This window comes from Megalopta genalis, unplaced genomic scaffold (assembly GCF_051020955.1).
Source record: "Megalopta genalis isolate 19385.01 unplaced genomic scaffold, iyMegGena1_principal scaffold0252, whole genome shotgun sequence".
Lineage (NCBI taxonomy): Eukaryota > Metazoa > Arthropoda > Insecta > Hymenoptera > Halictidae > Megalopta > Megalopta genalis.
This window is the reverse complement of record NW_027476321.1, coordinates 79,439-151,527: the sequence shown is the minus strand read 5'-3', so window position 1 is coordinate 151,527 and position 72,089 is coordinate 79,439. Positions and strand designations below refer to the sequence as shown.

The following is a 72,089-nucleotide window of genomic DNA, read 5'->3' as shown; positions in this document are numbered from 1 at the left end:
CGAATGAAAACAATAATTGAAACAATTTTTAATTAGTTATATAATATTTTCGGGATTATTTTTATTAAAATTGTATAATTGATATAACTGCGGAATCGAATGATGCGAGAGAAGTGAAAATCAATGTATTCAATGATCGGCTGATGATTGAGAAGTGAGAGGCGATTGAGATTGTTATTTACATATGTCGAGAATATAGTGCGTGAAATTAGCGTAAATATTCGCGTGTATATTTTAATTTTTTGTACAATCAATTGACAATATAAATTGATGAAATTTGATTATCAACAGTATACAACAACTCTGAAAATTCTTCGACATTTTGCTTTTATTGAAATTCCTTAATAACATATCATTTAATATCATCGAAATTCAAATTGCTGTAAATTTTCGCATTAGCATTGCTGAAATTAAAATTCGTATTAATCTAACATTAACTGGTGTCGTTCAAATTGTAATTGCTATAAAATTAACATAAGCTATGTGGTCTGGCTAGAACTTACTATTGTTATAATTTATATTATTTACCATTATAAATTGATAAAATATGATTATCAACAATGTTGAACAATATAAAATTCTTATGATATTTCAATTTTTATTTTAAATTTCGTTCGAAGAATCGCTGTTCCTGTCAACAACCAAACTTCGTCTGAGGAATAATTACCCTTCCACAAAATTCAACTATTCCGACCCCTTCATTATAAAGTTTTTAATATTCGTATAGCCTCGGGCTATTTATAAATTCCTCGGAGAAAAAATTTTACAGATTCTCCGACGTAATTAACCCCTTGAAATACGATTTCTTTCATTGTCATGTTGATTAGCATACTCTGTCGTTAATAAATTCTACACGAGATAGAAAATTTATATTTGTTACATTATATGACTGCATTGTTTTAAATGACAACATATTCAATTTTTATTGTAACATATTTTTGAATATTTAGTACATATCGAATATATATCATTCGAGCAAGGAGGGGATAGTTTTACCCTTAAAAATATAAACGAAGGAAAGAAATTCAATTTTTTAATATCTTTAAATTTTTATCTTAAATTTTTTTAATATCTGGTGCAATTTTAAAAATATGGAAGTTCTATCTCAAAGAAAATAAAAAGGGGTGCAAAATCTAATTTTCGCTGGAAGTAATTTCTTAATATCCAATAAAATTGTAGAAATAATTATGCAGAGAGGGAAACATCTACAAGATACCACATTCATTCAGGGGGTAGTTTCGTACTACGAAAAATAAAAAGGGATGAAACATTTAATTTTCACTGCAAATATTTTATTAATATACGGTAAAATTTTAGAAATAAACATGGAGATAGGTAATATCTAGACATCGTTATTAAGGCGGTAGTTTCACCCTGAAGAAAGTAAGGAAGGCATGAAAAATTTAATTTATGTTATAAACAGCTTTTTAATGTCATGAGAATTTTGATAACATATACAAAAATAGGGTAACATCTACATATCGCAATTAAAAAGGGGCTGTTCCGCTCTAAAAGAAAATAGGTAAAGGGGATAAAAAGTTCAAATTTTATTATACGCATTATTTTAATACCTGATAAATTTGCAAAATATACAAGAAAAAGGGGTAACATCAGGATGCCGTTGTTAAAGGGGCAGTTTCACCGTGCAGAAAATAAAAAGGGGATGAAAATTTTTTGTTCAGGAGCAATTAAAATTATGAAATAAAATTGTCCGACATTCATAATTTCGACATAAAAATCATCGAAAAATCGTAAATTATCCGTCGCGACGCGTGCTCACGAGCCAGAATCAGCGTAATCGTTTAACTCCTGCGAAATTTGCCCCAATCGCGATCATCTGAAGCTGTAGTGACTCCGTGTCATTGTTACAAGTGCGCCAACGATATTTCACCAAATTCTGATTCGCTGGATCAACCGAAACTTGCTGGACCAATTGAATTTCGGCGGCCGGGGGTGGCCAGCCGCCTTCGTAAAGGTCGCGCGAACATGATAATCACATTTCCGACTCAGCGCGAATATTTTTGGCTCTACGCACGGCCGGCACTATACCATAAATCGCACGAAACGAAAAATGGTTCGATGGAACTCGAGCGATAAGCGAAAATGAAACTTTGTTGGTCATTTTTCAAATTCGCGTGCTTCTGATAAGTTCGAAACGTTTCTCCGGCGTATGAAATCACCGTGATTCTGTGGAACGAAGTATTCCCTTTCCAACGAATCCAAGAACGTTGATCTGCGATACTTTGTTGCAAATTTATAGCAGTTTTGAAAAAAAGTATACAAGATTAATGTGATTTCTGAGGTCGTGGAATTCTAGGCGAACATTTTTCGAAATTCAGAATACCATAACTTCGTTAAAAAATATCGTAGGGTGGTGTTTTTCTACTCATTTTAGAAGTCCAATTTCCCAGTTTCGTAGCATCTTAATTCTCCTGTTTTATAAATTTTATTTCGTTAATACCCTGCACTGTAAATAAAAATGGTTCCGTCCTGTCGATTTCTCATATTCGCATAGATCTGAGTGGTTCAAAAAATTGTTTGGCAAACGCAATCACAATTATTTTAACGAACGAAGTCTCCCCTTTCGAATGAGCCCGAAAGTATTGATCTATGATTTTTGTTTGCCATCGTATAGCACCTTGGATTCTCTTCCGAATGAAATTCTGAAATTCAAAATACCGTAACTTTGTTAACAAAAAAAACTGTAGAATGGTGTTCTTAGATACATTTCAAAGGGTGAAATCTTCGCTTTCGCGCCGTTTGGATTATTTAGTATTAGTGCCCGATCGCGAGTGCCTGATCTCCGTTCCTTCATGAAGTGGCTGAAACGACGAGAAACCTGGCAGAAAAGTATAAATTTCATTGTTTTGTTTCTACACTTTTCATTGATAAGTGTTACATCGACGAGATTGCATAGCGAATATATTTTAGCCAATTGGTGTTATTTCAATCATTTCGATGATAATTTTAATGACAATAATTTCAAGGATAATAATTTCAAAGATAATAATTTCGAGAATTATATTTCCAAAGACAACAATTTCGGAGACAACACTTTCTAGAATAACAATTACAAAGATAGTAATTTCTAGGATAACAATTTCAAAAATAATAATTTCTAGAATAATTTCTGGGATAATTTCGAAGGTAATAATTTCGAAGATAGTAATTTCGAAGATAATGATTTCGAAGATATCAATGTCGAAGATAACAATTTTGAAGATAACAATTTCGAAAATGATAATTTCAGAATTAATAATTTCAAAGATGATAATTTCGAAGATAATAATTGACAATTTCGGTCGAAATTATAGAAATCCTGTTAAATACAAGCAAATACTAAATAAAATATAATTTTCTTGACATTGCGATATCTTCTGAACCGTCGATTAGTTCTTTATTTTCTTGGCTACAACAGTGAAGTCACGATGCTCCTTCCCTATTCTCTTGCGGAACGATACGTCACTATAACGAAAGCCCCTGTAATTAATCCTTTCCAAGACCTTTAAGCGGCACCTCCTCGCGATGATCTGCGCGTAATTGGAAGTCATGATTGCAGTCACTAACTTCGGTATGCTCAGAAAATTATGGATCACGCTATTAATTCCAGTGTCAGATATCGGTACTTTCACTTGCTGTCCATTATTCAGCGCATTGGCAACCTCCACGGACACGGACACTAAGCCCTCGCCAATTTTTCGCTGCTGCATCTCCGGCAGCGTAGCCAGGAACATCAACTCCATAATACAATCAATATTATAATATTTGAATAAATTTATCTTGCTGTGTATAGCAATCAGAAAATCTACGTAGCCCCTGGCCCGGTGATGTACGCAATTATCCTTGAATCTTTCAAGCCAACTCTTTTGGCAAGGTCGCCAGAGGACCGGGCGATGTCGACGAAACGGTGGGCGCCCACACGGACGTCGCGGGTTAGTTACAGGATCTCTCGGCATCGGATGATCTCTCAATATCTTAATTTTATTGAGAACAACACCAACAACTTCCCCAGTCTTGACGTCGACTGCAACAATGCTGACACCGTCTTTAGCAATTTCCACACAGAGCTCCTCGAGCGCTCTGACGCTACAAGGCGCCGATATCAGATTTACGGCTTTGCAGATGCTCTCGTTGGGGAAAAAGCTTTTCCTTATTACTTGTAATGCTCCCTCCAAAGTATCCTCCGTCAGAGACTCGAACTCGATTTCTCCACCTTCTATGGAGCCCCACTCAATGCAGGATTCAGTATTAGTTCTGGAACTGAACGAAAAGAAACAATTAATTAGTATGCACGTAATATTAAACGGTATATTAAACGACGGAAGCTTTAATCGAATCAAGTTTCCAGAAACGTTTGGTGATACAGTAATGTCTTGCTAACTGAAGCTCGGATTACGCACAGAAATGGACAATCTGGGAAGAGGAGACACGATTACTCGAGCCTCGCGGCTCGTTTTTATAGTTATCGGTGAATCGACAACTTTGTAGACGACTCGTTTTTATAAGCGAATAGATTGGAAATATCTATACGCCAGGATTAAACACATTTTTCCGTTCCGAAAAACTTGCAATTTCTCGATCCATCCGTTTCGAATGGTACGATGTTTCAATGCGCATACTTCTAAATTCATAATTTCGAAATTATCTGGTTTCTGTAGTTTCTGATTTTTAAGATTCCAATTCCAATTCAAATCAAATTGACGGTTTTTAAATTCTCTGATTTATAAATTTACAATTTCGAAGTCAGCTGATTTCTATATGATCAAATTTTTAAGATTTCAATTTCTAAATTCTTTGATTTATAAATTCACGATTTTTCAGTTTTCTGAAATTTTAATTGTTATCAACTGGTTTCTAAATGTTCTAGTTCTTACCGTTTCAATTTCTGAATTGTTTGATTTCTGCATTTACGCTTTTTAAGATTTCCGACTCTTAAATTTACAAATTTTTAAATCATCTGCTTCCCAAATTTTCTAAATCTTATCATTTTAATTTCTAAATTCTTTGATTTACAAATTCACGATTTTTAAGTTCTCCGATTTCTATATATATAAATGTACATTTTTTAAATTATCTAGTATTTAAATTTTCTAATTTTCAAGATTTCAATTTACAAATTTGAATAATCGTATCTCCTCTTCCCAACTAGTCCATCTTCGTGCACTATCCGAGCGTCAATTAGGGAGAATTCTCCGTATCCGGCCAAAATAGAGGTTGACTCATATCTCGATGAAAAATATATTTTATTTATAAATATTTAAATTCGTAAAAATAAATTGTCTTTCTTATACCCGACACACGGAAAACATTAGTCAAAACAAGTGACTGAAGAATGTTCGCGGAAGAATATAGCAAAAATGTACGTACCATTCCATTTTAGTTCACTAAGAAATTCTCACTATACTTCACTGGGAAAATTAACTGAGAAAATTCGCCGAGGTCTTCGCACTGATCACTGCTGCACTGATCACAGAATGAGTGTTTCCGTTGACATCGGCAGGGTATTTATACTGTCCTTGCTAAAGGACAGAACGTCCTAATCAGCAAAGACGAACAATGACAAAAGGATACTACCCGAAAAAAAATGCGCCAGGTATGAAAACGTCTCCCGTGGAAAATCATTAGCCACCGCGGCCGGCTATCAGGTAAGCACGTGTACCTGCGATGACCGGTCGTGTCATACGGATTTTACAAGGATCGGTTCGTTCGGTTAAATTAAAAGAAAAAGAACAGCGGCGGATTAGGCCGAGCTAGTGGAAATGAGTCAATTGAAGGAACCATCGTAAACAGGCTCGCACCGAGCCTTGATGAAAATTATGATTTGCAAGGGAAAGCAGAACCTACGGGGACTAATTAGGGCCTGGTTATTTACAGTACCTTTGTTATTGGATATATTTACAGGGTGAAGTTATCGAAAACATGTTCCTACAAAAGTTGTTTAGCATGAAAGGGGGCATTCGATGGTATGAAGAATTTTCCTGCAGGTATAGTGATGCGGGAGATATCCAAGTGGAATTAATGTTTTCAAATGTCATCTTTGTATAGCGATGCCGAGAGATCTGTTACATACGAAAAATATAAGGATATGAAACAGTTATTACATTATGTAACGCCTGTGCATCATGACTATTTCAAAACACCGCCACATAAAGAGAGTAAATAAATAATAACAATATCTTATTTTAAGTTTAACAATATATAAATATATTTAACGTTCAAAATAAGAAACGAGACTCCTATTTTATTTATTGTAATTATTAATAAACAAAATTATATGGATTAATAGAAAATATATTTCGAATGATATTTAAAATTTCATAATTGAAATTAAATGATTATTACAATTGATTAATTATGAAAATGATGTAAGTCCATTTAAAGCCAGCAAACATGTATTACTTTGATTAAATTACATATTGATAAATTAGTAGTATTTTATTTTTTTATACATAATATAACAGCTGTCTGTTGAAACGAACAACGTGATATTATTTCATGTAGTAAAATGATATAAATGCAATGCATATGCGACAAATGAACGCAAGTCGCTAGCTGAAATCTACACATGCATTCGACTGTGCACTAGCAAAAGTCCAGAAAAGCTGTTATTGAAATTAATTTCTCAATGCCATAAATAAAGTTTTTATTTTCAAATAAAACTTTTTTTAATAATCGCTCTATTTGTCATAGCGTGTCATAGCGTATTAGGGATTTCAATTTTGTATCGCGCCTCGGGCACCAGTACGCATTAATCCGCCAATGCTTGGGAGGGCTCTTTATTTCGTCCTTGCTGAAGAACAGAGAACCTCGTATTCGTCAAGGACGAACAATGCCGGCGAAAAAGATGCCGGGCATGAAAATGCCTCGCGAATACAACCCTTGGTCGCCGAGGCCTGCCATCAGCTATATGTATACAGTGACTCCCACTGATATTCGAACACTTTTCAAGGTGCTATTTTAACTTTTTTAAAATTAGAGTAGACGATTTGAATTTTTTTTTAGATCATAGAGGGACCTGTATAATAGATAATGTTACAATTTTGCTATTACATACTTGGAATGACAAAACGAAGTAAAAAACTCTCGTTGTTTAACTTTCTTATCTGAGGGAGCTACTTTTGATCACTTTTGGGCTAATTTTGCCGATTTTTCGAACTTCGAGATATTTAACTAATAAATGTTCAATAAAATATATATAAATGATTTAAATATACAGGGTGTTCCACAAATTATTCTAACAGCCGAAAATGAGGGGTAGCTGAGGTCATTTGAAGTAACTTTTTCCTTTGCGAAAATGCAATCTGCGTCTTTGTTTACGATTTATTAACGGAAATCACTGACCAATGGGAGGTGACGGCGCGAAGTTCGAGAGCCCGCAGAAAGAGGCTTTGACAGATGGTCGGGACGGACTCGAGCCGCGTTCGAAGTATTGAACAAATCACGAAGCGAGAACTTTCCGGATTTTTTTTTACAGTGATATTTTTAAGAAAAACGCTGTTCACCTTTACTTTAGAACGTCTGAAGAATATTTACTAATTTTTCGGACCCGAAATAGTAAGTAATTTAACCGTGACGGCCGTTTTAATTTTCTAGTGTGCATGACACCTTGTCTGTAACGTATGAAATTTTTAAACATGTGGTGTACAGTGAAGATTAACAAAGTACGTAAATGTGGTCAATGCACTATCCCCCACACATTTCCGTGCATAAAGTGGATTTTACAACTAAATGGGTGAGTATCTTATTGATAATATTCTTCATATTTCTCTGACAAACATATCCCTCACGTCCTTTAACACGATTATTATTTATTAAATTAGCTTTGAGAATCATTCGAGCCATTGCTGCATCAAATAACCGTACTAAAAACCATACAACATAAAAACAACGTTAAATACATAAATAACAATCGACGAATAAAACCTGGTAAATAGAAAAGAACGGACTAAAAATTCTACGAAAACGTTAGAATTTACCAAAAGAAAGATACGTGGCGATCATATTTCACGGCATATTCTGGCCGCATGACGTACCGCCAAATTTCCAGAAGAATTCATGTTCGTCCCGGTGCGCGCATCAACCAAAAAACTAATCTCGTTTCGAATGGAATCGAGCGAATTGTTTCACGTCGGGGAGAATGATTCTCGGCTGGCAGGGCGCGACGAATTTAAAGTTGATTTCGCATAAAACGCGTACAGGGTATCGCGAGAGCCGCCCGTATCTCGGCTACAGTCCCATTATTTCGCGGCAGCCATATTGGTTTCATGGGGGTCCACGGGGGTCCACGGGAGCTAGGGGGAAATCGAAAAATCGGTGACGATCGGCCGGCCGCGGCCGGTTCGGTATCGGTGTTTCTATTACGCTCCTGTCTCGGTGCCGTTCGCGGAATCACGTTATTTTAATAGCGACAGTGGAACAAAAGACTGTATCGAACGGTCCTCTCGATTTGTGCACGCGTGCGTGCTGCGCATCGTGGGAAATCTGGTCGTTAAGCGGATAGGTTCGCGTCGATGACGGAAATATAGTCGCGATCCGCATCGTAACCTACCGTTATCTCGATGGACTCTTAAATTATTCGGTTGATTGCTGTTGCCGCACCGCGGACGCGCTGGAACCCCGTTCGAATTTCCCGCCAATCGGCCGTGATCGCCGCGATGGGCGCGCAGAGCTCCAAGAGGTGAGCGAAACCACCCGCTCGAGGACACTTATTAGGCCGCGGTCACGCTTCCGGCCGTGATGATAACCGACGATGAATTTTATCTCGTAGATTCCGATCTCATTTACACGTCGCGAGACGATCTTTTCTCGATCTCGTTGTCGGTTCTTCGAAGATTTCAGTTTGAAACTCGAATTGGTGGGAGATGAGTTTCTTTCTCAGCAGACAAATTATCGCGTTTGAGAATTTTTCCCGGTGTAACTTGTGACGAATTTTTCGCACGAATTTTTCGTAGAACGATTCTGTAGACTCTCGCGATCGTAACCGTATATTTTTTTACTATATCATGGAGCAATAAACATTTTTAAATGACGCTCGAAAAATGCCAGACACCGCTGACGTACCATTTTAATGGGGACCGCCGTCCGATTGATTTTAAAAGCTAACCCTTTGCACTCTAATGGCGACTCTGAGGTGCCAACAAAATTTACCGCACTATAATTTCAAGTAATTTTTACGTTACTGAAGCTGCTTTTTTTTAAATGCAAATAAATAAAAATTATGGCTAATATTAGGAAATATATTTTGCTACCAATATTTTAGGGCATCGTTGGTCAGAATTAAAATTTTTCGTTGAAGATGGTCTCAAATTTTATTTCATTTTCAATTTATTAATAATTGATGATTATTTCAATGGAAATTCCATAGAAATCTTTGGAATACCAATTTTATTTTACATATAAATAAATATAAATTTGAAATGATTATGTCTAAAAATATAGCAGCAATTTCCTATCAAAAAGAATGCTTTCGTGGCCTTGCGGCTCGTTTTTGTAGTTGTTGACGATCGTTAACTATAAAAACGAGCCGCAAAGCTCGAATAATTGTATCTCCTCTTCCCAAATTGTCCATTTTTGTTTCTAAGCTGAGCATCAATTAGGGAAAATTTACTGTACACATAACAATTCCATACTTGATATATAAGGAAATTCATTTATTTAATAATAAGAAAGTTATGTATTTAATGTATCAAGAATGAAAAAAGTAATTGAAATAATTTTTAATTAGTTATTTAATATTTTCGGGGTTATTTTTATTAAAATTGTATAATTGGTATAACTGCGGAATCGAATGATGCGTGAGCAGTGAAAATCAATGTATTCAATGATCGGATGCTGCATGAGAAGTGAGAGGCGATTGAAATTGTTATTTACATATGTCGAGAATTTTGTGCGTGAAATTAGCGTAAATATTCGCGTGTATATTTTAATTTTTTGTAGAATCAATTGACAATATAAATTGATGAAATTTGATTATCAACAGTACACAACAATTCTGAAATTTCTTCGACATTTTGCATTTTTTGAAAATTCCTTAGTAACATATTATTTAATATCACCGAAATTCAAATTGCTGTAAATTTTCGCATTAGCATTGCTGAAATCAAAATTCGTATTAATCTAACATTAACTGGTGGCATTCAAATTGTAATTGCTATAAAATTAACATATGTTATGTAGTCTGGCTAGAATTTACTACTGCTATAATTTATATTATTTACTATTATAAATCGATAAAATATGATTATCAACAATATTGAACAATATAATTAACAACTCTAAAAATGCTTATGATATTTCAATTCTTATTTTAAATATCACGAATTTCACTGGAAAATCGATATATGTATCTATGTAAACACTGTGATTCTAATGGTTGTTGCACATTAGAAAACATACAGGATATTCAAAAGTTCGTGAAGAATTGAAATTTCGTTCGAAGAATCACTGTTCCTGTCAACAACCAAACTTCGACTGAGGAATAATTACCCTTCCACAAAATTTAACTATTTCGATCCCTTCATTATAAAGTTTTTAATTTTCCTATAGCCTCGGGCTATTTATAAATTTCTCGGAGAAAAAATTTTACAGATTCTTCGACGTAATTAACCCCTTACAATACGATTTCTTTCATTGTCATGTTGATTAGCATACTCTACACGAGACAGAAAATTTATATTTGTTACATTATATGACTGCATTGTTTTAAATGACAACATATTCAATTTTTATTGTAACATATTTTTGAACATTTAGTACATATCGAATATATATCATTCGAGCAAGGAGGGGATAGTTTCACCCTTAAAAATATAAACGAAGGAAAGAAATTTAATTTTTTAATATCTTTAAATTTTTATCTTAAATTTTTTAAATATCTGGTGTAATTTTAAAAATATGGAAGTTCTATCTCAAAGAAAATAAAAAGGGGTGCAAAATCTAGTTTTCGCTGGAAGTAATTTCTTAATATCCAATAAAATTGTAGAAATATTTATGCAGAGAGGGAAACACCTACAAGATACCTTATTTATTCAGGAGGTAGTTTCGTACTACGAAAAATAAAAACATTTAATTTTCACTGCAAATATTTTGTTAATATACGGTTAAATTTCAGAAATAAACATGGAGATATGGTAATGTCTAGACATCGTTATTAAGGGGGTAGTTTCACCCTGAAAAAGGTAAGAATGGCGTGAAAAATTTAATTTTTGTTATAAACATTTTTTTAATGTCAAAACAATTTTGAAAACACATAAAGAAATAGAGTAAAATATACATATCGCAATTAAAAACGGGCTATTCCGCTCTAAAAAAAAATAGGAAAAGGGGATAAAAAGTACAAATTTTATTATACACATTATTTTAATATTTGATAAATTTGCTGAATATACAAGAAAATGGAATAACATCAGGATGTCGTTGTTAAAGGGGCAGTTTCACTGTGCAGAAAATAAAAAGGAGATGAAAATTTTGTTCAGGAGCAATTAAAAGTATGAAATAAAATTGTCCGACATTCGTACCGGCGATTCTCGTCAACCACCGCTAAAAATCATCGAAAAATCGTAAATTATCCGTCGCGAAGCGTGCTCTTATTATCCGTCTTATTATCCGTCGACGACGAGCCAGAACTAGCGTAATCGTCTAACTCCCGCGAAATTTGCCCTAATCGCGATCATCTGAAGCTCTAGTGACTCCGTGTCATTGTTACAAGTGCGCCAACGATATTTCACCAAGTTCTAATTTGCTGGATCAACCGAAACTTGCTGGACCAATTGAATTTCGGCGGCTGGGGGTCGCGCGAACATGATAATCACATTTCCGATTCGGCGCGAATATTTTTGGCTCTGTGCACTGCCGGCACTACACCATAAATCGCACGAAACGAAAAATGGTTCGATGGAACTCGAGCGATAAGCGAAAATGGAACATTGTTGGTCGTTTTTCAAATTCGCGTGCTTCTAATATGTTCGAAACGTTTCTCCGGCGTACGAAATCACCGTGATTCTGTGAAACGAAGTATTCCCTTTCCAACGAGTCCAAGAACATTGATCTGCGATATTTTGTTGCCAATTCATGGCAGTTTTGAAAAAAAGTGTCCAAGGTTAGTGTGATTTCTGAGGTCGTGGAATTCTAGGCGAACATTTTTTAGGGTGGTGTTCTTCGACTCATTTTAAAAGTCCAAGTTTCCAGTTTCGTAGCATCTTAATTCTTCTGTTTAATAAATTTTATTTCGTTAATACCCTGCACTGTAAATACAAATGTTTCCGTCTTGTCGATTTCTCATATTCGCATACGTCTGAGTGGTTCAAAAAATTGTTTAGTTCACAATTATTTTAACGAACGAAGTCTCCCCTTTCGAATGAGCCCGAAAATATTGATCTATGATTTTTGTTTGCCATCGTATAGCACCTTGGATTCTCTTCCGAATGAAATCCTGAAATTCAAAATATCGTAACTTTGTTAACAAAAAAAACTATAAAATGGTGTCCTTAGATACATTTCAAAGGGTGAAATCTTAGCTTTCGCGCCGTTTGGATTATTCAGTATTAGTGCCTTTGTATCTTTAAGACCCCCCATTCTAAGTAGAGATGGTAATTTTTTGGTTATTTTCAAATTCACATTTCTCTCATAATTTAAACTTTTCATAGCGATTGAAATGACTATGATCTGATAGAATGAAGTCTCCTCTTTCCATTGGGACCAAAAACAGTGATCTACTAGCTTTCCTTGCCATTTTCTGCCATTTTACACCATTTTATGCTACTTTATCCCATTTTATGCAATTTTAGGCAATTTTATGCTATTTTATACCATTTGATGCCATTTTCTGTGTACGGAAATTATTCAAAATTCAAGCAATGGATTTTCAAAAACATGTAATTCGCTATCCTCTCTACAATGATTGCAACTCTGTTACATAACGAATGTATTAGAGGCTGAGCAAAGCCGCTAATAGGATTCACGTCTGCATGCAATTCTGTTAAAGGGGTTTAATTGATTATTTTAGTTGCAGTCTGTTAATATCCGTTTTAACACGAGACCGCAAGCTTCTGTTAATCCATTAGATCGCGACGCGGATCGGAAATTACAGTGAGAACGCAGCAGTCAATCGGATGTGTGCACCACTTTGATTATTCCTCTATTGTAACTACATATCCGTATTTACAAACTTCCCTTTTTATTTATCATCGTATTATATTCATAAAATTCTGAACATTTCTTTATCGTTGCGTCAATATTTATTTTTAAAGAAATTGAAAACATACTGCAAAATTTGTTATCAATGAAGCAGACTGAGAATTTATTAATTGCTCAAGAATTTGTATACATTTGTCTACGACAAATGATACAAATTATTAACATTATATTTACAATGAATTATGAACAATTTTATTACAGCAACAATTGTTGACAATATATTTACAATGAATTACGAACAATTTTATCACAACAACAATTGTTAACAAGCCACAATTATTAATAGCGAGAACTTTGTATAATTATGATATTTGCATATTTTGAAAGCGTACGTTGCTAAAAAGTAATTGTCGATTTTGGGTTAGCTTTCGTCACAGAGCATTTATTAGGCGATAAAGTCGTTCCAAATCCTGTTCTTTTAATAATAATCTACGAAAAGTAAGATCAATTGTTAATAATGGCAATAGAATTTTATAAATTTATGACGAAACATCATTATTCAAATGCAAAATGGTGGAATCATCGGAAGCCAAATTCGGTCATATTATAGAGTATTGTATTTGTATGTCGCGATCGACGTAGACAATTTGTATTTAACACAACCAAGCTGTGGATAATAACACAAGATAATAACAATAGCTAATAACGAAAAGAAAAGTGCTAATCGTGCGAACCGTTCGGTTTCCCTTTGGAGCGGCTTCGCGGATTGAATCCATTGAATCTAAATCGTCTAAACAAACTGCAGTCAACCGAATTGTTACTGCTAATCAAATCGGACGCACCAAAACCGCCGTCGCGCCGGTGTAAATGAAATTCAACGTGGCAGGCGAATTGGATTGGAATTATACGTTTCTAATTCCGCGTGTACGCGGGACATTACCAAGGTTCGATTAACCGCTGGCTAGTTCGAACGTGAAAACGACAAACCTCCGGACAGTGTTAATAACGGCGTCGTTTAAACCACTCTACAATAATCCATAGATCGCCGATTGGAATACAAACTGTTCCGAAATAACAATCAAGATATCGCATTTCAAAAATCGAAACATTTAGGTACCATAATCTGAAAAATTAAAAATTACAAATTCGAAAATCGAAGAATTTAGAAATCGGAATCTCAAAAATTAAAACATTTAGGAATCAGATGACTTCAAAATTCTAAATTTAAAAATCAAATGACATAAAAATCGTGAATTTAAAAATCAAAGAATTTATAAATTGCAATCTTAAAAATCAAATAACATAAAAATCGAAGAATTTATAAATTGAAATCTTAAAAATCAGGAAATTTAGAAACCAAATGATTTCAAAGTTGTTAATTTAGATATCAGAAGACTTAAAAATCGTGAATTTATAAATCGGACAATTCAGAAATTGAAATCTTAAAAATCGGAAACTACAGAAACCAGATAATTTCGAAATTGTGAATTTAGAAGTATGCGCATTGAAACATCGTACCTTTCAAAACGGCTGGATCGAGAAACTGCAAGTTTCTCGGAAAGGAAGAATGTGTTTAATCCCGGCGTATAAATATTTCCAATTTGTTTCTACGGCGGCATCGTTCCGCTGATATTTCACAGAAAAAGATGTTGGTTCCGAAGGAACGGACGCGACTTATTCATCACGACCATGAATAATAATCAGAAAAGAATAACTGCGATTCCGTGCGAACTTTATGAATTCCGGAATTCTCGGCGATTTGCTTTATTTATTTTACGTCGGCGTTGCGCCGCAACAATGCAAATGTTGATGCAAATGCGCGAGTGCCTGATCTCCGTTCCTTCATGAAGTGGCTTAAACGACGAGTAACCAGGCAGAAAAGTATAAATTTCATTGTTTTATTTCTACACTTTTCATTGATAAGTCGATTGATAAATCGACGAGATTCCAATAGCAATGCATAGCGAATATATTTTGGTCAATTGGTGTTATTTTAATCATTTCGATGATAATTCTAAAGATAATAATTTGAAGGATAATAATTTCAAGGATAATAATTTCAAGGATAATAATTTCGAGATCTATATTTCCAAAGATAACAATTTCGGAGATAACACTTTATAGAATAACAATTTCAAAGATAATAATTTCTAGGATAACAATTTCAAAGATAATTATTTCTAGGATCACTTCGAAGATAATAATTTCGAAGATAATAATGTCGAAGATGATCACAATGTCGAAGATAACAATTTCGAAGATGATAAGTTCAAAATTAATAATTCCAAAGATAATTTCGAGGATAATAATTGACAACTTCGGTCAAAATTATATTATCGTAATCGTGCTAAACACACGTAAATACTAAATAAAATATAATTTTCTTGATATCGCGATATCTTCTTTAAGAATCGTACAAGTTCTTTATTTTCTTGACTACTACAGTGAAGTCACGATGCTCATCCCCGATTCTCTCGCGGAACGGTACGTTATCCCAGCCAAAGTTCCTGTAATTGATCCTTTTAAAGACCTTAAAGCGGCACCTCCTCGCGATGATCTGCGCGTAATTGCAAGTCATGACGGCAGTCACTAACTTCGGTACGCCCAGGTAATGACGGATTATACTATCACCTCCAGTATCGGCTAATGGTACTTTCACATCTTCTCCACTACCCAGCGCATTGGCAACATCCACGGACAAGCACACTAAGCTCTCGCCAATATTTTGCTGCTGCATCTCCGGCAGCGTAGCCAGGAACATACACTCCATAATACAATCAACATCATAATATTCGAATAAATTTATCTGGTCGTTTATAGCAATCATCAAATCTAGGTAGGCATTGGCCGTGTGATGTTCACAATCTTCTCTGAAGCTCTCAAGCCAAGTCATTTCAGGAGGATGCCTGATGATCGGGGGAAGTCGATCGTACGGTGGTTGCCCCCACAACCACCGCGGGTCAATTTCATCTCTTTTTATTTTCTTAATTTTATTGAGAACGACACCAACAACTTTCTGAGTCTTGACTTCGATTGCGACAAGGCTGACACCGTCTCTAGTAACTGCCAAACACACCTCCTCGAGCGCTTTGACGCTACAAGGATCCGATAACAGATTTATGCCTTTGCAGATGCTCTCGTTGGGGAAAAAGCTTGTCCTTATTACTTCTAATGCTCCCTCCAAAGTATTCTCCGTCAGAGACTCGAACTCGATTTCTCCACCATTTATGGAGCCCCACTGAATGCAGGATTCAGTTGTAGTTCTGGAACTGAACGAAAAGAAACAATTAATTAGTATGCACGTATCTTGCAGCTTCTGATGGCGTGTGGTATAGTAATATTAAACGGTATATTAAACGACGGAAGCTTTAATCGAATCAAGTTTGCAGAAACGTTTGGAGATACAGTAATGTCTCCCTAACTGACGCTCGGATTACGCACAGAAATGGACAATCTGGGAAGAGGAGACACGATTACTCGAGCCTCGCGGCTCGTTTTTATAGTTATCGGTGAATCGACAACTTTGTAGACGACTCGTTTTTATAAGCGAATAAATTGGAAATATTTATACGCCAGGATTAAACACATTTTTCCGTTCCGAGAAACTTGCAATTTCTCGATCCAACCGTTTCGAATGGCACGATGTTTCAATGCGCATACTTCTAAATTCATAATTTCGAAATTATCTGGTTTCTGTACTTTCTGATTTTTAAGATTCCAATGTCTGAATCGTCCGATTTTCAAATTGACGGTTTTTAAATTCTCTGATTTATAAATTTACAATTTCGAAGTTAGCTGATTTCTATATGATCTAATTTTTAAGATTTCAATCTCTAAATTCTTTGATTTACAAATTCACGATTTTTAAGTTCTTCGATTTCTAAATGTACATTTTTTAAATTATCTAGTATTTAAATGTTATAATTTTCAAGATTTCAATTTACAAAAATTTGAATAATCGTATCTCCTCTTCCCGACTTGTCCATCTTCGTGCACTATCCGAGCGTCAATTAGGGAGAATTCTCCGTATCCGGCCAAACTAGAGGTTGATTCGTGTCTCGATGAAAAATATATTTTATTTATAAATATTTAAATTCGTAAAAATAAATTGTTCTTTCTTATACCCGACACACGGAAAACATTAGTCAAAACAAGTGACTGAAGAATGTTCCCGGAAAAATATAGCAAAAATGTACGTACCATGCCATTTTAGTTCACTAAGAAATTGTCACTATACTTTACTGGGAAAATTAACTGAGAAAATTCGCCGAAGTCTTCGCACTGATCACTGCTGTTTGCTGATTGCTGGTTGTTGCTGCACTGATCGCAGAATAAGTGTTTCCGTTGACATCGGCAGGCTATTTATACTGTCTTTGCTAAAGGACAGAACGTCCTAATCAGCAAGGACGAACAATGACAAAAGGATACTACCGGAAAAGATGCGCCAGGTATAAAAACGTCTCCCGTGGAAAACCATTAGCCACCGCTGCCGGCTATCAGGTAAGCACATGTACCTGCGATGACCGGTCGTGTCATACGGATTTTGCAAGGATTGGCTCGTTCGGTTAAATTAAAAAAAAAAAGAGAAGCGGCGGATTAGGCCGAGCCAGTGCAAATGAGTCAATTGAAGGAACCATTGTAAACAGGCTCGCACCGAGCCTTGATGAAAATTATGATTTGCAAGGGAAAGCAGAACCTACCGGGAGTAAACAGGGTCTGGTTATTTACGGTAAATAAATAATAACAATATCTTATTTTAAGTTTAACAATATATAAATATATTTGACGTTCAAAATAAGAAACGAGACTCCTATTTTATTTATTGTTATTATTAATAAACAAAATTATATGGATTAATAGAAAATATATTTCAAATGATATTTAAAATTTCATAACTGAAATTAAATGATTATTACAATTGACTAATTATGAAAATGATGTAAGTCCATTTAAAGCCAGCAAACATGTATTATTTTGATTAAATTACATATTGATAAATTAGTAGTATTTTGTTTTTTTTGTACATAATATAACAGCTGTCTGTTGAAACGAACGACGTGATATTATTTCATGTAGTAAAATGAAATAAATGCAATGCATATGCGACAAATGAACGCAAGTCGCTAGCTGAAATCTACACATGCATTCGACTGTGCACTAGCAAAAGTCCCGAAAAGCTGTTATTGAAATTAATTTCTCAATGCCATAAATAAAGTTTTTATTTTCAAATAAAACTTTTTTTAATAATCGCTCTATTTGTCATAGCGTGTCATAGCGTATTGGGGATCTCAATTTTGTATCGCGCCTCGGGCACCAGTACGCATTAATCCGCCAATGCTTCAGAGGACTGTTCATTTCGCCCTTGCTGAAGAACAGAGAACCTCGTATTCGTCAAGGACGAACAATGCCGGCGAAAAAGATGCCGGGCATGAAAATGCCTCGCGAATACAACCCTTGGTCGCCGAGGCCGGCCATCAGCTATATGTATACAGTGACTCCCACTGATATTCGAACACTTTTCAAGGTGCTATTTTAACTTTTTTAAAATTAGAGTAGACGATTTGAATTTTTTTTTAGATCATAGAGGGACCTGTATAATAGATAATGTTACAATTTTGCTATTACATACTTGGAATGACAAAACGAAGTAAAAAACTCTCGTTGTTTAACTTTCTTATCTGAGGAAGCTATTTTTGATCACTTTTGGGCTAATTTTGCCGATTTTTCGAACTTCGAGATATTTAATTAATGAATGTTTAATAAAATATTTATTAATAATTTCAATATATATCATTAGTTAATTATATTTATTAATAATGACAAAATCTATAAATTTCGAATACTTCTTTTGAAATATGAAAGTTAATTATTTAATAATAAAAAAGGATGTTTATATTATGAAATCTAACGAAAATGTAAAAAATGCGTCTTGTAGATCTCGGTAAGTTATACGCATGCTGAAAATTTCATTGAAATCGTTTAACGCAATGGTAAGTTACAAGCGTTAAAAGATTGTAAAAATTGCAAATTTCTCATACTTATTGATCAAAAGTGTAAAAGGTCGGAACAAAACTGCGATTTTTGCGATCATTAATTATTTACAGCTCGTACGAAGGTCAACCGATTTCAGTGAAATTTTTAACATGTACATAACTTATCATTATCTAAATAATAAATGTATAATTATAATTATTAATGTTATATAAATAATAAATTAAATTTTTCAAAATAAAAAAAACACTATTTTCAAAATTAACCATTGAGAAACGATTAAGATTTCCGAATGATTCAATTTGTATTGCGCTTGTCCTCCCGATGATGAATTGTAGACAATATCGATCTATCCGTGGGAAGCAGTATTTTCGTGAAAACGTTATTCTCCCTTATACATTTTAGTATTTTACAGTATTATATATCGCCCGCAGTCGTTTGCCAAAAGTAGAGTCGGTGGCGAGTTTTCGTCGAGTCCCTCATTTCTTTCTGCTTCCTACGAGACAAAACGCTTTTCTGATTTATTACCTGCTACGGTTAATCCTTGGCATCCGCAGATATTTTCGATGTAACGATCAGACGCAACCATAAATTCGGGTCTACTCACGCGAAAACGGACACCGTTCGGAGTACTGTTTCGGATTTTGTTTAAATGTGACTACGTTGTAGCTTCTAGCGACTTCGAACATATTTCACAAAATCTTAAAAATTTTCTAAATTTCCCCTTTGACAGGCCCGTTAAACAAAGTCGGACGTTAAGTTAATTATAATAATAAAATGGAATTTATAATAAAATGAAATATAATAATATAATAATTTTACCGAAAACGATTTCTAAAATGCCATTTTTTAAATAATTTATTAACACTTATTGGACAAAATTAAATTGTATTTAACAAAATTATTGAATTAAATTAACGAAAATTGTTTATAGTTATATAATTATTATTATTATTGAAAATTAAATCATTTAATTAAAGAAAATTATTCGAATGCTTTAGTTGCTAATTTAAAAAATCGTCAACTTCTCATGTTGTTTCGAAAATCTTTAAAAAATTAGTGTTTTCCTCAAGGTTGTTATTATCATTAAATATATTTTGCTACGTATTTTCCTAGAATTAAACAGTTTAAACAAACATCAGATATTAATGATTATAAAATTGAATACCCGGAACAATTTTTAGTAAGTTACTCCAACTCGAAAAATTTTTCTATAAAAAAAGGTCAGAGTCTCGTGTTTTTTTCCAAAAAATTCTTAAAAATTGCTTAAAAATTAGTATTAAGCTCAATGTTGTCGTGGACAAGAAATATTAATATTTTCTTGCAAACGTAAAAATACGCTCGCTCCAGATAAAAAATTGTTTAAACAATCACTTCATACAATTATAAAATTGATCACCCGTGATGCTCGTCGAGCCATTGCTGCATCAAAAAACCGTACTAAAAACCATACAACATAAAAACAACATTAAATACATAAACAACAATCGACGAATAAAACCTGGGAAATCGAAGAACGGACTAAAAATTCTACGAAAACGTTAAAATTTTCTAAAAGAAAGATACGTGGCGATCATATTTCACGGCATATTCTGGCCGCATGACGTACCGCCAAATTTCCAGAAGAATTCATGTTCGTCCCGGTGCGCGCATCAACCAAAAAACTAATCTCGTTTCGAATGGAATCGAGCGAATTGTTTCACGTCGGGGAGAATGATTCTCGGCTGGCGGGGCGCGATGAATTTAAAGTTGATTTCGCATAAAATGCGCACAGGGTATCGCGAGAGAGCTGCCCTACTGTCCCATTATTTCCCGGCGGCCATATTGGTTTCATGGGGGTCCACGGGGGTCCATGGGAGCTAGCGGGAAATCGTAAAATCGGTGACGATCGGCCGGCCGCGGCCGGTTCGGTATCAGTGTTTCTATTACGCTCCTGTCCCGGTGTCTTTCGCGGAATCACGTTATTTTAACAGCGACAGTGGGACAAAAGACTGTATCGAACGGTCCTCTCGATTTGTGCACGCGTGCGTGCTGCGCATCGTGGGAAATCTCGTCGTTAAGCGAATAGGTTCGCATCGATGCCGGAAATACAGACGCGACCCGCGTCGTAACCTACCGTTATCTCGATGGACCCTTAAATTATTCGGTTGATTGCTGTTGCCGCACCGCGGACGCGCTGGAACCCCGTTCGAATTTCCCGCCAATCGGCCGTGATCGCCGCGATGGGCGCGCAGAGCTCCAAGAGGTGAGCGAAACCACCCGCTCGAGGACACTTATTAGGCCGCGGTCACGCTTCCGGCCGTGATGATAACCGACGATGAATTTTATCTCGTAGATTCCGATTTCATTTACACGTCGCGAGACGATCTTTTCTCGATCTCGTTGTCGGTTCTTCGAAGATTTCAGTTTGAAACTCGAATTGCTGGGAGATGAGTTTCTTTTTCAGCAGACAAATTATCGCGTTTGAGAATTTTTCCCGGTGTAACTTGTGACGAATTTTTCGCACGAATTTTTCGTAGAACGATTCTGTAGACTCTCGCGATCGTAACCGTATATTTTTTTACTATATCATGGAGCAATAAACATTTTTAAATGACGCTCGAAGAATGCCAGACACCGCTGACGTACGATTGATTATAAAAACTAACCCTTTGCACTCGAATGGCGACTCCGAGGCGCCAACAAAATTTACCGTACCGCTACCAATATTTTAGGGCATCGTTGGTCAGAATTAAAATTTTTCGTTGAAGATGGTCTCAATTTTTATTTCATTTTCAATTCATTAATAATTGATGATTATTTCATTGAAAATTCCATAGAAATCTTTAGAATACAAATTTTATTTTACATATAAATAAATATAAATTTGAAATGATTATGTCTAAAAATATAGCAGCAATTTTCTTCCAAAAAGAATGCTTTCGTGTCCTTGCGGCTCGCTTTTATAGCTGGTGACGATCGTTAACTATAAAAACGAGCCGCAAAGCTCGAATAATTGTATCTCTTCTTCCCAAATTGTCCATTTTTGTTTCTAAGCTGAGCATCAATTAAGGAGAATTTACTGTACCTATTACGGAACGCTTTTCAGAGGGTATAATATTATCATCGATTTTACGACGATTAAAAATGTTATTGTTGAATATTTATACTACTGTTCGATGAATTGATGTTTGTAGATAAGATTATACATTTTGGAATATTTATTTAATACTAGATTTTTAGACAAAAAACAGCTGTTTTAAATGAGTTTATAAAAGTAACAATAAGACGTTTATTCTGATTCTCAACAAGTGTTATTGTAACATTTGCCGTAATCGTAAATTAAAAAATTGGTGACACGCCATTTTAACGGGTTCCGTAAATCTAATGTTAATTTGAATAAAAAATAGTCGGAATAATGCGGTATAAAAAGTTTCAGAAATAAGTGTTTTATTCCAAAAAATTAAGGTCACCTTCATTTTCTTAAATTGCATCTTATATCTTTTACTTCATATCATTGTAGCTTGTGCCAAGACGAATCCAACGATATGTTACATCATGTCCTACGGACAACCTTGACGCACAAAAAATGCGATCAACGAAGTGATATGTTGTCATTGAAAACTGTGTTACGTCAAGGTCATCCGAAGGTCGTGGTATAACAGGTCATCGAATTCGTCTTGTGCAACTTAAAAAAAAATGAAAGTGACCTTGATTTCTTTACGTAAAATATTTCTTTCCGAAGCTTTTTATATCGCAATCCGTAGCCGGCTAAAAACCGAGTAACATTTGTTCGAAACGTTTATTTGTTAGACCGCCGGAGATGCTGGAAAAAATCGTGGCAAAGGTTACGTGGAACACCCTGTACACGCTGAAAATTTCATTGAAATCGGTCGATTGAAATTGGCTATAAAACGGTTCCAAGTGGGAAGACAGCCTAAGTCCTCCCCCAGCATCGCCGCGAATCCCGTGGACGTCGCGTCATAAAATAATTAACGGGCGCACCCGGTTCGGATGGCTCGTCAACTTGCAAAAAGTCCTCTATTAGTGCCCGGTACGCGGCTGAATTTTTCAAATCGGCGCGCCGCTCGGAAACGGTTCCTCACAGGAGAATCCATCCGATAAAGCCGCGCCGGTGTGCATAAGCGATCAATGATTCAGCGACGCTTTAACCCTGATAGATTTTTCATACGGCCCCCGTAAAAAGCTAAGCTGACCGACCATCAGGAGATTAGAACCTCGAGAATCCTCTTCCTATAACCCCCGGGATTCTTCTCGTCTCTTATGGAGAGGGGGGCAGGAACGGCTGCCGAGTCAAACGGGGGGTTGAACGTAGCCAGATACTAATTCTAGGTGGAAAAACCGATATCGCGCTCGCGCGTGGATGGGCCATCGATCGCAAATGGCCGGCCGTCATTCGAAACTCTTTAACAATCGTTCCCGGGAGAGGATCGCGGATGATAGATCGCCGGGTGCTCGGTCTTTGCCGGCTGACAGCGGTCCTACGGTGCTATCTGCTCGATTCCGAAGAGCCTCTCCGTCGCTTTCCGAGGCCAGACAGCCGTGACGCGTTATGAGCCAGACTGGTGACACCGCGGTTTTATGGATTGAGATCGAACATCTCGATCTAGGGACCGCGCTCTTATTGAGAGATTGTGTCGCGTGGGCGTTACGTCCTTAGACCGTATATACATGTATAGTAGTGTCTCTCTTCCTGGCGCGACTTAAGTATGCCACTTCTGACACCGAGATATTGCGCGACCCTGTAATTTATCGATTTTCTCGCTATGCGAGTCGGTGAACACGTGTGCTGCGGCACGCGCCCCGGCTCCTTTGACTCGAATTCCCGGAAGACAGCTCATAATACAATGACATAGATTTTTTTTAATTTTAACATTTTAATACTGATTTTTTTTTAACATATTGCTGATGGATTTCTGATTCAAATGAGACCAAACGTGATATAGTTTGGACAGATATTTCTGTTGCCAATAGAATCAAAGACGATAGACGTTGCGCGTAATGCGCTGCCAAGATGCACGTGGTGTGCGATGGTGAAAAGTTTAGGCAATGATGTTTATTTGATTCTCCCAAAAAATTCAAATTTGTCGCTTTAAATGCTATTTTCCGATGGTTTGGTACAATCGATCAGATGCAAATTGGTGCGCTGCTGTCACAGTTTTCGCAGGTACGAAGGGTGGTCAGAGAGTTCGCGATCGCTGGTACCACCCTGGCTATGGCAATCGGGATGCGTCGCGTAGTCACCGGGTACACCTAAAATACTAAAACTTTCACCTTTTCACAATAAAATAATTTCGTTCTTTCGGATCTTCTTCCTGAATACGGAAGGAAACCGAAACAGATTTCCAGCCTTGCAATGAGACTGAACAACATTTATTTACTTGATACTTAATCTGTAATTCATTTTATTTTAGTAAATTACGTAATAAATAAAATACGTCGTTATAACAAGGTGGTGTTTTTCCTCTATTTTCTAATAACAAATAATGTAAAAAAAAAACATTAATTTGTAAATAATTCATATTCAAATTGGCTGCAAATTTTTACCATTGTATATGAATACGTATGTACTTACTTATTTAATTTATCCTTGCTCAAAAGATATAATTTTAATGCCTCCATAAGGTGTTGTATGTAAGGTGGTTCTCTTTTACTGTAAGATGTCAATAACTTAAGGGCCGCATGTAATTTATTGTGGTTGTTTGGTTCATTTTGCAGTTCTGTTTTTTCGTTTTCGTTCCTTCTTTCTTCCTCCTCACAGTCTAATAAAAATTGTGTGGCATGTATCAGGGTGCATTGCTCTCCTGTAATTGCACTCATTATCTCTGGCCAATCAGGTTCAAACTCTCCCATGTGTGATTGAATTGAAGGGCCAGCAGGATTATTATTATGTAGCAGTTTATTCCATGCATTTTTTATGTTCTTTGTTGTAAATTTGAACCACGAATCCGATAAAATGTCAATACAGGTTTTTAATGTGTAATCGTCATAAAATTCATTTATTCCTTGATCATATGTTAAAACAAGTCGCAAAAGCTTGTGCCGGAAAATTCTTTTTATTTTTCCTATGATCCCTTGATCCATTGGTTCCAGGACAAATGCTGTATTAGATGGTAAATATATAATTTTAAAATCTTCCTCTTCTTGTAGCGAAATTTTGTAGGCTTCGCAATCATTTAACATCATTTTACTTTCTCCGATATTTGTTTTTCCTCCTGATATTGTTTTACTGATGGTTTGAAATGGTTTTCAAATCAATCTGAAAATAACGTTCTACCCATCCGTGCATTTGACTGCGATTTAAAAATTACAGGTAATGAAAGTACATGTTTCAAAGCTCTTAGCTTTTTATATTTATAAATTACAATAGGCATAATGCTATGTGTGCCTAACGCATTTGCACATACGCCAATTGTAATTCTATCTTTCTTCGCCCCATGTCCACTAAGACTTTTTGTTGAATGACACAATGACACAAGAAACGAAGAATAGAAATTGATTGATCAGTGACGCGATGAAAGGGGATGTAAAAGTGACGTAGCACGCAGTGCCGCAGGTAGCAAGAAAGCCTGGACGGGCGACCGAAGCGGTGCGTGCTAATGACCCTATTATAAAAAATGCTGCCGATGAGGCGTGCATTACTCGAAAATGCAGAAATGACTTTATTGCCGGAAAGAAGACGGCTCGAAAAAATCATCAACTTAGAAACTACAATTGTTCCGCGTTAAAGTATTACAGAAGCTATCTATATTAATAAAGCATACGCGACTCGACCGATCGACCCAACACCGTCGGGACATAAGCATACAATAGATTCCGAAAATTACCAATAGTAAAATTAACAATAGTATCTAATTATCCGAAAAGCCGTTATTTCCTGCCTGTAAGGTAATGAAAGTACATGTTTCAAAGCTCTTAGGTTTTTATATTTATAAATTACAATAGGCATAATCTTATGTGTGCCTAACGCATTTGCACATAAGCCAATTGTAATTCTATCTTTTTTCGCCTCATGTCCATTAAGACTTGTTGTTCCGCGTTAAAAGTATATAGAAGCTATCGATAGTAATAAAGCATACGCGGCTCGAACGCTCGACCCAACACCGTCCCTACCATACAATAGATTCCGAAAATTATCAAACGACTCCATCTGTACTGCAAGCGTCTTTCCACAAACAAATAAGCGACCGTAATAATAGTATCTAATTATACCGAAAAGCCGTTATTTCCTGCCTGTAATATTTCCTTCAACGCTGCCTACATCTGGTCGCCAAAATTCTCTCACCGTCACGTATTCCCCTTACCTTCTGCACAACACCAATTACCCAATTACCCACTTTTTCCCCAGTCTTATTACCTGCGCCACGGTCAACCTTCGAGACGCGCGGATTCTTCGTGAGATTCACTCGCAGGTACGATTCATACCTGCAAGTGACTGTTACTTCGGGGCGGTCACCTTTTTGTTTTTCCTATGATCCCTTGATCCATTGGTTCCAGATCAGATACTGTATTAGGTGATAAATATATAAATATATAATATAAATATATCAAAACGACTGCCTCTCTTTCTAGATCCGGAAAACTTGAAAAAACATTGAATCCGAGTGTCTCATTGAAAACTTCACGCCCCTTACGAATCTTCTTAAAAAACAAAACAGACAACGAACGGATAAATACTAACCAGACATCAACGCGTAAAAAATTTGGTTAAGACTCCGTCGATGGTCTCACCATCAACTCAATTCATTCTAAGCCAAGTACAGTTAGTCACCCTAGCGTTAAAAATTGTTATGTTATGTTAAAATATAGTGTTATTGATATCAGCCAATGTTAAAACCATTCTTTATCAACTTACCATCCGTATCACTCGAAAGAGTCATAGGAAATCGCGCAGACTCGGTGTCATACACGATTTAATCGGAGACTTACGACCTCCGTAGATCTAACAGTTCACTGTTCGACCTCGCCGGGAACGTTCTTCTCTAGCCAGTATTCTTGTTGGAAGTGCTTTCCATACAAGTCCACCTTCGTCCATATTGTAAACATTTTCCAAACTTATATTTTCTTCCTCTACCATCTTTTCAAAATCGATTATAATAGCATTTGATGCATCCTGATCAACACTAGCTTTCTCCCTGTCTATGTTTGATAAGCGTATGCCATGTTGTCTCTTAATCTTGTTAACCACCCATGACTCGCTTTAAATCCCGAATATGACGGAAAATTTTCTCTTAATTCCGCCACCTTGTCTAATATAAGAGCATCGGTTATACGGTCTCCTAGGATCCCTCTTTGTACGAACCATGATAATAATTTTTTATTTAGTATATCGTAATAATGTAGCTTTACTATTTTTCTTCGCTGAAGTTCGCGTTTATTTTTGTTTCCAAGCGCATTCATTTTTGTAGCATCATGTGAATGCGTTGAATTGTTCTAATGCCAATGCCATAATTTTTTCCAATATTTTTAATTGACAGACCTGTTTCTCGAAGATCTTTCAAAGCGTAAAAGCGTTGCTGCATGTTTAATGACGTATATTTTTATGTCGATGCCATAATATTAATAGTAAAGCTATGTGTATGTAATTTAGAGTGTAAAACGATTTTAAAAAACGATATTAATTGTCACAATTTATATATCACTAATTACACTGTCCGACAAGATTGTGACACTCCCTGAACAAGAATCCGAAAACCGAATTGCTCCATCACCCTCAGTTTTTTAAATAAACGAACTTTTGTAAGAACCCAAAATTTTCGACGAAAATGAGGTATTGCATGAAAAGTAAAAACGTTAGAAAGTTCTAATTAGTGTTAAAAGATAGAGGAGAGTTTCCCGAATATAATGGCATGCAATTTATTAATTGTTTTTGGTCCTAAATAACAATAAATTAATGTGAAAATTTAAAAAAGTGTCGACGTGAGCAGTTTCTGCGCAATATTTTTGTATTTTTACGAAAAGTTTTTTGTTCGGCACGAAAACTCTACCCAGGATCGGATTCTGTAGACATTTCTGAAGAAGAAACGGCCCGGTAAAAGCGTCGGAACGATATACATTTCGAGTAGATCGAGAAAATGTTCGACGGCAACATGTACACGACGTTTTGCCGCCATGAGCTTCGCTGCTCGCTTCTCTCTGTCTGACAGGGCCGAAACTACGCGTAATCGACACCGATGGAGAGATCCAATGGGGCATCCACTTTTCGTAAATAATATTTGAACTTTGTTTAGTACTTCAATGTTCTGTTTTTTTTTACATATTTCTGTGGATAATAATCACCAAACTGTGTTATATTTCACACAAAAAATCACACCAGAGTATTTGGAGTTGGTAACTCCTCTATCTTTCAACACCAATTAGAACTTTCTAACGTTTTTACTTTTCTCTTGCAATACCTCATTTTTGTCGAAAATTTTGGGTTTTTACAAAAGTTCGTTTATTTAAAAAACTGAGGGTGATGGAGTAATTCGGTTTACGGATTCTTGTTCAGGGAGTGAAGCTCTACAAGAATTTCATAGTGGCTATAGGAACCCAAAAATCGTGTCGGACAGTGTAAAAGTATGCCAAGTCTGCCCAAAGTATGCCAAATTTATAAAATTATATGCTTATCCATCGCTCGAAATTAATTTATATAAAAGTCACAAAATATATAGGAGCCTACTACCTTTTTTAGCTTAATTTTGCGAAATTGTTTAAATATTTCGTAATAGCGATACCTTCCATTTAATAAATTATTTAAACAACGATGAGAATAGAAACTGAAAAGAATTAATGGCCGGGAAGTGTGTTAAAATCGTATCAAATGTTCGAGTCATTATTAAAAGTACGGCTGTTCGTTGTTTAATCAATGACGTAATTGTAGCAAGTATGAACGTAATGAGATAAATTAAACGGCGTGTAATTATTTCACGTGAAAAGCCGCCGAACCGAAAAGCGTAATTTAAAATAAATAGAGGGACCGAAGATTTAAATATTGGTGAGGAAACTTCCGATGGGGAATTAAATTAGCTCGTAGGAAATTTATTACAGGGAGTTGTTGGCTAATTAGCCGGCTGAACAACGTGATTGTATCATCAAATTTTTCATTTTATTTGATCTCGCAGAGCGTACAGAAGCATTACATCGGAATCTACTTTTAGAGTCCTACAGATCGATCGTCATCGCGTTCGCTGTAGAGTCATCAGAAAATCCAACGTGTATTGCTCATCTGCGATACAGAGAATGTGCCGAAATTAAATTTCGCAGTTTCACCAGGCTCGCTGAAATAAATCTACACATTGTTGGAATTATTATTCTCGCATCGGATAACGAATTTTTGCAATGTTAATTTAATTCCCTCTTTTAATGTCCCCGTCTATTTAATATCCTTAATAATTATTATTTAATAATCCCAGAAACTTCAATAAAAATCACTCAGGATTAATGAAATAAAGTTTTGAATTATTTTGTTTCACATGAATTGCTAAAAGTCCACATTTTGAATCCCCTAGGCGCTGTTGCCAGCACATAAACCAATAATTCCCTAGCCTTAAACTGCCACGGATTCGTGAAAGGTCGTTTAATATTTTTTGATTTTGCCCGAGCCCCATGAATCATGCGTTTAATTAAACATCTTATAGAAGAAGAGAAGAAATTTTAATTTTGTAGTGTAAGAAATACGTCGTGCTGCAAAAGTATCCAAACGTAACCTCACATTTACTAGATTCAGAGCTAAAAAATCAACTTTTCGTTTGAATAAAGATTAAAATAGATATTTACTGTATAGATGGACTTATAAAAATAACATTTTCACTAGACCACCACTCTGTCCCCAAACATTCTATTTATAAATCAAATCTATAGCTTGCCACACACTGAATATCCAGAGACAAGCCAGCAATTTATGAAACACAAAATTTCCTGGACTGAAAAACTGAAAAATCTCAAGCTGAAAAACCATTAATTTACTTAAGCTTCTGTCACGAAGGAATCCCAATATTATAATGTCTGAAACTGTTAAACATAACCTCACATTTTTTACACCTGAAGCTAAAAAGGAAATCAACTTTTCATTTGAATATGGGTCCAAACAATTCTGCTCTACATAGTAAAAAATCCCCTAGAATTTAATATCGTAAGTAACCTGCACTGTTATGAATTTATAATCCAATAATTCTCTAGTTTGCCACTTTGCGAATCCCTGTGGATAGCCACCAATTCATAAAACAAGAATTCCCCAAACTGCTAGACTCAGAATTGAAAATTTTTCCTTCTCAACCCTACGAACTATCAATTTACTCAAGCATCTAACTTGAAGGAATCTCGATGCAGAGTGCCGGAAACTGACAAACATAACCACACATTTCCTGAACTTGGATCTAAAAAAGTCAACCCGTCCATTTGAATTAAGTTCCAAATAATTCTGTTCTGCATTGATGCAATTATAAAACAGAATTTCCCCCAGAATTCAACATTGTGAATCTCGTAAAACCAGGTTAACAAATAAACAAAAACTTCCCTAACCTGTTTTACTGTGAATCCCCGAAAGATAGCCACCGATTCATGAAACCGAAATTCCCTAGATTCATAAAATTGCCTGAATTCATATTTCAATAGCACCCCCGCGTTGGTTAACACTCCGAAGTCCCTAAATAATGCTCATTTAACACATTTCCTCACCTACCTCTAAGCTTTTGGGTCCTTGAGGAAACGAAAGTCAGTCATCATCTTGCCAAGGTGCATGGGATGAGTATGAGCCCTCATGTGCATGTGATGCATGTGATCAACAGGTCCTACGGCGGCAGCCCTTATCGCCTGTTGATTGCAGTTGCAGGTCATCCCTTCGCTTTGATGAGTGCAATGAGGCACCTTGACGATAGTTGGCTCAGGAACGACCACCATGGGCTTGGAGGGCACGACAACCAGTTTATCCTTGCAAACTGGGGGCACTGGGACCAGCTTAATGGTCTCGATCACCTGAGTCTGCGGTTCCACGATCCTCTCGGGCTGGGGCTGGGGCTTTACAGTGACCACTTCGGGGACTGGAGTCGGTGCTGGGACCTCGACTCTCCTTTCTACGATCTGCACCTTCGACTCCTGAGGGCAAGGTTGAGATGGCTGGATGATCTGCAGAGTCTGCACCGAAGGGACCACCTGCTGGTGCATCATCTGCTGGGGAACCACCTGTTGGGGCACCACCTGCTGGGGAACCACGAACGACTGCTGGGGCACCACGTATGCCTGAGGATGGAAAACTATTTCATAACACACACAAGCTCCGTCGGTACGAATTTTTAAGAACTATCAATTAGCGTTGAAGTTTGGAGATCGGTACTACGCCAACAGAATTCACAGTGGCGATGAAATCAACGATATGGCGGAATAGCAGAGTTGGACATTATACAAGTAGAATTTCATTTGAACAATTCGAATAAATTTTATGAATATTTTTTCGTACAGTTTGAAAATAAATTTTACGGATAAAATTTTATTCGACTAATCTTTCGAATAAATTATTCAAATATAACTTTATTCAAATAACGAATTCAAATAATGATTTGAATAAAGTTTTATTCAAATAATGATTCGCGAATAAAGTTTCTTTCAAATAATGATTCGAGTAAAGTTTTATTCGAATTATGTTACATTCAAATAATGATTCGAATAAATTCTCGAATAACGTTTCGAAGACATCCTTTGAATCAATTTTTCGAATAAATTCTTCGAATCACCGAGAAATTAAGTGTTACTGTAACCATAAGCGATAAAAAAAACTTCGAACGCATAAGTTCTCCCTTTAAATTATACAAATAATTACAAAGACTTATGACACAAAATGGAGAATTACGTGTACATTTTCATCGATCGAAATTAACAATCGATGAATTATTTACTAAATGAGAGCTCTTACGAAAAACGAACAACTTTTGTCGAAAACTTTAAATCTCTCACGATTCTCAAGAAATAACACAAAATCAAGATACATGCAGATCATAGTGAATTTATGCGTCGAGAGAAGCATGGTAAATTAGAAAGCACGACGCAATTGCTACCTGAGGAGCCTGGAAGACTCCCAGAGACTGCACAGGCTGCGGGGCCTGCTGGAAGCTGTAACTCTGCATCTTTGGCGCCACCTGCGATTGTTGCACCACGCTCAGGCCCTGCATTTTCATCTGCGACCCATCCTGAGACACCTGCTGTCCATTTTGAGCACCTGGACGGATCTCCACGCAGAAGGACGCCTGCTTCTTCAGCCTGTCCTTCTCAGCACCCGCATCCTCCAAATGGAAATCCTTGGGACTGATCGCCGAGGATTCGGCCATCTTGGTCTCCAGTTTGCCAGCTGGCATTGCTTGCACTGCCATCGCAGCTACCAACAAACCGCACAGACATGCTGTTAACGAATTCATCGATGTAGAATCGGTTGAACAATCGTAGCGAACTGAATGCTTGGACGATTTGGCTGGCTTTTAAACCGATTTTTCGGTGTGACAACACCGCTCACGCACTTTTTTCCGGAACGCAATAGTGCTGAGCGTGCTGAATTCCGACGTAGAGCAGCACGGGCGGGGACTGGCTTCGGGAAATGAGGATGAGGGCGAGAATAAGAATAAGAATGAATCTGAGAATGAGACTGAAAATGGGACTGAGAATGGGGCTGAAAATGAGGCTGAGAATGGGATTGAGAATAGGTCTGAGAATGGGTCTGAGAATGGGTCTGAAACCGAGAATGGGACTCAGATTAAGACTGAGTGTAAGACTGTGAATGGGAGTGAGTCTGAGAATGGGGCTAAGAATGAGACTGAGACTTAGACTGAGACTTAGACTGAGGCTGAGAATGAAATTGTATGTACAATAGTCGGAACGATGGTATTTCGAGAGAGCCGCTGTTTCTGTAGTAAATAGGAGAAAGTTGAACAAGGTAATTTTACATTGTGTGTCAAGCTCAAACGTCGGGGAGTGTGATCTTTTTTCCAAGGAGTACGTCCCTGCACTTGCAAAGTACACTTTTCTGTCGAATGAACGCTGCGGTTTTATTTACTTATTGTTAGCTTGCTTCTTTACGACGGCCTGAGGAGGGTTTGTTCAGAAAGTTGAACATGTTAATGTTTACGGTGATATTTTGGAAATGTCAACGCTAGTTATACAGGGTGTTCTATTTAAGACAAGCCTCTTAAATTATCTTGTCAAGGAGTTATTATAATTTTTATCGAGTTTTCATATAATTGTAATTACTAAACTGCGGATCTTTATGCAAAATATCAATTTTCCAACACGGTTGTAAGAAATATCTACATTGTGTAAAAATAAATTGTTTCTTGGAATAGTTTTGATAAGTCGAAAACAGTGTGACACATTTTTGCCATAAATGCATAAAAGTCTGCAGTCTGATAATTACAGTATATTCAGTATATTCGACACGGTATATTCGAATTACAGTATATTCGAATGTATTGGATACTTGTATTTATTGTAAATCATAATTAAATTACAATTTTTGTTCTGAAGATAATGGTAGTAAATTATAAGAGATACAATTAAATGTGCTATTAAAAGTTGCAACATCAAATGAAGGAAAAGAATTAAGATCATTCAAATACAGTTCCTACACAATTTTTATTGAAATCGTGCCCAAAGTAACTTGAAAATTACAGTAATAATAACATTGAGGTTACCGCAAATTTTTAATAAATATCGATAATTGAAATCAAAGTTCTGATTGAAATTAATTGATTGAAATATCAATGATATTAAATCACAATTAACTTACAATGAAAGTTGCTGTTAAAAGTTATAATATTAAAGAAGCCAAAAAGAAAAGTCATAGTCTTTTATATGATTTTCATTGTAAGTGTGCCCAAGTTAGTAAGATTGAATATTACAATCGTACTTATATATAAAGTGAAATAATATCGAATTTTCAATTAACATTTATAATCACAATTGAGTTACAATTCCAAAAATAAGAAACAAGTATAATAAATCAGATACTGACAAAATTTATCAACGAATCCATTGTCAAAAATTTGCCAATAAAGGCCGGTATAAACAATGTTTAAAAAAACATCCGTCCAATGAAAGCTTCCACAATTTCCACAAAGTCTTCGTTCAAAATACGTCCGAATTCATGAAAGAAACCAATTTAAATAATAAAAATAATAATAATTGCTTATAACGTTGCTAATAATATTTTCTCAACAATTAAATACGGAATCACGGGAATTGGCACGGAATCGCGGTAAAGGTCGCCCGCGTCGCGTTTCAAGGCCCGTATTTAACAAACAACGTTGCAAATAACGATTGCAAAGCCATATTTCGGCAGGCGGTGGTTTCTGCTGGCACAAGTTATTTGCAGCTTCATCGTATTTCGACATCGCGGCGAGCCGAATTTAGGGCACTTTTGACCGTTCTTGCCGGCAACACACTTTCATTATCGTCAGCATATTATGGTTGCGTTCCCTTTATCCCGGCGCGGCGCGGCGCCGTTCGCGCTTGTTTTCATACACCGACAATACGTAACGCACAATACATTACGGTAGACGCCGGCGATTTAATAATGCCGGCAGAGGAGGTGGCATTCATGGAGTTCTTTCGCAAGTGCAAAATATTCATGGAATATTGACCACGGAGCCGCTTCTGCTCCAATTTCAATTAAAGCGTTCCGCACGTCGAGCACGTTTCACCGCCAACAACCCAATAAACTAATTATTAATTGCTGGACCAAATCGTAAACGAGCGCTTTTTCTCCAAGAACGTTGATTCTCGTTCGATTTTTAAAGAGATCGCAGTCGCTCGGTGTCCGGGTGCTTCGTACACCCCCCTACAAAAGTATCAGAAGGCTTGCAGAAAATTCGATAGGAAATTGCCTGAATTATTTTAACTTATTCTTAAATTTACTTCTTCTTTATTTCTTCTTTATTTTCCATGTTTGTTTATTTTTAATATTATAATTTATGCTAAATAAATATAGTTCCAATACTTTTGGACGAGGATGTACATTATTTTGTAACGCTCAATGTGCTCTAGAAGAATGCACTGTAACGTGCACTGTAGGGTAAGGGTCCCAATTACCGACACATTAAGCATGATTTTTTGTTCATCTGTTGCATATATATATATATATATAAATACTTGTAGAAAGCATAAATTTGATGTGAAATTAATGAAGAATAAAAATAATGCAGATGTCCCAATTACCGACACTTGAAAAAGCTACTTGTACCAATTATTTTGACCCAAACACCGATAAGATATTCATTTTCGAAATTATTTATACAAAAATTAACTGTTAATTCTAACGTATCCAACTTAAGTGAAACTATTAAATTATATTAATTGCATCATTAACACTTTGACTACGTCACCTGTATGCGAGTGACAAAATTATTTAAAATCTAATTTCTATGCTCATTCATAAAAGTTTCTTAATTCTATTAAGATTTGCAATAGATAAGAATGTTGAAATAGTAATCGATGTCATATTACTTTGCTTTGCAAGTTTAATTTAATTGATTAATCAATTAAATGATTAATCAAATATATGAAATTTTGAAATGTTTTAGTATTAATAATAAAATTGTTAATATATGAATAATATTAATATTAATAATATTATTAATGAATAACTTTTAAATGATCTAAAAGTATCCCATTCTCGCTGTTTATTTAGGAAAAATTATACGAACGTACGAATATTCTTTTATATAGAAGTGTTTTTCTAAAAATCGGAACAACCAAAACAGAAATTGATCTTCGGTCATTTTTCGAAACGAGAGTAATAAGATCATGGACTTAAAACTTTGTGGACAGATTAGCTGAAGCCGGAATAGTCTGTAAAATTCTTTCCACGCCAGAGGAATGGTTCTGTCGGAAATTATACTGCTTCTTGCAACGCGCTCTCGAAAGATTGCATGGCGGCCATAAAATCAACCTGCTTTGTTCTCCGAACGAGAGGAGAAACAAAAAGATTGTTAATCTGCTGGAGTGTAGCGGTTCCCCGGCGTGGAATATATGAAAAATTCTAAAACAGTACGGTAAAAGAAATGGATAAAGCTGGAAAGGGAAATTTGATTTTTATCAAGAAATGGAGCCGTTGTTTTGTTACTCGAAGTTCTAAGTTTGCGGATGTCAATTCAGTGTTCCGCTCAAATGTTTGTATGCAAAATGGCTGATTGCATTTCGAGGCGAGCAAGTATTTGATTTATTAAAATAGAAATACTTTCAAGAATCGTTTACGCGAATGTCAATTTTATTTTTGGAATGTTTGTTGCGTTAATATATCTTGTCGAAAAATTTAAGTCAAATTTGAATAGTTACGCATAAAATCAATTTTAAAGTATAACAATTAAGACAGCATTTAATTAAAGCATATGTAATGATGCGTATATAGAACAAATAAATAAAGCATAAACAATTATGTTTATACAAAATGAATTTGAAATAAGGCGTCACTAAAATTACATGTAGATATGTATATTTTCGAGAAGACATTAATAATTATGTACATATAGAGTAAATTAGAAATAAAATATGAATAATTGTATAAAATATATCGTATAAAATATACCCTGAATAAAATATAAATAATTACGTATGTGTATATAGAATAAATCGTATAAAAGATATAAATAATTGTGTACATGTAAAAAGAGTTCTAAATGAACTATAAATAATTATGTATATAAACTATAAATATTGAATAAACTCAAAATAAAACTAGATTATTATACACAAAATAAATGAATTGAATGCAACAAATTTAAATTTTGTAATTTTTAATCTAATATTACTGCACATTAAATCTCGTTGAAATACTCATGTTAGATTTCGATGGTAATATATGAGAAAATTTGCGCGATTAAAATCAATGCAGTCTGCAGCAACAACAGTTAGTATGATATGCATGCCAATGTATTCACGCAGAGCGAAGAGAATCTCAATCCACAGGAAATAAAAACCAAACTCACTTTTGTATTCGAAAAAAGCATTCGATTATCGGCTCTAGCTGAATCATTTATATCCGATAACGAAACGAAAATATGACAACGCAGGAGCGAAGGATTAATATTTTTCCAGAACTTCTGGATAACCCTAATCTCACGGAAAGCTTGCAAATTTTGTATCAAACTTCTCATCATTCATTTTATAAAAGTTATTTAAACATTTTATAAGAATTATAGAAACATTTTCTAAGAATTATAACTACATTTTGTAAGAATTACAACTACATTTTGTAAGAATTATAACTACATTTTATTAATCGAGGAAACATTTTCTAAAAATGATAGAAACATGATAAGAGGTATGGAAGTGAGAGACACAGGTTAATTACTTAACACAACGTGGTTTAATAAACATTAGTACAAAACGTGGCTAGCGTGCACATGGGTCCCACAGACTGTGACCATAAGAAACAAGCAGAGTGGTACGCGGTGGACGCGCCGGTGACGCGTCGGCGACGACCTCGGGGCGGCCAGGATGAGGCACTAAGGGATACGAAGATATCCCTAACAAAACATTTAATAAAGATTATAAAAACATCTTACCAAAATTATAAACGCATTTCACAAAAATCATAAAAAATTTTATATACAAAATTATATATTTGATAATCGTCGTATTTATAGAATATCATTCGTAAACAATTCTATTATAACATTATAATATAATTATTTAGTCTAATCGTATTATAATAACATTACAATTATAAAACATATCTAATTAGATATGTCTAATTATAAAATTCGACAGATTTACTTATTATTCATTTAGTTACTCATTTATTATTAGTGCTGGTTCCTAAATTCAAGAAAACATATAAATTAACAAAGGATTAACAGCGTTTTTATTTTATTTTTATAATGAAAAATCTTTTCGATGATAAAGGAAATTCTCCAATTTTAATTTTTGTAATATGATGTACGAGGACGAGAATTTCCATGAATATTGTAATTATGTAATGTATTATTAAGTGTTTTATTCAGTCACGTGGGAACAGAAATGAGAGATTAATGAAATTAAACGGTTAACATTAAAAGAATGGTATCAATGGAATACTGTTCGAGTCATTGCAATTGGAAATTAGATCGTGAGCAGGTATTTATGCAATATTATATAACAGGCCTGTTTTAGGAAATATTTTAAGACATTCGTCCAGATAAAATATTTAACGAAACATTGATTAGGAAATTAAATATGCTACAATTTTTTTAACGACATTAAATTTAAAAAATTAACTGTTATTGGCAGCCTTTATTATACGAACTGGTGTCACAGTCTAAATCAAGCTTTATACGACATACTATTGTGTTCAATAGTACAGATGTAGTATAATTATATACTATATCTGTATTATTGAATACAAAACAGTGTAATAAAAAAATTTAAGTAACTGTAAAAACACTCGAAACTTCAATGCGAAAGTATGGATTGAAATAAAATTATTATTATTATTGTTATTATTATTAATACTGAATATAATCTTATTTATTACACAAATCAATAAACACTGATTACTATATCTGAAAAATACAATAACGATGCTGCTGAACACTACAGGGTACCCCAAAATCTGCTGTATAAGTAATACTAATTATACTGCTTGTATAACTAATACTAAGTAATTGTTCCATTATGCAAACGTCCACGTTGTTATAATTAATTCGCATAACCGAAGTTCTACTGTACAAAATAATTATCCAAATAAAATAGACTTTTAAACAATGTCGTACGCCATTATGGTTGTCGGTTTTGCCGCGTCGACGTTACAATTATTAGAACAAGAAATTGATCAAAAACACCAATTAAACATTTTTCAACGTCGACGTTCAGCGTTCGGACGCGGAAAAAAAATTGATTCTTGGATCTGGAGAAGCGAGGACGGTGTTCGTTTGATCAACAAACTGTTGAGAGATTTCAATACACCGTAGATCGAGCCACAGCTGACCGGGCAGAAGTTGGTTTCGTCGGTCGTTTCCGTTCACCTTAAGCTGTTCTGCGATTCCGCGCAGGGATTATTTCTTTCATCCGCAACGTACGGATACTTTCTCCACCCTCTGTGTGTCTGTAAAACTAAGTCTCAATCTCGGGTTCTTCCTTTCATCGGAAACCATGAACTTTTCTTATCTCCGCCGGGTTTTGATTGGAACTACGCCGTCGGAACGGAGAGAACAGCTGCGACGTAGCACGTGTCAGATCGTTTCTATTAAGGGGACTTATCCAGTTGTCTATCCAAAAGGAACAGCTACATTTTCGCCGTTCATATTGTTGGGAAAACGATCTCGCATTTACTCGTGTGAGTCTTTTTTATTTTTCAACAGATTTTTAATATTTATGATTTTTACAGAACAAATCGCATTGTTCTCAATCATGTCAATTTTTTCGTTGTTTTTAATTTCAGAGTAGTTTAATTTGTTGCGTAAACCGTAGCGAGACACAGCTCATTTTTTAACATCGATATTGTTGTCTTGTCTTTATTTGTGTGAGTTTTCCTATTATTAAGCGGATTTTTAATATTCACGATTTTTTTAAATTAAATCGCATTGTTCCTAATCATGTCTAGTTTTCTTGCCGTTCTTTACTTCGAAGTAGATTAATTTATTGCATAAACCGTAGCGAGACAGAGCTCATATTTTAACTTCGACATTGCTGGAACAATTATTTTGTCTTTACAAAATGCGAGTTTTTTTATTTTGAGTGGATTTTTAATATTTATGATATTTGAAAAACAAATCGCATTGTTCTTAATCGTGTCAACCTTTTTCGTTGTTTTTCACTTCGTTGATTAATAGTTGCAAGAATTATTTTGTTTTAACTTGTACCAAATTTAAACTTTTACGGTGTTTTTTAATGTTTCTGGTTTTTCATTTTGACGTAGACTAGTTTGTTGCATAAATTATAGTGGAACACAGTCCTTGTTTTAACGTCAACATTGTTGCAAGAGTCATTTCCTGTTTCAATAAGTTTTTTGTAGTTTCTTTAATTTTGTAGATATTTTTAAACATTGCAACTTCTACATTATTGGAATAAATTATTTTGTTCTCAATTGTGTCAATTTTGTAACAGTTTGTTGCATAAATCATAACAGGGCACAACTATTTTTTCAAGTCCCGCATTATTAGAAAAATTATTTTGATTTTATTTACATTAAATTTTGTGTCACTTTCAATCGCTCTAATTGTAATATTATTAATTGGACTTGTCTAATGTTTCAATAATCAGTAATCTCTAAAAGCATATAAAATTAATTCGTATACGATAACAGTTATTGTAAATGAATCTGTATTCTATTTGCATAATAACAATAATATTTAATCAAATTTAACGACTATTACAGTATTCATAACTGACGATAAAAATACATGGAAACAGTAATTACTATTCTATTTAAAGTAGATAAGAATTCATTATTCTGTTGTAATTCTTTTAAATTCAAATTTTAATATATCAGGATTACCAGCTATACATTATTAACCTTTAAATATGATGTTAGTAAAAATAGTTATCATTGTTTGTAGGGTGCACGTCGAGTATACCCAATACTAAAACTCCGCGATTACAAAATCTCTCGGGTTGTAAGGCCAATTACGCTGAGCGACGGAATTAATTAGTATCGCTGTTCGTCTAATTAAAGATGAACAGCTGTTTTATTTTAACTGACACTTACTGAGCGAACAAGACACAAGACACCAATGGCCGATGACTAATGACACAATGACTCATAATTCATGACCAATGACAAAGAGAAGAATCGGTTTCGAGCTTTTATACCGTTTCGTGGACAGAAGACTAGAAATTGATTGACCAGTGACGCGATGAAAGGGGATGTAAAAGTGACGTAGCACGCAGTGCCGCAGGTAGCAAGAAACACTGGACGGGCGACCGAAGCGGTGCGTGCTAACGACCCTGTTATAAAAAATGCTGCCGATGAGGCGTGCTTTACTCGAAAATGCAGAAATGACTTTATTGCCGGAAAGAAGACGGCTCGAAAAAATCATAAACTTAGAAACTGCAATTGTTCCGCGTTAAAAGTATTATAGAAGCTATCTATATTAATAAAGCATACGCGGCTCGACCGCTTGACCCAATACCGTCGGGGCATAAGCATACAAAAGATTCCGAAAATTACCAAACGACACCATCTGTACTGCAAGCGTCTTTCCACACACAAATAAGCGACCGTAACGATAGTATCTAATTATCCGAAAAGCCGTTATTTCCTGCCTGTAAGGTAATGAAAGTACATGTTTCAAAGCTCTTAGGTTTTTATATTTATAAATTACAGTAGGCATAATCTTATGTGTGCCTAACGCATTTGCACATAAGCCAATTGTAATTCTATCTTTTTTCGCCTCATGTCCACTAAGACTTTTTGTTCCGCGTTAAAAGTATATAGAAGCTACCTATAGTAATAAAGCATACGTGGCTCGACCGCTCGACCCAACACCGTCCCTACCATACAATAGATTCCGAAAATTACCAAACGACTCTATCTGTACTGCAAGCGTCTTTCCACAAACAAATAAGCGACCGTAATAATAGTATCTAATTATACCGAAAAGCCGTTATTTCCTGCCTGTAATATTTCCTTCAACGCTGCCTACATCTGGTCGCCAAAATTCTCTCACCGTCACGTATTCCCGTTACCTTCTCCACAACTCCGATTACCCAAGGCAATATCTTTTTCCCCAGTCTTATTACCTACGACGATCAACCTTCGAGACAGGCGGATTCTTTGCGAGATTCACTCGCACGTACGATTCATACCTGCAAGTGACTATTAGTTCGGGGTGGTCACTTTTTCCCTTGTTCACAATTTTTTAACCGATCATTCTAGATCCGGATAACTTGAAAAAACATTGAATCCGAGTGTCTCATTAAAAACTTCACACCGCTAACGATTCTTCTTAAAAAACAAAACAGACAACGAACGGACAGATAATAACCAGACATCAACGCGTAAAGACTTCGGTCAAGATTACATCGATAGTCTCACCATCAACTCAATTCATTCTAAGCCAAGTACAGTTAGTCACCCTAGCGTTAAAAATTGTTATGTTATGTTAAAACATAGTGTTATTGATATCAGTCAGTGTTAAAACCATTCTTTATCAATCTACTATCCGTATCACTCGAAAGAGTCATAGGGAATCGCGCAGACTCGGTGTCATACACGATTGAATCGGAGACTTACGACCTCCGTAGATCTAACAGTTCACTGTTCGATCTTATCGGGAAAACGTGAATAAACAGCACTAAAGAAGGCTATGGCTCTACGAAATTGAAAGCCTAATGAGTGACCTTTTGTCGATTGCACGTCGTTCGATTCCCCATTAATAAAATGATTTTTTAGGGATTTCTGCTAGAAATAATCGTTTCTATTATTAAGGTCTTTGTACAATACAATAAAAACTGGTCATGCTGATTAACAATTTAATCATTAACAATTTAACAATTTAACAATCAACTGATTAACAATTTATAACAAATTAATTAAGAACTATAATTCTCTTAAATTCGAAGCTAAATGCACAAGAATTGTCATCGATACGTTTTTAGCCTCCAAATTTCATATTACAAAAAGCAGCCATCATTATTTCACCGGTGAAAAATAATTCTCATTATTGAAAGTGACAATTGCCAAACTAATGAATCTAATCCCGACTACTAAGAATTGAAATTGCCAATCTGTTAAATATAATCCCCATTATTGAAAGTGACAATTGCCAAAGTATTAAAAATAATTCCCAATATTGAAAGTGATAATTGCCAATCTAGTCAAAATAATCCCCACTATTGAAAACAGTAATTGCCAATCTATTAAATGTAATCTTCACTATTGAAAATAACAGTTGCCAATCTATTAAAAATAATTCCCAGTATTGAAAGTATAAATTGCCAATCTATTAAAAATAATTCCCAATATTGAAAGCGACAATTTCCAATCTAGTCAAAATAATTCCCAATATTGAAAGAGACAATTTCTAATCTAGTCAAAATAATTCCTAATGTTGAAAGTAACAGTTGCCAATCCTTTAAAAATAATTCCCAACATTGAAAGTAACTAGTAAAGTAACTAACTTACATAATAAAAATAATATCCACTATAAAACACAATTGCCAATCCACTAAAAATAATATCCACTATTTTAAAGTAACAATTACTAAAAGTAATCCCCATTATTCCCATTAAAAGCAAAAACCACCAACTCTGTGAAAATAATTCACTAGACTCTTTCTATTGTAGTCTTCGGACTGTCGAGTAACAGGCATGATATCGATCTCCAGAGTTTGTGTGGTCATTTCCTCCGGCAGATCATAATCGATATGACTTAGGAATATCCCGTCGTTCGCGTTCATTGGAACATTTTTTTCATCCACGGTATCCTTCTTCTCCTTAGCCTCGTCATCAATTTGTCAGCCAACCTCATGTTCCTAAACTGATCGCCTTGGCCGAACCTGTTAGCCATCTTGAAGTCCTTGGGCTGAGCATCTTGATGCTGCCGGAACCTACCAGCCATCTTAGAGTCCCTAAGTTGATTCCCTTGGACATGTACAAGCTCGTGAGTCATTCTAGGGTCCTGAAGTTGATTATGGTTTTGCGCCATCCTCGACTCCCTGGACTGGTTCCCTGGCAATACGCTAAGTCTCTGCGCCATTCTGCTGTCCCGAGTTTGATCTTTCTGAGGTTTACCGACTCTGAGGTCCCTAGACTGATCTTCCAGCAACTCGACAAGTCCCTGGCTCAACACAGCCCCAAGATGTTGACTTTTCTGGGTTCGCTTGGTCTATCGGTAATCCTGGATTCCTTGGATCGATCAACTCGGTTCTATTCAACTGTACTGCTGGTCTCCTAAGATCGAAAACGTCTGTCCTCGAATCAAACTGTTTTCTGGGATAGTCCGAGTGGTAAAGAGGAACAGGATCCTCCTCACTGGAGTCGTCGTCGTATTTGTCAGCTCGGAGGACCATCGATGTTCCCGTATTAAAGTCCTCGAAAATTGATTTCGATGGATCAGATAGATCATAGTTGAGGAATCCACGATTCACCGATGTGAAATTAGGCTCTGCCGGATCGAAGAGGTCGAGCTTCCTCAATTGAGCCTTGGAGCCTAGGTCAAGGGGTTGAAATGGTCCACTGGAGCCTGAGCGAAGGGGTTGAAATGGTCCATTGTTGCCTGGGTCAAGGGGTTGAAACGGTCCATTGAGGCCTGGGTCAAGGGGTTGAAACATTCCATTGGAGCCTGGGCGAAGGGGTTGAAACGGTCCATTGGAACCTGGACCAAGGGGTTGAAATTGTCCATTGGAGCCTGGGCCAAAGAATTGAAACGGTCCATTGGAGCCTGAGCCAAGGGGTTGAAATGGTCCTTTGAAGCCTGAGCCAAGGAGTTGAAATAGTCCTTTGGAGCCTAGGCTAAGGGATTGAAATAGTCCTTTGGAGCCTGGGACAAGAGGTTGAAATGATGCACTGGAATCTGGGCCAAGGAGTTGAAACGGTGCGTTGGAGCCAGGGCCAAGGGATTGAAATAGTCCTTTGGAGCCTGGGCCTAGGAGTTGAAATGGTGCATTGGAGCAGGGCTAAGGAGTTGAAATATTCCTTTGGAGCCTGGGCTAAGGAGTTGAAATAGTCCTTTGGAGCCTGGGCCAAGGGGTTGAAATGGTGCACTGGAATCTGGATCAAGGAGTTGAAACGGTGCATTGGAGCCAGGGCCAAGGGGTTGAAATGGTGCATTGTAGCCTGGGCCAAGGGGTTGAAATGGTGCACTGGAATCTGGGCCAAGTAGTTGAAACGGTGCGTTGGAGCTAGGGCCAAAGGGTTGAAATGGTGCATAGGAGCCTGGGCCAAGGAGTTGAAATAGTCTTTTGGAGTCTGGGTCAAGGGGTTGAAACGGCGCTGCAGGTGGTTTCGACATTTTTATATTGCTAAAAGGGGAGGCTGGAGCAGGAGCCAGGTCAGGATAGATGTCCCAGGACTGGAGAGCGCGGGATACCTCGCGTCCGCCGGCGCCTCAGGCCCTGCCGATTTCTGCGCCACCTCTGCCTCGAGCGGCTCCGTAATATGGATTATAGGAATTGACTGATAAGGGGTTGGTGCGGTATTTGGGTTGCTGGGACCGTCCTTTGCCGCTGTACCATAGTGTAGATTCTGCATCATCGTGACGTGCAACCCTTGAGAATGGCAACGAGACCCTGAAACGAAATCAAAAAGTTCCTAGATTTCAAAACGGAACGAGGTGCCTAGATCTCGATCGATGTGTAATGAAAAACAGTAAACCTGAAACGGGATATAACGAAAATCCCTAGATTGCAAGCAAGAATCATCGAAATCATTGCATCTCAAATATAGATATTATAATAATCCCTATACCTTAAATTGAACATCATCAAAGTGTCTAGATCTCTCATACAGAAAATAATGTAAATTCCTAGATCGCAGACAAGATTTCCCATATTCAAAGGGAACATCATGAAAGTCCCTAGATTACAGCTATAATTATGCTTTTTAAACGGTATATAAAAAAGTCTCTAGTATGCAAACGAAATATCATCAAAGTCTCTAAATCTAAAGAAAATTAGCGTAAAAATCTATGTATCATCCAACGGAATATCTTTAAAGTCCCTAGATCACAAATGGAGCAAAATCAAAGTCCTCAAACAGAAAATAACAAAAATTTCTAGACCGAAAACAAGGCATCATCAAAGTCCCTACATGTCAAATAGAACATTGTAATCATATCATGGAAGCCCCTAAATTACAAATGAAGAAGAATCAAAGTCTCTAGTCCTCATACAGAAAATAATAGAAATCACTCGATCACAAACAATGCATCATCAAAGTTCCTATATGTTTAATAGAATATCATAAAAATTCCTATATATCAAATAGAACATCACCGAAGTCCCTAGATCAGAAATGGACTTTTTTACTCCGTGAATTGTTCACTTTCACACCTTTATCCCTTAATTAGAACAATATGATTTTCACAAAAAAGACTACAAATTCTAAATAAAGCACCATTAATATTTTATTCTTAATTGATGTACAAAATAAAAAAAAATGGATGATTAAATTTTGACTACAAAATGTGTAAAATCGTTTAAAATTGAAGACTGATTTAAAATTGTCTAAAATCGCAGACTGACTTAAAATTGTTTATGATCAAAGGCTAATTTAAAATTCCTTAAAATGGAAAACTGATTTAATATTGTTTGTGATCAAAGGCTAATTTAAAATTGTTTAAAATGGAAGACTGATCTAAAATTGTTTAAAATCTATTGAATAAATTAGTTTGTTTGCTAACATAATCTTCTTACTACATATTACGTACTATCATTTATTTTATTAAAATTTTTGCTCGATACGATCCACGAATTCTCATAAATTAATTCTCAAGAACCTCATAAATGAAGAAATAATTCTGTAACATTTCATAAATGTATTCCGGTTTTATCAGCGGATAAAAATGGCTCGCGACTAGCTCGTCGATCTGCGCGGATTTAATTACAAAATCAACACGCTGCGAAAGGTCATCGGTGCAATTAGGATCATTAAGATCGGCGATCACACGCCCGGCAACACAGTAAAGTAAGAATTATAATTGCCTGCCGAACAATAATTATCTCGGGACTAACAAGTCGGCCGACGCGGCCGAGCTTGCGTTTAATTATCGCTAGCATGAATCAGTTAAAGCGAACGTGACACGAACACGCTCTTGATTGTTTTTTCTTAGCCCGAACGCTTTGATTTCTTTCCGTTGTTTTATGCGTTTCATTTTTTCTTTTTAATAAACTACCTGACGGAATTCGGAATGGAAACGAGTCGGTCGGTCCTATCGCGTTTTTAAAAATGGCGGAGGATAATGGAGATCCGCGCCGCGCACCGCGTCCACAATGAAATATTATTTTTAATTAACCCGGCTGAATATTATTTTGCGTTATTTATGGCCACGGATCTACCCGGTTCTCAGCTTCCGCCGGGTTCCTCATTTGATCGCGGACACGCGGACTTTAATGAAATTTATTGTATTAGTTTCATTGGAATTTTATAATTATGTGCTCCCCGATGAAATTTATTGTGATCGGTTGAATGAAATTATTGACTGTTCTGAAGTACTACATTCGATTTTACTGGATTTCTTGTTATTTTATAAAATTCTAACAAATATCACTTGTATTTATGTCCAAATAGACTAATTAATAAAACTCAAAGAAATCGTCAAATGTATTTAGGTTTATTGTTGTACGATTTATTTGGTTAAAATCAGTGAGAAATTAAATATTTCGTTATTTTAGTTAGTTTATTTTATTTTACCCTGTATAATAAAATATTTTCGTATTTTTGCTGATATCAAAAATATGTGCCAACTTTCTTTAGTTCAGAGCTAAGAATATTACGATTGATGTTCTTCTTTTCTTTCGAGATCATTTTCTTCCAAGTATTGAAGATCATCGCTATTTTGTGCATATTTACACATATTTTTTCAAAGGTCATTGTAATGTTTGGCTATCAAAAATCAAAAAATTTTGTAATTTTGTGAAATTCAGTTTCTGATATGTTTCTTGGCAGACAGGACGCAGACGACGATATAATATCGAAGAAATCGCTGCAGTCGGTCAGGGAGACCATAATCTTCCTCAAGGAGCGTACGTAACGATTTTTACGATTTTACCACAAATTTAGAAATCATTATAATCTAAAATTTGTTTTAGATTATAAAAATTCATTTTAAAACGAAACGTCAAACTGTCGACTACAACTTCTTTTAGCTTCTTAATTGAAAATTTTTCATTTTTCTTTAACCGTGAATGCCACACGCATGATATTTGCGTAGAATAATTCTACAGATTCTCCTGATTACGACGATACACTGTTTTACAATATTACGAACATTTAAACATGTTTAAATAATTCTTAAAGAGAGGGAGGCATTTTCCACAGTCCTTTTGTAATTTATTTTCAAAATTAAGTATCCGAAGGAAGATCCGACTAGAAAATATAAATGGCGTTTTCTAGGGTTTAAGCTAGATTTGGTAAATTCTAAAGTAACCGGAAGTTAGGTCTCCATCTTAAACCACAATTAGAAAACTATTCAAACTCCAATTTTTTAAAATACAAGTTTAGATTTCGCTATCCAATGTTAATGAAATAGCAAAAAAGTTGTGGGTCAGAACAGACAGATTATTATTTTATGCTAAGTCCACCATTTTTATTTCCTACCTTCTCTACTTTCAATTTTCCTCCCTAATTGGCAATTGTTATTTCGTTTCATATCTTGAGTCATATTCTCTGTTCACCTTTGGTGCTCTCATTTATATTTTTTAGTTGACAATTCTCAGAATCAGTTCTCTACTTTGTGCAAATACTAACGAAAGTTTTTATTTCTATTTTCCATTCGGCATTTTTTCATTTCAGTTCGTGTTACTGTAATTTATCAGTTTCCATTTTTATATTTTATTTGGCAATATTTAATTTCCGTTTCTACACACACACGCACCAGTACTTCCATTTTTATTTTTTAATTGGCAATTTTTACTTTTATTTCTTATTTGATATTTTAATTTGTAGTATCTATTTGGCAATTTTTCATGTTAGATTCCACTAGATGTTTTAATGTCTGTATTCTATTTGACAATTTTTAATTTCAGTTTCCAAATCAGTACTTTCATTTTTATATTTTCTAATTGACAATTTTTACTTTCATTTTCTATAATATTTGGCATTTCAATTTCTGCTATCTGTTTGGCAATTTTTTATGTAAGCTTCCACTCGGAGTTTTAATTTCTATAATCTATTTGGCAATTTTTAATTTCAGTTTTTACTCAGAACTTTCATTTCTATTTTCTGGTAGACAGTTTTGTATATTATGTTGTATTTGTTATTCCAATTTTTATTTTTTCATTTGGTAATTTTTCAATTTGGTATTTACTATTAGTTTCGATTTTTATACTCTGTTCAGCAATTTTTCATTTCAGCTTCTAGTTATTACTTTCATTTTTATTTTCTAATTAGTCACTTTTTATTTTGTTCTTATTTTATTTACTGCTTCATACTTTTATTTTTACTTTCAAATTGACAATCTTTTGTTTTAATTATCATTTGATATTTTTCATTTCTATTTTCTAGGTAGCAATTTATATTTTTGTTTACCACTTGCTACGTTCATTTTTATTTTTTAATAGGCAATATTTATGTCTAGTTTCCATTTGGTATTTTCATTTTCTAATATTATTAATTTTAATGGCACGTATAAGTTATTTTTCATAATATTATGCTAATTACGGTATTTTTTGTCCTATTTGTTACTTTCAATTTCATTTTCTAATTAGCAATTTTTAGTATTTGTTTCTATTTCTTTATTTCTATATTCCAATATTGCTAATACTAACAATATTATTCTTAATAATTTCACATATATTTCTCAGAAGAATGTAGTTCATTATTCACAAGAATAATATTATTATTGTCGCACCTAAAACAGACCATTCTATTAACCTTCCTAGCTGCCATGTAAGAAATATTTCTGGAACATTAAATTTTATCCAATATACGCTTCATGCTAATGAAAAACAATATAACTAAAGATGCTTTAATGGTCATACTATTATGGTAAAAAAATAGAATGAAGGAGATAAGTTTAAGGTTTCTTTTATATGGAGCACCCTGTATGTACACGCGTACACATTATTTCACTTGCACTGGTTGCAAATACATGTTTAAGGAAAAATATTAATTTTATTGCATTTGTTAAATCGTATATGTACATATATTTTTGAGAAAAATGTTTCGAGAATTCTTATTGATAATATTATTATAAAGTATAATAAAATACAGTCAATACACACACAGTCAATATGCATAATTTAAATAATATATGCACCCCTCCCCTAATTTTCTTCTGCAACATTTCACTTTGTCGAAATGAATTTTTCACCTTTTGATAGAAATTCGATTCGATAGAAAATGGCCTGCGTTTATTATCAAAGCGTATAATATAAAAAAGTATAAAATATGAAATGTATAATATAAAAACGTATAAAATATAAAATATATAATATAAAAAAGTATAAAATATAAAATATATAATATAAAAAAGTATAAAATATAAAATTTATAATATAAAAAAGTATAAAATATAAAATATATAATATAAATATATAAAGACATATACAAATCTTCGTTTTTATATTTTGTTTAACAAGATTTGAATCGAATGAATTCGCAACGACTAAAGAAATTCATTGCTGCAAGTCTGCGCATTTAACTGAATGGCGAATCAAAGTTGACGGGAACGCGGAACAACGCGAGGTTGCCGGAAAAGTGTTAACGTGTTTTTAATTCGGTCGTTCGCGAGGATAACAACGCATTCTTTTCGATTGCACGCGCACGCTGATGAAATGAACAAGTAAACGACGAACGCTGAGTTAAGCAATAATTCCGCCATGTTGCTCAATCGTTGATTCGAAACGGTGCCCGATAATTAAAAGGGGTCACGCTGTGTCAGACAGTTTGTAAAATTTCATTTTCGTACTTCGACGTGTTCTTTGATGCGCACCGCTTTTGGAAAAAATCCTTGCAAGCTCCATGCTAACGAAGAGTAATTAAAATAGGGTCCGACGCTGCATTGGTACTTTTGAATCAAATTCACGCACCCGAGATCGATTTTGCGACATTTTTCAAACGCCATTCTCAATGTTGCTTCAGAAAGTATTATAGTAATTTCAGTTAATTTCCGTATTCCTTAATTTGTTTGTTTCTTCGTTGCTTCATTTATCACGTCGTTTCTCCAGTTTTTCATTTCTTAATAGGTTAATTTTTGTTTTCGTCAGTTTGTGAATCATTTAATTTTTTTTGCCATTATTTCTTAATTTATTTAATTCATCATTTCATCAATTTCTGAATTGTTTTGTATCCTCATTCCAGACTTTGTTTATTCAATGCTTGTAATTTGTTAATTTATGTGTTTCTTCAATTGTTCATTCTGGTTTCCACCAATTTCTTGTTTCTCTTCATTTATTTATTTATTTTGCCATCTCTTATTTCGTTTATTCTGTCATGTCCTATCTCCCTTATTTCACATATCTTTGACTTCCTAATTTATTTATTTCATCATTCCTGATTTTGTTTATTCAACTTCTTAATTTACTAATTTGTCAATTTACTTATTTCTGGCACTCCATATTCATCACGAAAGCATCCAGTCCTCGAACTGGACAGGATTGGGAATTTGGTTTTTTAATTTGTTGATAGCACTGGTCGAGGAAAGTAAACGAACAGCAGTCGTTCACAGAAACTTTCGCACATTTGTACCGTTATTTGTTAACGTAAGTCATCAATTTCCGTCGCAGCTAATTAATCGTTTTACGCTGCCTGTCCCTATCTGCAATATAAATATCGACTTCCATAAATAAAGTAGCATTTCCTCGTTTTTGTCATTTATAAACTCGAATCAATGAACGCTGAGACCCAATAATTTCCAATTCGACGCATGGTGTACCTTCCTTTCGATTGTTTTTTTGCAAATTCTCCTACATTATATCTGCTCAGAAAAAATTGCACCCTTTAAATCGAACAAAAACCAAGTTTTTCAGATTTTACATTTCATTTCTGCCTACAAAACAATTTTATTTGAAAAATCGCTTTAAGCAATAATATTTCAGCATTTCTTATTTTCATGTAGAAAGTTCTCCACTTTAACCATTGTTTAAATAATCCTACAGCAACAACAAAGTTAAAAAATAATTCCATATTGAAACACTACTAATTAAATCTCCAAAAAATAACTAGACATTGGCACCATAACCTAACTGTCCGCCATGTTGCACAAACGGTCCCAATTGAGTCAGCAGTCGTCAGAAAACTGAATATCGAATAGTTCCAAAGTCAAATTTCCCTTATTGACTTACAAAATCATCAAGAACGGACAAGTGTCACACACCTAACCTCCAAAGCGTTCTTTAACAGCTTTTCAAACAATTCTATAGCAATAACAATTTCAAAGAACAATGTTACATCGAAACAATTGCATAAATACAATTTTCTACAGGCATTTACAAAAACGTTCTAAACAGAACAATCAAAAACTAACGCTACTAGTTAAATCACCAAAAAATAACTAGACATTGGCACCATAACCCAACCATCCGCCATGTTGCACTAACGGTCGCAATTGTATATCGAGTCGTTCCAAAGTCAAAGTTCCCCTTATTAGCTCGGAACATCATCACCATCGACAACGGATAAGTTCCACTAACCTAACCTCAATAGCGTTTAGCACGATCAACTAGGAAAGTAGCGCACGCAGCGCAGGCCAATGGTTACCATAAATCCGACGCCATCCGTCCCCGCACGACTATAACTACCGGCGGGGGGCCAAGAATCGTAAGAGCGGTGATTAAATGGTAATTTCGCATCGACCAGCTGACAATCCGGGGGTGACCGCCGATGTGATTGTGAGGGACGCCCTGGGCTTAATACGGCAGGACGTCGGCGGCCGTCACGGAGAGCTGCTGGGCAAGCTTCTTGATTTACCAAGACATCCCCGACCGAGAGATCGGAACTACGCGGTTCGCTGCTTCCGATAGCGCTGCTCTGTCTTTTTCACTTTAACGGTAAGCCCCGGGACTTAACCTCACCCATTCCTGTTCTATGACCGCGAAGCTTAAACGTTCCCCTATCCGACTATCTGCCTTTGACACAACCCGAAATTCCCCCCGACTGTCTCACTCTTCAATCCTGGACTAATCCTGTGCGCGAATAGATCGTTTTCGCGCCACGTTGTTTAAGAATGATGGATTTTGGTACCTCAGACTTCACAATCGCAGGTTTTGATGTTGCAGATCACGGTGTGATAGATTCTGGAACACTAGACCACAGTAACGTTGATTTAGGGAGCCTAAATCATGGTAACATAGATTTTGGAACACTGGATCATAGTAACATGGATTACAGAATACTAGATCATAATAACATAGATTTAGGAGCACTAGATCATGGTAACATAGATTTCGGAACACTAGATCATAGCAACATAGATTTTGGAACACTAGATCATAATAACATAGATTACGGAACACTAGATCATAGCAACATTTTTGGAACACTTGATTATAGTAACATAGATTTTGGAACACTGAATCATACTAACATAGATTTTGGAATACTTGATCATAGTAACATGGATTACAGAACACTAGACTATAGTTACATATATTTTGGAACACTGGATCATAGTAACATAGATTTTGGAATACTAGATCATAGTAACATGGATTACAGAACACTAGATTATAGCAACATAGATTTTGGAGCACTAGATCATAGTAACATAGATTATGGAACAGTAGATCATAGCAACATAGATTTTGGAACACTAGATTATAGTAACATAGATTGTTGAACATTGCATCATAGTAACATAGATTTAGGGGCCGTAGATGGTGGTAGCTCAGTTTTAAAGACCCTAGACGATATCATCCCAGTTTTTAAGCATCCTAGACGGTAACATCTCATTTTTAGGGATCCTGGATAGTGACATTCCAGTTTTAGGGACCCTAGATGGTAGCATCCCAGATTTAGGGGCCTTAGATGAGGTGACATCCCACATTTTGGGTCTCTCTTTTGTGAATCCCCAGGAAAACATATACTTCCAAAGAATACTCTAGAATACTAGCTTAAGCTTTAACACCCCTAGATCTTAGTTTCAATGCGTCGGTACACTAGCTTTAAGGGGCATAGACTTTGTCATCCTAAATTTTATTACTCTAGGTTTTAACATCCTAGAATTTGGCAGTGCGTATATTGGTACCATTGATACTGCATTACCACATTAGAGTTTTGTTCCCTATATTTATGAATCCAGATTAGATTGCTTTAAATCATTTTCTCCCGATTTGAGCTATAAATAATTCTATGATATAATATCGTCCCTGGGAATTTAATATTTCAGGTTTAATAGCCCTCTCTAGCACAAACGATCTAGAATCCCAGAAATATAACCGTAAAGGTTAAAGGTTGCTTTAAATTATCTTCCTTTTAGTATAAATTCTGCACTTGTGGAATACTCTACTTCTATGATATAATGGTCTCCCCAAGGGCTTAACATTTGGGGTATGGTACCTGACCAGCGAACGAGGTAGTATCCCAGAAATATAACCATAAAGGTTAAAGATTGCTTTATATCATCTTCCTTTTCATGTATATTCTGCACTTGCGGAATCCTCTAATTCTGCGATACAATAGTCCCACTAAGGATTTAATATTTGGATCGCGGTACCACCGACTCTGTTCGGGCTATTTCCTAATTCTAGCACATTATAATAGCCCCCTACGGCTTTAATATTTGAGTTTTGACTCACTTAACTAGCAGATGACGTAGAATCCCAGAAATACGGCCACGGAGGTTACACGTTGCTTCGAAATTATCTTACCCCCAGATGGGGTTGAGCTAAATTTTCAGATTGTGTTATTCTTTAATTTTACACTGCTTCTCCTAGGGCTTCAATAGTTTAATTTTGGCATGCCTGTAGGGTTCCAAATATTTACTATGATATGACTTTCTGCTAAGTTTCTAATGGCCTTTATCTTCTAGTAAGATATACAAACCTTAATTTGTATCTAGTTCTTTAGTATATAACTCTCTTCTATAAATAATTTCTTCGTTATTTCTAAATTTTTATTGAATGAGTTTAGGTTAGAATTAGGATTATTCTACTCACATTCTAGTGACCTTTTCCTTCTAGTGAGATGTACAAATCTTAGTTTGTATATAGCCTTCTTCTATAAATAATGTCTTTGTTATTTCTAAATTTCTAGTGAATGAGTTTAGGTTATGTATAACATCATTAATCACTCCAGTCTTGGTACTGCAGAAGATTCTTCTATTATTATCAGTATGACTTTCTAGAGGCCATTTTAAATTAAGCCAGTAAGAAACCCTTTTACTGGATCCTCTTTTTTATAAGAATCTGTTCTTTTAACCCAGGAGCCCTGCTTGGTCGATTCAGGTTAAGTGTTAATGGAATTTCTTATTTTCGTCGTCCGCTAGCGAGGTAACCAACCTGAATCCATTAATCACTCCAGACTAGGTGCTACACGAGGTTCCAAAAACATCGCTATATCTTTTCGATCGGTACCTTTTAGTGAATTGTCCAGTTAGTGAGTTAGTCCAGTTGGTCTAATAACATGTGTGAGCATTCAGCTGAAATTTGCATAAAACATACACAAATGTTCTCTTGCATACAATTACTAATATTCAAGATATTACTATTAAATAAAAACATTTATCGCGTCAGTATTATTACGATTTTAAAATATATCGACATTAATGGACATTTAAATATAAAAATTACATATAAAAATCTGTATAAAAATGTAATTTTTCTTAGCGAATTTACTAGCGAGTTTTCTAGTGACTTTCCCAGTGAAGTTTCTAGAAAAATCATCCGTCAAAGATTTTCAACTGATTAAGCATTGATGGAAATTTATACATAAAATACATAAATCTTAATAGACCTAGTAATCATATGTAGTAAATTTCTTAGTATATCTCCTAGTTAGTTTCTCATGATTTTTCTACAGAACTTTATGTCGAAAATTTAAAAAATACGGAAACATCGATGGAAAATTATACATAAAATACATAAATCTGAACATAACAAATAATTTTTTCTAGTGATATTCCTAGTCAATTTTCTGGTGTACTTAATACCGAAGATTCTAAAACATATTAAAATTGTTAGATATTTGTACGTAAAATACAACCAAGTTATTTTTTCTAGCAAAATTCCTAACGAATTTCCTACTGAATTTTCTCTTGTCGTTAAAGAGCCAAAGACAAAAATTGCCCAACGGTGAAATCCGAATGGAAATCTCGGGATTTCATACCAAAACTGTACGAAACAGATCTATTTCTTTCGCTGATGTCATCTGGCCCAGAGCGTTGCTCTCCGGGGCAAGTTAATGAACGGATGTAGGTCGGGCAGATTCTATTTTCATTTATCGCTGCCGAATTCGATCAGTCCGGGCTCTTGTTAATTAATATTCGAGACCGGGAGGATTATACTTTGTCGGGTTGTAGAAACGCTCACGATTTAACGGGCTCGCAAGACTGATTCCTCGAATCGAAGGAGAACAAATCGTGGTCTAAATTACATAGATTTTCCCGGGGATTGATCGATCGTCTACCATTGCAGCCAGCTGACCTGCTGAAATGGAAGCAAGTAGCGACCGGATTCAGCGAATTAATTACCGAAGCCCCTGACCAACTGCAGCTGAATGAAGATCGATCGCACGACATGGTAACCGTGGACGACAACGCCGGAAACGCGACCACCGGCTTAAGAAGCCGGAACCGCGTGTTGGCGGCGTAAAGAAGGACAAATGGGAGCGTCAAAGTTCAGATAAATCAGGATCAAGATCGAAAGAAAACACGGCGTTAAGTCTCCCCCCCCCCTCGCTCTCGCTGGAAGAACAACGAGATTACAAAAACTTTGTGCGCGCTTCGGCGACCGGTTTGCTTTTTAACTTAAAAATACGACTTCACCTGCTTCCGTAATCCGACATTTTTGCCCATTAAATGGAAGATCGTTCTATTAACGAACGTGCTTCTATAGAAGAGCAAAAACAATGACAGCGTTGTTCGCCATGGCACCGCTCGCTGTCTACGACAAGGATTCTGAAAGGACAACTCAACATCCTACTTCTAAAAGATCTGAATTGTTATTGTATCGAATTGTGTTATAGTTAATATCCTTTATTGTAAATAAAATGCCGCGACGCGAGAGAAATTGTGTACTTTGCAACAATATTATAATCGTATAATAATAAGTTGAACATGACAAAATTATCATATTTGAAGCATGACATTTTTGGTTCGGATTTTATATTATAATTAAATACCATACATAAATATGTAATGTAGAGCTTATAGTAACTATGTATTACTTACTCGGTCTTTTATTTTTTACACAATAAAAAAAAATGTTTTTCTTTCTTTTTATTCATGCAACCTGTCGCAATCCCCATTCCGGACTTTTTAAAAAATATAAAATATTTTAACAACGAAACATAATTTGTATATAATCATATTGTTACACAATTTTTTGTGTATATACATAACTTTTGCCGTCAAAAATTTCAAAAAAAAATTTTGCAGTTTGTCGAAAAAATGCAACGGAGACCGCAGCTCGCGAGTTCATTTCTCGCGCAGCTGAAATATCATCCTTTGAACCTTCCCGGTCATGGCGGAGCGAGAACGTAAAACCGAAACGGCGGCCCGGAGTATTTTCATTTTAATAACGAATTTATACAAATGCTCGTCGGCGATCTCGGATATGAGAAATTTCGCCGTTTTCAATTCCAATCGATAGAGATATTAACCGCCATTACGTTGTACGAGAGTTCCGACGCAGAGCCGAGCAACGCTGTTCGCCTAATCAGCCGCCATCCCACGGGAACCGTCGAGTTTCCGGAAGCTTTACGCATTTATTTTCACTGTGCGCTGTTTCTTTAATCACACGCCATTAAATATGTAAACTGCTCTCTGCCAGTGGTTTGAATTCGATTCTCATCGCCGGCAGCTTTTGAATTTCCGCGCTCGAACGCGGCATCCATCGGACATTTTCGTTTGAAACTTAATTTTCTTGGAATCGTTGATCCGGGAACGATCTTCTGACGCGTTTCCTACGAATTGGTTCATTTAGCTCGTCAGCTGAATAGCAAATTAATTTGCAACGTTGTAGACACTTGATTTAATTGTTTAATAAAGAATTGTCTAGTTTTCATTTTTACTTATTTATATTTGTAACAATGTCGTAGCTGATTCGGCAGTACGTGTGCTAAAAATATGTATAATAATGTGATATTATTTATAATATTTATTAACTTGCGACATTTTAGCGATATGATTAAATTATTTAATAAAGAAGTTTGGCGACGGTCGTTGTGTGTGTTTGGTCGAGAAAAGGAGAGGGGAGACGTTTCGTCCGGGGCCCGCTAGAGGACTCATCAGTAAGGCTATCCTAGCGTGCCCTTGCCTTAGACGTGGGGGTAGGACGAAGTCTCTGTATATATAGGGATCGAGGCGGCTTGGTTACTAGCGGGAAGAAGAGCCCTCTGCTGGCGGGTCTGGAGGTAGCCGCCACAGAAGTTTCTATTTTCAATCGATATTTGTCCATATCTGCAATAGTGTTACTATTGTCCTCAGTAATAAAAGATCTCGTAGCTTGAATTGGTATTTATTCATGTTTATAATACTTTTTTTTTTGTTTAACGTGGGGGAAATCTGCTGGTCAGACACCCCCGTCCCGCCCGAAGGGCGGGGCGGGGGTAGTGCGGGGTTCGACCCGCTAAAACCCCCACGGCGGCCTAGGGCGCTGGCGAGTAGCGGGGGAGCCACGGGAACTCTCAAAGAACACAACCGCGGCTCCCCCTCGCCTAGCCGACCACCAGGATGGAACGGCGGTGGCCGGCCGCGTCCCGGGGGGAGATTAATCCTCCCCCCATAAATCATCTTGATTCGGCGGTGCGGGGGACCGCACCCCACACCGCCTCGTCACGACGGCCGCACCGGCGGCCGTCGGGGGCGACGACAAGTTGTCGTCGCCCCCACTCCTGATAGGACATCCTCGGTTGGCGGGCGGCGGGTAATTAAACCAGCATGATCTGGTACACCCGCCGCCCGCCTATTATCAGCTGCTCGGGGGGGGGGGCTCTAGGCGTGGGCGCACACGCCGCACCCCCCGCTCGCGGCGACCCCGCTCGGCAGCCTCCTTCTGCAACATTACCTGTTCGCAGAAGGCTATGGCTGCCGCCCATTTTGTCGGGCTCTCCAGCATGGCCCCAACTAAGCTGGAGAGAGCGAGGTCGCGACCAACTTCCCTACTTAGGACTCGGCGCAGCACTGAAAAGGCGGGGCACACCTCCAGTGTATGCTGCGCCGAGTCCTCCTCCGCGCCACAGTGGTGGCACACCGTCGTCGCTTCCCGACCGATGCGACACAGGTAGACACCGAAGCAGCCATGCCCGGTGAATACCTGCGCCGCACGGTAGGAGAGCCTGCCAAACCGCCTCTCCCGCCACGAGGTGAAGTGCGGCAGGAGAGCCCCGGGGACGCGCTCGGAGGCATGGGAGCAAAGCTCCGCATGCCATCTGGCGAGCGCTAATCCCCGGGCCTGGAGCTCGAAGCACTCGACCGCCTCCCGCTCCGGCGGGTAAATGATGATATATACTGTAAGATATTTTAATGATTTTTAACGAATTCTGTACTATTTTATACAATTCTATACTATTGTAGTATCGTAATTTAGTGGGTACGTTTAGGACGAGGAGGAGTGTTAGGCATAGGAGACCGTAGTTTTAAGTCTTTGTATTTATGGTAGGCAATAGAAGAGAAACTTTGGTGAAGGCCGGGTCAGATGAAAAAAATCCCTTGGCGACGGAGAGCCGGCGGATGCGATTGGCACGTTTTTAGAAAAGGCAGGCATTGTGTCGGAGGAGCGTGTTTGGAGTGGACAGAGAGTGTACGAGAGTCGTCGAGTGAGGAGTGTTGCAAGTTGTAAAATTAAGTGAAGTAGTTGTAATCCTAGTTGAAGGTACGGTACGCGATATTTTCTGTCTTCACCACGTTTAGTCCTTTCCTAATCGATACAGATTCTATATTGTTTAAATATTAGACAATTTCTACATAATTTTGAGGGCTCAGCCGGGATTTGAGGAAAAGGTAGCGTTGAATGATAACAATGATATTGTGACTGTAGGAGTTGAGAGTTGAACTTTAGTTGTTGTGTTGTGCATTGAAAAGCCTTTTAAGATGTCTGAAGGAAACGATACCGTTGTCGAAGTATCACAAGCAAGCCTATCTGCTGACAAATTAGAGGAAATTCTAACAATGAAGTTAACCGGTTTAAAGGAAGAATTGAAGAGTAGCAAGCTGAGGACGTCGGGAAATAAAAAGCAACTACAAGATCGGCTTAAAGCAGCCATAATGTTGCAAATCGAACATGCCGAAGAGGAAGATGATATTGATGGCAGTGAAGACGAAGAAGAAGGAAGCGATGTGAGACGATGCGTGCGACGGATGCAGGCGTTAACATTCAGGGATGTTGAGGAGTCCATGCGTATATTTAGCGAAGAGTTTGCTAGAGCTATGTGAATGGAGTGAAGTACAAAATGTTGTTTATGCGAAGCGGTTATTGCGTGCATCGGCGAGATTGTTCGTCGACTGTGAAAAATGTTGTCGCAAATGGGTCGAGATGAAGCGAGCATTGGAGTCCGAATTTGGTAAAACTGCAGATACGTACGAGATACATAAAGAGTTGTCACGTAATATTAAAAGATCGAACGAGTCGTATCAAGAATACATTTATCAAATGTTGGAGATTGCGAAGCAAGCAGACATGGAAGTCTCAACAGTTATTAAGTATATTATTGACGGAGTTCAGGATTTCGAAACAAACAAAACGATATTGTACGGTGCTAGAAATATACGTGAGTTGAAAGAAACATTCGAAATTTACGAAGACATGAAGGAAAAATCAAGAACGAAAAACAGGCGACCTGAGGAGAAGAAGAAGACGACCGTCCATGGAACATCGTCACAAGGTGAATCACAGCAAGTGGCACGGCAAGAATTACGGCGATGTTTTTTGTGTGGAAACCGATACCATACGGCTGCAAACTGCCCGACGAAAGAAAGAGGACACAAGTGTGTCTGAAGCGTCGAGAAAGAAGCGAGTTAAAGAGGTGCAAGTTGGAAATTGTAAGTTGACAGCGTTAATAGATTCTGGAAGCGAACTGAATTTGATGCGAGCGGATTATTATGTTAAAATTGGTGCTCCTAGATTGAATAATAAGATTTTGCAATATTGTGGTGTCGGAGCAGAGAGCAACCACACATTAGGGGAATTTTCAACAACTATTGCAATAGATCAGATAACATATCGAATAAATATACACGTTCTACCCAATACCTTGTCGTCCCATAGTTTAATAATCGGTACAGAATTTTTAGATTCCGTAGAACTAAGTACGAAAGGAGGAGAAATTTTTATTAAAAAAATAGATTTGCCGGAAATATTTAATGTCAATGTCGAGGCTATAGTTGACAATGTAAATTTATCACACATTGCGGTTCCTGAACATAGAAAACTTATAGAAGATTGTGTTGCAAGTTATAAACCATCTAAAACGAAAGAAGTAGGGATTAAAATGAGCTTGATACTGCAAGACGAGATCCCAGTGTACGAGAGACCGCGAAGATTGTCTCCCGGGGATAAATCTGAAGTTGATAAACAAATAACGTCATGGTTGAAAGATGAAATAATTCGAGAGTCTTGTTCAGATTACGCAAGTCCAATTGTACTAGTAAAGAAGAAGGATGGCACAACTAGAATTTGTATTGGCTACACACAGCTTAATAAAAAAAATGGTAAAAGATAGATATCCCCTACCTTTGATAGAGGATCAATAGGATTTATTAGAAGGCGCGAAAGTATTTAGTACGTTGGATCTCAGAAATGGATCTTTTTATGTTCCCATTAATGAGAATAGCAGAAAATATACCGCCCCCGTAACTCCCACCGGTCATTATGAATTTTTAAAGGTTCCGTTTGGGTTATGTAATTCGCCAGCCGTCTTTCAAAAGTATATAAATGCAGCGTTCAAAGAGTTAATTGCAACCGGGGTCGTTTTGACATACATGTGTTTCGTTCGAATTTGAATCTAAATCACGTGTTTCGTATCAATTTGAAGTTAAATCGTTTGTTTGGTATGCATTTGAAGCTACATCATGTACTTCGCATGGATTTTAAGCTAAATCATGTGTTCCAAATGAATTTGAATTTAAATCGTTTGTTTCGCATGAATTTGAAACCAAGTCTTCTGTGACGGCTACCTCCAGACCCGCCAGTAGAGGGCTCCTCTTCCCGCTGGTAGCCGATCAGCCTCGATCCCTATATATACACAGAGACTTCGTCCTACCCCTACGTCTAAGGCAAGGGCCCGCTAGGATAGCCTTACTGATGAGTCCTCTAGCGGGCCCCGGACGAAACGTGTCCCCTCTCCTTTCCACGACAACGACACTTTGAACCGCCGCCAAACTTCTATTTCTCGTAGATTTGAAGCTAGATCGTTTGTTTCGCATGGATTTGTAGCTTAATCATTTGTGTCGCATAGATTTGAAACTAAATATTCTATTTCGCATGGATGTGAAGCTAAATCATGTATTTCGCATAGATTTGAAGATAAATCGTTTATTTCTCATGAATTTGAAGATAAATCTTCTATTTCGCATGGGTTTGAAGCTAATCATGTATTCCGCATGAATTTGAAACTAAATCGTTTGTGTCGCATGAATTTGAAGCCAAGTCATCTATTTCGCAAAGATTTGAAGGTAGATCGTTTGTTTCGCTTGGATTTGCAGCTAAATCGTCTATTTCGCATGGATTTGAATCTAAACCTTCCATTTGGCATGGATTTTGAGCTAAATCATGTGTTTTGCATGAATTTGAAGAGAAATCATGTGTTTCGCTTAAATGTGAATCTAAATCACGTGTTTCGTATCAATTTGAAGTTAAACCGTTTGTTTGGTATGCATTTGAAGCTACATCATGTATTTCGCATGGATTTTAAGCTATATCATGTGTTTCGCATGGATTTGAAGCTAAATCGTATGTTTCGCATGAATTTGAAACTATATCGTGTGTTTTGCGTGGAATTGAATCTTAATCTTTTGATTCGCATGGATTGGAAGCTAAATCTTCTATTTCGCATGGATTTGTAGCTAAATCGTATGTTCCGCATGAATTTGAAACTAAATCGTTTGTGTCGCATCAATTTGAAGAGAAATCTTTTATTTCGCATAGATTTGAAGCAAAATTTTCTATTTTGCATAGATTTGAAGCTAAATCGTGTATGTCGCCTGAGTTTGAAGCGAAGATATCTATGTCGCATAGATTTGACCCTAGATCGTTTGTTTCGCATGGATTTGAACCTATATCATTTATATTGTATGCATTTGAAGCTAAATCGTTTATTCGGATGAATTTGAAGATAAATCTTCTATTTCGCATGCATTTGAAGCTAATCGTTTGGTCCGTATGGATTTGTAGATAAATCGTTTATTTCGCATGGATTTGTAGCTTAATCGTTTCTTTCCATAGATTTGAAGATAAATCTTCAGGTTTCGCATGAATTTGAAGCTAAATCATGTGTTTTGCATGAATTTGAATCTAAATCACGTGTTTCGCATCAATTTGAAGTTAAATTCGTTTGTCTGGTATGCATTTGAAGCTACATCATATATTTCGCATTGATTTGTAGCTAAATCACGTGTTCTGCGTAAATTTGTAGATAAATATTCTAATTCGCATAGATTTGAAACTAGATCGTTTGATCACGTGGGTTGTTTCTTAATCGTATGTTTCGCATTACGTTGTTGTACGTTGCATTACTTTGTTTTTACGTTGTTTTGTGTTGTTTTACCTTGATTTACGTTGTTTCCCGTTGTCTCACGTAGTTGTTTAAAACCGTATTACGTTGTTCTACGTTGTTATACATTGTTGTTACGTTGTTTTATATTCTTTTACATTGCTCTACGTTGTTTTACTAAGTTTTTCTTTGTTTTGCATTGATAATTTATGTTGTTTTACGTTGTTTTATTTTGTTTTTACGACGTTTTTATGTTGTTTTAACTTGTTTTACGTAATAATCGAGGTTGTTTAATCAACAACGTGAGAAAGCGTAAATAAACGTAAAGGAAGGTAAAATAATGTACTACAACGTAAAAACAAAGTAAAACAACGTAAATCATTATAGCGAAACAAAGAAAAACAAGCAAAACAATGTAGAAAACGATAATCATTAACGCGAAACAAAGAAAAACAAGGTAAAACGACGTGAAAAACATAAATCATATATGCGAAACAAAGTAAAACAACGTCACACAACGTAAAGCTATGTAAAACAAAATAAAACAACGTAAAGCAATGATAGAACAACGTAATACTGTTTTAAACAACATCTTGAGACAACGTAAAACAACGTAAAGCAAGGTAAAACAACGTAAAACAACGTAGAAATAAAGTAAAGCAACGTTAGATAATGTAAAAATAATTAAACGTCGTAAAAGCATACTGTAGCAACGTAGACCTACGTAATACTGTTTTAAACAACAACGTGAGACAACGTAAAACAACGTAAAGAAAGGTAAAATAACGTAAAACAACGATAAAAAAAAGTAAAACAACGTAAAATAATGTAAAAAAACGTAAAACAACGTAAAAACAATGTATAACAACGTAAAATAACGTAAAACATAGAACAACGTAAAAGCAATGTATAACAACGTAAAACACAACAATATGGTTTTAAAAACAACGCCAAACAAAGAAAACAACGTAAATCATCGTAAAACAACGTAAATCATGAATGCGAAACAAAGTAAAAGTACGAAACACAACATAAACCAATGTAAAACAGTATAAAAGAACGTAAAAACAATGTATAACAACGTAGAACAACGTAATACTGTTTTAAACAACAACGTGAGACAACGTAAAACAACGAAAAGCAAGGCAAAACAAAGTAAAACAACGTAAAAACAATGTCAATCAACGTAAAACAACGTTTGTTAACATAGCGAAACAAAGAGAGACATGGTAAAATACCGAGAAAAAACATAAACCATATATGCGAAACAAAGCAAAACAACGTAACACAACGTGAAGCTATGTAAAACAAAATAAAACAACGAAAAACAATGTATAACAACGTAAACCAAAGCTATACTCTTTTAAAAACAACGCCAAACAAAGAAAACAACGTAAATCATTGTAAAACAACGTAAATCATGAATGCGAAACAAAGTAAAAGAACGTAACACAACATAAACCAATGTAAAACAGTATAAGTCGACGTAAAAACAATGTATAACAACGTAGAACAACGTAATACTATTTAAAAAACAACGTGAGACAACTTAAAACAACGTATAGCAAGGTAAAGCAACGTAAACCAATATAAAATCAAAGTAAAATAATGTAAATCATCAATGCGAAACAAAAAAAACAACTTGACGCAACGTACAGCAACGTAAAACAATATAAAACAACCTAAAAACAAAGCATAAGAACGCAGAAGAACATAAAACTGTAATAAATAACAACGTGAGACAAGGCGAAATAACGTAAAGCAAAGTAAAACACGTAAAATAACGTAAATGATGAATGCGAAACGAAGTGAAACAACGTAAAGGTGGAGGTTGGTAAGGTGGATGGAGGTAACAGGTGGAGGTAGAGATAGAGATAGAGGCACATACGTAGCGGTAGAGGTAGAGGTACATGCGTAGAGGTAGCGTTTGAGGTACATGCATAGAGGTAGAGGTACATGCGTAGAAGTAGAGTTAGAGGTACAGGCGTAGAAGTAGAGGTAGTTGTACAGGTGTATAGGTAGAGGTATAGGCATAGAGGTAGTGGTAGAGGTAGAGGTACAGCCGTAGCGGTAGAGGTAGAGTAGAGATAGACGTAGAGGTAGAGGTAGAGCTAGAGGTAGAGGTAGAGGTAGACGTACAGACGTAGAGGTAGAGGTAGAGGTACCGGGCGCAAGGGTAGAGGTAGATGTATAGGTAGTGGTACAGGCGTAGAAGTAGAGGTACAGGTACATGCATAGAGGTAGAGGTACATGCGTAGCGGTAGAGTTAGTTGTACATGCGTAGAGGTAGAGGTAGAGGTACTTGCGTAGAGGTAGTGGTACGTGCGTCGGGTTAGAGTTAGGGGTACATGCGTCGGGGTAGAGTAAGAGGTACATGTGTAGAGGTAGTGGTAGAGTTACATGCGTAGAGGTAGAAGTAGAGGTACATGCACAGAGCTCGAGGTAGAGGTAGAGGTAGTGGTAGACGCACATACGTAGAGGTAGAGGTAGAGGTACCAGGCGCAAGGGTAGAGATAGAGATGGAGGTAGAGGTATAGGTGTAGAGGTAGAGGTACGTGCGTCGGGGTAGAGTTAGAGGTACATGCGTCGGTAGAGGTACATGCGTACAGGTAGAGATAGAGGTTCATGTACTCTACCACTACGCCTCTACCTCTACCTCTTTGCATGTACCTCTACCTCTAACTCTACGCCTGTATCACTACCTGTACCACTACGTATGTTCCTCTATCTCTACTTCTATGCGTGTACCTCTACCTACACCTCGACTTCAGCGCATGTACCTCTACCTCTACCTCTACGCATGTACCTCTACATCTACCTCTACGCTTGTATCTCTATCTTCTCCTCTACGCATGTACATCTACCCGTCCAAGTTGAACGTAAATGGCTTTTACAGAGCCCCGACGGCACAGACGACGACGACGACGGAAATGTTGCACGATACTATTTTCTCTGATGCAAAGTGTCTTTACCTTATGTTCTTCCTGCTGCACGTTTATTTCTTTGCTCTCTGCTTTTTAAAGAAATCTGTTGTTTTCTGCTCGTTTACTTTTGCCTGAGTGGTCCTTACCTTAGCGACACTGTGAGTGACACGTCCCTTAAAATTCTCCCTTGAATTTTGCTCCAGTTTTCAATGGGAAACGTTGTGTTGCCCGCGACTTCCGATTTGTTTAACCATGGTGTTTCCTCCGTGCCGCAGGAATGTTACCCCGGAACTTTGTAATATTGAATGTATGCTTTATCCCGCTTCATTTTCCCCACCAGGGATTTCGCCCGACTGCATACCTTCAATTCTCACGTACTCCGTCCAGGTTTCTGTTGTTAAAAGCAAATATAGCAGGAAAGTTAAGTGATACTTGAATTCGAGAGGGTTGAAACAACCCTCTGGAATGTGCGGCGTCTCGAAAATTATCTTCGAAACTAATTAGATTCTTATGTTTAGTTGTTTTTGTAGTTGTAATGTTTCCATTTTCAATTACACAACGCTATACTTACTGAGTATACTAATCCGACCAAAAATTATATGCAAGATTTTACGAAATCTCCGTATTCGACTCTACAGCTTCCAAGAGCGATTATCGTAGACACGAGAAAGCAAAATTTTTTGGTTTATCGTTTCGATTGTTGCGTCTGACTTCTGAAACACTAACAGATAGAGGCGGTCATTCCTACGATTTACGCGTTGCGGAGATTCCAAGAATAGCGAACGTCCGGACGGTGTCACTTTAATGCCAACGGTTTCGGAAGTCCATTATTCATTTACGCCATCCTTCGATTAATTATTATCCTGATAAACGTCACCCGGTGCGCAATCCGCCGATAAATCGTTATTCCGCAAACGGGCGCAACCGATGAAACGAGCAATTGATCTCGCCAACATCACGCGAGATAATTGACCCGACGACAATTTTTTTACCGGAGATCAACGATTATACTGGATCGAGCATATTGCTACTTTGTTTGATATGCAAACCGAGCCGTTATTCGCTTACAACTATCCGAACAATTCGATTATAAATGGTTAATACATGTGAGCTTAATTGAACGAAGCGCCATTAAATAAATAGAAAAAAATATTGGCGAAAGACGCCGTTAAATGCACGCAATAAATTATCACCATATCTTCATTTGCTATTAGTTCATTAGGATTTCGCGTATTTCTGTAAACCCTCTGTTCGCTCGAATTTTGTGCACCATTATACAAGAACTGGAAACTCGAAACTAGGAAATATGAATCTCTAGATGCAAAATAATGACGAAACTACAATGTTATTTTCTCGTGTTTTTTAATAATACCGATTGCCTTTTACCATCGTATTATTAAAGCTGTTTAAAAAAGCAGCCTTAAAAATAACTCCGCGCAGAAAATTCGAAATAATTCCAAGGGAACTACGAAATTGAAAATTGTCTAAATTTTCCCAAAAATTTGCACCAACAACTATTTTCGTACATTTTTTCCACATCAGGAAATAACAGAGATAAATCGCAGAGCGCGAAAACAGAAATTTGTCAAGCGACAGTGGGTATAAAATGTAATTTGTCATTTTCGTGCAAAGCTGCAAATGAAATCGTATAGAACGATTCGCAGGCCTAGTTAAAATCCGTATTCAATTGAGCAATATGAAGGGATTCTGGGAAAAATTCTATTCAGAATTTCCCACTTATTTCTCCACGTTGGTTCGCTACTGTTCTCGTATATATGGTTCATTATGGTATTTACCCGGCCCACATTCGCGGAACCGTTGTCAATACGTTTAATATATTTGTGCGAGCGGAGCTGTTATTGTTGAACCGGCTTTTAGCGCTAATAAAAATATTTTCTGCAACCGATACGTTGATAATTAATTTTGCAAATGCACGGTTTGTTTCATCGAATGTTTTTCCAGAGGTTTGCCAGAGATGAGCAGTACAAGGTGGCTCAAGCGTTTCATTTTATTGCAATATTTTAATTTTGCAATATTTTAATATTGCGTTTACTAATTCATCAATTTGTAATGTGAAATTCTTCTAAATTGTACAAGTTCAAGAATAATTTACTTTATTGTTCTTTGCCTGCTTTATATCATGGTGAACTATTAATAATAATTATATACACAAGTAACGTACTAACATATAAGTGTGGATCTGTGGCATCAACAGTAATAAAAAAAGACACTCACCATCTTAGCTTGATCTCTGAAATCACGTTTTAACACTAAATCTATCAAACCCTGTTCATAGTAATAATAATCGGTTTCTCACTTTTCCTTTTAAAAACGTAGAAAATCTATTTTACTTTCGCAGAAAATAATTAACTACATTTTCTTTAGTAAGTTTAAATAAATGCAGTAATGTCATTTTTTTTAAATAACGCAGGTCAGTCACTTCGAGTGCTCTATTTAGTGTGAATAATTTCCGAACTAACATGGTTCTCGGTCATCGATCCCATAGACAGTATTCTCGCTTCGTTTTCACGAGACACCCTATATGAACAGTCGTCGTTTGTAAGACAGGATACACGTGACGTGCAGGCTCTAATGCAGCACTCGTAAAAAACATTGTAAAAGTGTGTCAAGTTGTAATGACTTTCCGGATCTGCAACCGCGGCGAGATATACCGTTTCGCAAGTGATCATCAACCGTTGCCAGGTTGACGTCGATTTTTAATGAAAAGCGTTAACGCGAATTCCGGGATCCCCGCTTTCGTCAAACACACAGACTTTTATTTGGTCACGTTTCGAGGACCGGAGCCGTCGAACTTTCGCTGACGGTTGCAGTTTCCGCGAAATTTCGGAACGTAAATCTGTTCCCGCGCGCACGCGATGGGGAGTTCCGAGACGAGATGGGAACTTCGCCGGCTGAACTTTGATGTACGAACTATGAACAGCCTAATTTAGGTGTCAGAATACACACTTTCAAATGCAAATCCCTTTCGATATACGTTTCCTCGGGTGAACATCTTGATTGTAAATTTTACGGTATCTTCGGCGAACTGAACGTGATCCCGCCACCGCCTCCAACAAAAACTGTTTGCCGGGACCAAGTAGCTGAGAAAGTCAGTCAAGAGATACGTTGTGTGTGGTTTTAGTGTAATTTAGAGCGTGCTGGGCTCGCTCGATTCGTGTTCTTGAAAACAAAAGGAACGAACCGGAATGAAAGAACGCTTCTGCGTGACGTCACTAGTTCATTTAGGTGTAGGTTAACGTACAACTTGTACAGTTACGAGCAGCAATAGTTAACTAACAAACTCACTAGAAAGTATAAACAATGATACATTGGAAACAAGGATCAATTGCAATCAAGGATCATTAATTAAATATTACACATACATGTGAAAGGAAGAACAGTAAAACAAAGGGAAATAGTATACCCTTCTTATATTAGTAAATTACAAACTTTGCTCTTATTTATCGAACGAATTAATTGATAAGTTAAATATCTTTTGTCAATTTTTCTCTTAAAAATTCTTTTTTGTACTTTAACACTTTGACAGCCGCGTCGTCTACATATGGGCGATCGAAAATGATTGAATTATCAGATTTGAAAATTGATTTTCACGCTAATCCGTCATAATTTCCTAATTTTATTAATACCCGCGAAACGTAATAATATTGGAAATGCGAGTCACGAGATACAAGTTTGCTTGGCAATTCGTAATTTAATGAAATGAAATACTTTAATTTCGTGAAATTTTAGTCAGTAATAAATGAGAAAAGGTGTTTAATGTCGAAAGAAACTGGCAGAAAGTCGGAGCCTAATACGACGTTTAATTAGTTATGGCGGAAATCGCGCGGAACCGTAAAATACGGGCTGCCACGTGCAGTCCGCACGTTTAGGATTAACCATGTCAAGTTCAAATTAACCGGGCGGAGCTTCTGATAAGGGGGATTTCATGAGATCCATTCTTTCCGGTGAATTATGTATCATATGATTACATATCGTTTTCATAATCGTCGACAACAGGCAGCTATAAAAATGATCCGCGAGGCTCGATTAAGCGTATCTCTTCCCAAATTGCCCATATTTTTTAGGTTAACTTAATTATTGACTGATCCTCGCAAGTGTACAGGACGTTGCAAAAGTGAAATGATCGAGGGAGAAACTGATGTACGAGCACCGGAATGGGTACCGCGTAAATCACGAATGAAAAGGGTCCAGCAGAATCTATTCGTACATGATCGAGTTCACATCGACTTCGCGCAGCAAGAAAGAATTACATCCATATGACAATAACACGAGGTTCAGTCAGCGCTGGAAAGTGCTCGAAACCCCTGAGGACTTGCCCGGAAAGTTTAAGCAGAACGGATAGATGTAGGAAGAGAACTGAAAAAGAGTCCGAAAGAGGAAAAGTAACTCATCCCAGGGACGAACAGATAGGTTACGTCCGCTAATAAGTGGAGTTCGCTCTGTTCCTGGTATAACTCGGAACATTTGAAAACTTTTAGAATCTCTTTATTTTCCATTTTTTTTTCGCCGTCGTAATCGTAATCGCAGTCGTCGCGCGAATACCAAATGAACACTAATTTCGACGGTGTTCTCAAATTTGGCTTGTCGGTTCGAATAATTGTGGAGTAAGATAGCATAAATGTACAATAGAACCAATATCTTTTATTCTACAATATATTGTCTAAATACATTTCACATGAAATATTTCCATGTAAGAGATGTCATTTGAATATAAATACACGCGTTTTAGGAAGAATTATTTGTTTGAACCATTTGCAATACTATATGCAGCACAGAATTTCACAGACGACGTTTAATATTAACGTTATGAAATTACAAGTATAAAAATGCCAACAACAAATATTTCGTTCGTTTGTTCAACAATTAATTGCATTATTTTAGCAAATGAAATGTTTGTAATTACCGGTGAAATTAGAGTAACAGTTTTTATAACCACCGCATTGTTCCATCGATTGATTTTTGCAGTGCACAAAAATTGATTGACTAAACGGCATCATGTAAATTCTAATAATATAATATTATATTATAATATAAGCTTTATATTATTATATAATATATATAAATTTAAATTTTATTATATAAATTATTATATTATATCGGATATTATAATATCCGAAGCTTATATAATAATATAAGCTTCAGATATTCAATGTGTTTCTGAATTGATTCCAGTTTCGAGGAATTCCTCGCAACAGCAAATAGAGCCGGAGCAAAATCTGTTTCCAGTACCACGGATATTGTTCGCAGGAGTAATAAGCCACTTCGGAGACAATATTGAAGTCCTAAAAGTCTTAAAAGACTGTGCGGAAACTTTTCCTGATTCTGTTCGTTTCCGAACAACAAGGACAAGGGAACCAGATAAAGCCCAAGCGGCAGGAAGCGCTAGAAGTGCGAAATAAAGTAGAACGAAAGGGCACCTCGGGGAAACACGTCGTACTACCAGCGAAACGTAATATTAATAAATTTTCGAACGCGATATTACAGTCTTGATTTCGTGCAATCCTTAAAGCTCACTTATTTGCGAGATTGTATTCGCGTGTCATTATATAAGAATATGAATTTATGAAAACGCAAATAAATCGAACAATTCGATTAACTCTACTTTTTACCAAAATAGT

At 36.3% G+C, this 72,089-nt stretch overlaps 2 protein-coding genes across 2 annotated transcripts; both read right to left on the bottom strand.

Moving 5' to 3' along the window:
* Positions 1–3,567: 3,567 nt before the first annotated feature.
* LOC143262942 (uncharacterized) lies at positions 3,568–5,463 on the bottom strand (the record flags this gene model as incomplete). The annotated part of the gene is made up of 2 exons (XM_076528312.1): positions 5,368–5,463; positions 3,568–4,260 (listed from the first exon to the last, which is right to left on the bottom strand). Coding segments are annotated over exons 1-2 (701 nt in total), but the record flags the coding sequence as incomplete, so codon positions are not given.
* Positions 5,464–29,190: 23,727 nt separating this feature from the next.
* On the bottom strand, positions 29,191–32,483 carry LOC143262941 (uncharacterized). Its single transcript, XM_076528311.1, has 3 exons — positions 32,157–32,483; positions 30,788–31,344; positions 29,191–29,332 (listed from the first exon to the last, which is right to left on the bottom strand). The coding sequence occupies exons 1-2, from the start codon at positions 32,466–32,468 to the stop codon at positions 30,790–30,792; spliced, it is 867 nt and encodes a 288-aa protein (XP_076384426.1). The 5' UTR covers positions 32,469–32,483; the 3' UTR covers positions 29,191–29,332; positions 30,788–30,789.
* Positions 32,484–72,089: the final 39,606 nt, after the last annotated feature.

Excerpts from the sequence above, each read along its gene's own strand:
- LOC143262941 (XM_076528311.1), bottom strand. The coding sequence starts at position 32,468 with ATGGCAGTGCAAGCAATGCCAGCTGGCAAACTGGAGACCAAGATGGCC. Across the intron at positions 31,345-32,156 it reads GAGTCTTCCAGGCTCCTCAG|GCATACGTGGTGCCCCAGCA; the intron begins GTAGCAATTGCG and ends TTCCATCCTCAG.